General features: G+C 34.8%; 3 protein-coding genes across 3 annotated transcripts; all 3 read right to left on the bottom strand.

The window, feature by feature from the left end:
* Window positions 1–3132: 3132 nt before the first annotated feature.
* Window positions 3133–8931, bottom strand: LOC117329402. The gene is made up of 5 exons (XM_033887345.1): window positions 8889–8931; window positions 8058–8220; window positions 7624–7657; window positions 5068–5174; window positions 3133–4021 (listed from the first exon to the last, which is right to left on the bottom strand). The coding sequence occupies exons 2-5, from the start codon at window positions 8212–8214 to the stop codon at window positions 3813–3815; spliced, it is 507 nt and encodes a 168-aa protein (XP_033743236.1). The 5' UTR covers window positions 8215–8220; window positions 8889–8931; the 3' UTR covers window positions 3133–3812.
* A 7424-nt stretch (window positions 8932–16355) lies between these two features.
* LOC117329401 lies at window positions 16356–25160 on the bottom strand. Its single transcript, XM_033887344.1, has 4 exons — window positions 24903–25160; window positions 24475–24508; window positions 20498–20607; window positions 16356–18677 (listed from the first exon to the last, which is right to left on the bottom strand). The coding sequence occupies exons 1-4, from the start codon at window positions 24958–24960 to the stop codon at window positions 18469–18471; spliced, it is 411 nt and encodes a 136-aa protein (XP_033743235.1). The 5' UTR covers window positions 24961–25160; the 3' UTR covers window positions 16356–18468.
* A 31864-nt stretch (window positions 25161–57024) lies between these two features.
* On the bottom strand, window positions 57025–62943 carry LOC117329400. The gene is made up of 3 exons (XM_033887343.1): window positions 62856–62943; window positions 58920–59112; window positions 57025–57314 (listed from the first exon to the last, which is right to left on the bottom strand). Exons 1-3 carry the CDS (start codon window positions 62902–62904, stop codon window positions 57194–57196), a joined length of 363 nt encoding a protein of 120 aa, XP_033743234.1. The 5' UTR covers window positions 62905–62943; the 3' UTR covers window positions 57025–57193.
* Between the last annotated feature and the right edge of the window lie 631 nt (window positions 62944–63574).

Below are 63574 nucleotides of genomic sequence, written 5' to 3'. Positions count from 1 at the left end.
GTACAAAAAATGTGAAAATTTCACATTTGAACGTTACTTAAGAATCCTGGTGCGAGATTTATCTAATTCCAAGTAAGGCTACAGATGACATAAACCTTCAGAATTTTTCAATTCAACCTTTTTCACAGAATACTATATATAGTATAAGTACTAATACCACTAAATGCAATGTAAATGTAAAACAGAAAGATGCACTTCCTGTACTGAAGGAAGAGAAACATCATCCTCCATGTATCTCTTGAAATATTAATGTACTAAAGACCCAATGATAAATTTCTTGATTTTAATATATATTTGTGCAAATTGAGGAGGAAACCCCTCCATTTCTTTTTATAGAAAAGTAGAAAAATGTGCATTTAGTAATTGTGAATATTTGAATAAAAAACATATCATAGCAAATTAAACATGGATCTTTATTGAGAATCTTCTAGATATGAAGACATAATCGGAGTTGTAAACAAAATTGATTGATACATTTTGTAGATTAAAATCACATATTAAAAACTCTTACAAAATGTAAAAGATATACTAGTGATAAGGAATGTTTATACTTGTGCCTGTTGTAGTTAATGCTTGTAGATGAATGCTTTTTTTTTTCAAAGATTTTGTGATAAGACATACAGAGGCCTTTTACTACAGATATTTATTTTACATATTTGTGTATATTTTGAATGTGTCAACAAAGTGAAATAAAACATATATCTAAACAATGTAAATAACATTTACAATTACATGGTCAGACAGTGTCATAGTCGTTTGTATAATTGCAACACAAGGCTGTAACTTTATTAGTCACATCATCATATTAACTAGAACGTATGAAAGGCACATCTGTAATGATTAGTCAATTAAAATGAAACTAACCTGTGGTCGGTCGTCCAACAATCCACGCCTTTTACTGAAACAGATAATAACGTTAAACGCAAAATTGACAAATAAAGGTCCTGTACAAAACACGCGGTTTTATTCTGTCGGCTATTAATCAGGTCCCAATATTTATCAAAAAGCATTCAAAATTTTGTATACAAGGTCGATGGAAGTATCATCAGGTCCCAATATTTATCAAAAAGCATTCAAAATTTTGTATACAAGGTCGATGGAAGTATCATAAGGTCTAAAGTGATTAAATCTTCTTTTGTCATTACATTTGATCACACGGTCTGCAAATGTAAATTACACGATATGCAGATTATACACTAAATATGAACCAGGAACACAGCCATATGATTTTTGTTTATATCTTTCATATTCTGTAAATGTATATTTATATCTATTGTGTCCTGAGAGTTAGATATTACGTTTAACTGACAAGGATATTTACCTAGAAACACCAGCAGGAATGTCGTTACACCCAGCAGATATTGATTTGAAAACACCACCTTGCCCGTTACAGGTAAAGTTTGTTTGCCTGTCTTAAAAGTGCAATGTATCGCTTACCTTTAACGCTGGTAACACACAATGCACCGCATGATAAGGCATTGGTTCCTGAAGTTAACCAATGAATTTAAAATACATGATCCATTAACGGAACAAAAAAAAAAAAATCGCAATTGTGATGTCTCCAACTAAATAAAACTGCATACAGACTTTTAACAGAATAAAGAGTTTTTCACCATTCAAAGTTTTGAAGAAACAGTAGAAATAAAGATCACATAGAAAGGAAACATTGAAATAATATAACAATACAATTAAAAGTAAAAAAAGACAGGAAGCGTCGCACATTATATGACACTACGAACAAAAGTTTACAATACCGAAATCACATGACTAAATATCAACACAAACGCCACTACAAAAACAAGTCATCTCAACCTGATTGAATTTCAAATGATAACGTCGTGTAAACTGGCTGTACTCAAAGAGAAAACAATCCTTCAATGAAAGACGATTCACGAAGGGATTGTGTACGGTAGTTTGAATTATAAGGATTAACTTGAAAATATCTTTATGATCAAGTCATCACAAAAATCGGCTCCGAATAAATCGCGAACTTCCCACAAAAAGTCATAACAGCTGCACTGGAACCAAAGGTTATATCGCTTAGTATTTCATATGACATTACTAAAATCGCTGGAATTTTAATAATTTCTCTCTATAACCATACGTATGGCTTTCAATAATAAAAAAAGTAGTCCATTCTCTTTTATTCTGAACAGTAATTTCAATGATAAGTAGTACATTTCGACAGCCGGTAGTCTCTTCTCAATAGCACTGTACCGCGATTTCAGTAATAAGTAGTACATTGCTACAGTCGGAAGTCCCTTCTCTATAACCCTGTACAGTGATGTCAATAATAGGTAGTACATTGCTACAGTCGGAAGTCCCATTCTCAATAACCCTGTACAGTGATTCCAATAATAAGAAATGCATTACATAGTGTAGTATACGATGGCCCTTATCAGCCTACAAATTACAACTATGTAATTGAAGTTGTTGCACACATTATAACTTGACAAAGTGTATGTGTCAAGTTACTCACTGAAGAAGCTTTTACGGTGGACAGGGTAAGCGATAATGTTACAATAATGGACTGCGAACACCATTGATAGTGTCGAATTATCTGTATTTGGGGTATAAATAGCTTTTGTTTTTAAACACTACATATGATACACTATTACAGTTAATAATTCCTTCTCTATAACACTGTACAATGATTTTAATAATAAGTAGTACATTGCTACTTGAAAAATTGTATATTACTTCAAGGTACTAGGCTGGGTAACCTATAACTATTGGTTAATTGAATACATTGATGTTTCTTCATTCTTCTTAACTGGAGTGGAAACACTGCTCAGATTGTCTTTTTGGCTATTTGAAGATGTTATGCTGATTAAGAGGTATCTTATGAGTACTATTTTATTAAAAAAAACAACCTGTGACATCATATAAGCAGTTTATCGTTATTTCTATGAGACAGTATTGTTAACAGGATACATAATTTGTGTGCTCACAATGGCTTAAATGATTTGTGCCTATTTCGGGAAGCACAAGATATGAATCATTTGCCTATGATACCATCGTCTGTTAACAATTAGTATTTGAATGCAAATAGCTTTTCACCAAATACAATAGATATGTAAAAAATACCCACCCCTTTGTTTGATCAATAAATCACGAAACAAAACACATACACATACTTAAATGCGTTTAGTTCTGGTATTGGCACCAGTTTATTGGTAAACATTTGTTTAATACAAGTAAAGGTATACAAAGTGGAAGCTCGTTAGAACTTTAACCATACATCAATTGTGCTCACATTTGATCTGTTTTGTTCCTATTTTGCAATCGTCTTATTGACTTTGTTTGAATTAAGGTTTTACCCTTTTTCTTTGTTTTCGATGTATTCAAATATTTGTTTAAAATGTCATCTTTAAACATGAAATAAGTAATGAATGTAATTGATAAGCTAGCACTTAGAAGATATTAAAAGCATCACCCTCTTCAAATGAGCAAAACATGAGTGAACATAGATTTTAACTGGTACACCGGAATGCATTCAGTGTAGATAATAACAACCTTAAAAATTAAAATTGATAAATCAGTCCGACGATAATAATTCCTGGGAACATCCGTCTAAACAAAGTAATATACTATATACAGATATATGGGTTACTTTTCAATCCATACCTAAAGATAATAGCTCAATTAAATTTCAGTGATTTGGAAGAAGTTTGGAAAGTGAGATATTATTTTCAGTGTTTATGTTTTTCTTTTGAACTTTTATTTCATTATTGAAGCAAGATTTCATGTTTGAGTAGGATAATGCTTTTATGAATGGCAGCCATGGAGATATTCCTGGACATCAATGATGGTTACACGTAACGACCCTGATCATAGCCAGTGTTATATGGATCCGAAGAGGACGGGTTACCAGTAGCTGGAGGTATAGATATCTGGTTATAAGTTGGAGGGTTACTCGAGGTTTGCACCAGTTGGCCATACCCGGCGTTGTAGGGGTTGGTCGGGATGTTGGAAGTGTCAACCACGCGGCGCTGTGTGACTGTCCTCACAACTACCACACCTGCAAACACACCGTTTAGTAGAATCATACTTTAAATATATAAATAATGTGCCTCGCTTCAAGACCGAGATTAGATACACCGGCGATGTAATCGTGATCAATATTGAATTTCTGTTGACTTTTGACTAGTGAAACAAACTAATATCACTGTAGGTCGACATTGTTTTTTATTTGAGACGGATTTAACAACGGAGACTTTGCAAAGTCTTTCAAACATTTTGATGTTATGTTGTCTTTTAACGTGTACCCGGAATGACTACAATATTAAGTTTGAAAATACACCATTTCATAAATTAAGACGTCAAGAAAGTGCGAACGCCAAAGCTTAAGAGAATTAGTGATTTTTACTTGAAATCCCAGCTGTGGCCCAATCGCGATGACCTCGTTTCAGTGCCATAGATATGTGACGACACAAGTTAAACACGGTCGACCCAGCCCTATTAGATTTTAACGAGGAAAGTTTATCCGGCCTAAGTTCTAACTTATACCTGAAATAATCCTGTGATAGTCCCAACTACTGAGTATGTATACTAAAATAGTGTAAGAGATTTTAGAGTCAGATGACCATTAAGGCCATTGTATAGGACTACCGATGAATAAATTAAGCTAATTGTTTAGCTGCCCTTCAAGCAGAGAATATTGTCAATATAGATGAGATGGATAAAAAAAAGTGATTTGGAGAATACTGTTTTACATAGAATTAAAAGGAGTATTATAAAATAACTAGCAAAACGGGAAGAGGAAAGGGAAAAGCCTGCACGTTATGTTTTAATTTAGAATTACAGGAAAAGGTAAAAAAAAACCAAAAAAACACAGTTTTAACATACTGTGGACATTGTATAATTGAAACCATCAAATTAAAGATTTCAGCGATTGCAGAGAACGTTTTTTCAGAAATATTTAAATGACAAAGTTAAAACAAAATTGGTGATATTTTAATCACGAGAGAGGATTTTGAGTTTAAAAGCCTTTAACGTGTCAAAAGTTTCATCTGCGAAGCCTGTAAAACGTTTGTGACAATTGCATATCTCCTTGACGATACTTACCTCTGGCTGGTTGTCGTTCCTCCGCCGGGCGGGAACATCCTACACAACAACATATTAGGGAAACGGCTAAGAAGAATATAAAAGCAATAGCTCCTGCAGCAGCATAGCTAAAACATAATGTAAAACATAGATAGTCATGCAATATATGAAACATATTGTGAAATACCTCAAACAATATATAAAATATGTGAAAAATGCTGGACACAGTATATAAAACATAATGTGAAACATAGATAGTCATGCGATATAGTCATTCTAGTCACACAAAGTATAAAACATAATATGCAAAACATGCTAGTCACACAATATATAAATCATAATGTGAAACATGGCTAGTCATGCATCATATGAAACATATTGTGATACATGGCTATTCATACAGTATAAAAAATAAGTGCAATATGCTAGTCACAATAGGTAAAATATAATGTGAAACATAAGTAGTCAGAATATGTTAAACAGAATGTGAAACATGGTTAGTCACGCTATATACGACACATACTGTGGAACATGGCTAGTTTTACAATATGTAGAATATGCAAAACATGCTAGTCACATAATATATTAAAATGTGAAATACAGCTTGTCACACAATATATAAAACATAATGTGAAACATAGCTAGTCACACAATATATAAAACATAATGTGAAACATAGCTAGTCACACAATATATAAAACGTAATGTGAAACATAGCTTGTCACACAATATATGATAAACAATATGAAACATAGCTAGTCACACAATATGTAAAACATAATGTAATAAAAAAGCAAAAAAATATTCAATATGGCAATTGTGTTGCAGATGTGACTAGTAGACAACGTGGTAAACTTACTATCAAGAAGTGATAACCAGTTATATTATAATCTCTTAACTAACCTAAAGTTTAGAATAATAAAATAACCCAAGTTGCTTATCAGTCTAATAACGACTAGACGGTAGACAGCTACATTTACAATCATAAAACTAGATCGAGTGTTTCTCAAACTTAAATTACATCATCAGATCGAGTGTTATCCTATTTGATCATATAACCAGGCAGTATATTAACTTCATTTACAACACCATACCCAAATCGACTAACTGTTCGCCAAACTTACAATTATAAAACCGGACCTAGTATAATCCACATTTACAATTGTCAAGAGTAAGTCACATTTATAATCATAAATCAAGACTTAGTGTAATCCACATTTATTATTGTCAAAAGTAAGTCACATTTAAAATCATAAATCAAGACTTAGTGTAATCCACATTTACAATTGTCAAGAGTAAGTCACATTTATAATTATAAAACCAGACTTAGTGTAATCCACATTTACAATTGTCAATAGTAAGTCACATTTATAATCATAAATCAAGACTTAGTGTTATCCACATTTATAATTGTCAATAGTAAGTCACATTTATAATTATAAAACCAGACTTAGTGTAAGCCACATTTACAATTGTCAAGAGTAATCCACATTTATAAGCATAAAACCAGACTTAGTGTTATCCACATTTACAATTATAAAACAATATCTAGTGCTTTTCACATTTTCAAATAGAGAGTTAGTATCAAGCCAGACCAAATGTTACTCACATTTACAGATCGGGAGCAAGTCACCTTTACAATTATCTGATCACATTGAAGGTGACACATATACAGACCGTATATTACTTTCATTTATAGTTAGATACTGTGTAGCTAGTTAGGAAAAAGGAAGCGACCAGACCGAGACTCGAACCCGTGACCATACAACACTAAATGGACACTCTTATCATTTCAGCTACTTAGTATAGATTTTACACTTTATATAGAAAATGTCAGGTACTTGGCTGGAAATATTACATTTAAACATGACGTAAGAACCCCTGTGTAAGTTTTGTTTAATGTTAATATATGCTATGGATGGCATCAAACTTCAGATTTTCGATTCAAACTTCATTGCAGAATACTTAACACTAATACCAGATTTATGTAAATAGAGGGAAACCTCCTGTAGTTAAGGAAGAAAAACAGCATTACATCAACTATGTGAATGGTGGCATGTACATGTTTCTTTTATCATCCTTTATGGATATCTTAGTATCTAAATGTAATATAAACCCGATAATAAATCTCGTCATTTCAATATTGAAATATTACATTTATCTGTGCAAATTAAAGAGGAACTCCACGACAATTTCTGATGTTATTTTCTTAAAAAAACAAGCGGAATCTGTGGATAAAGTATGTGTAAATGTGGTAAATCAAAAATGGATTTCCATTGATGACTTTTAAATACGAACATATGATTGGAGCGGTAAACATAACTAATTTACACATTTTGTAGACATAAATCACCTGTTACATAATAAAAACTAACGTGAAAATAATATAGATCAATACAAAATTAATCTATATACGGTAATTTACAATAACATAGTCAGACAGTGTCGTATTTATGACTATAAAATAAGGCTATCATCAATTTAACTTAACATATTAACTAGAATGTATGTAGATTCACTTTTGTTATGATAAGATGGATCAGACATAAGGCTTTCAGCCAATTTTATGATACTAACCCGTAGGTGACCGTCCAACAGTCCACGCCTTTAACTGCAAACAGATAATAACACGGATTAACGTTAAACGAAAAATGGACAAAAAATGTCCTGTACAAAACACGCAATTATATTGTGTCGGCCATTAAGCATGTCCTAATATTTCTTACAAAAACCCCATTTAAATCGTTTGGATCCAAGATCAATCGAGAAAACATGACTTCTAAAGTAAAGAAATCTGCTTTTACCAACATATTTATTTACTCACAAGGTCTAAAGACGTTACTAACAACAATCCTCAAATATTTCTTATGATCTTAATTTTGAATTCATAAATGAACCAGGAACACAGCCATACGATTTATGTTTTGTATTTCATATCATTTAAATAGGTATATAAATATCTATTGCGTCCTGAGACTAAGGTATAACATATAATTGACAAGGATATTTACCTAGAAACACCAGCACGAATGTCGTTACACCAAGCAAATTCTGATATGAAAACACCATCTTGCTCGTTACTGGTAAAGTTGTTTGCCTGACTGAACAGTGTAATGTATCGCTTACTTTTAACGCTGGTAGCCCACAATGCACCGCATGGTAAGGCATTGGTTCCTGAAGTTAATCAATGAATTTAAAAAACATGATCCATAGAATTAAAATGTGAAGTCTCTAAAGCTAAGAAAAAAACTGCATACATACATCGCTTTTAGAAGAATTAATCACTGTATTTCACCAAACAAAGTTTTAAAGAAACAGAAGAAATAAAGGTCACAGGAAAAGGAAACATCCCAATCATATAGCAATACAAACAAAAGCCATAGAGATAGGAAGTGTCTTAAATTATGTGACATTACAAATGCAAATAGAATAACAGGTAGTCACTCAACACAAACGCCACTACAAAACAAGTCATCTCAACCTGTCTGAATTTCAAATTATAATGTCGCTTAAACTGGCTGTACTAATTGGAGTATTAATTTCAAAGAGAAAACAATCCATCAATGAAAGTCGATTTACGGAGGGATTGTGTACGGTATACTAAATTATAAGAATTAACTTGAAATATATCTTTATGATCAAGTCATAACATTAATCGGCTCCGAATAAATCCCGAGTTTCCTAAAAAGTCATAACAGCTGCACTGGAACCAAGGTTATATCACTTATCATTTCATAAGACATTACTAAAGTCGCGAGAGGGGCCGCGGTGGCCAAGTGGTTATGGTGTCCCGACACTTTATCACTAGCCCTCCACCTCTGGGTTGCGAGTTCGAAACTTACGTGGGGCAGTTGCCAGGTACTGACCGTTGGCCGGTGGTTTTTCTCCGGGTACTCCGACTTTCCTCCACCTCCAAAACCTGGCACGTCCTTAATTGACCCTGGCTGTTAATAGGACGTAAAACAAAAATAAACAAACATAAAAAAATGTAGCGAGAATTGTAATAACTTCTCTATATAACCATACGTATGGCTTTCAATAATAAAAAGGTACATTACTAGTCCCATCTCTATAACCCTGTAAAGTGATTTCAATGATAAGTACATTGTTACAGTCGAGACACTTCTTTATAACCATGTACAGTGATTTCAATAATAAGTAGTACATTGCTACTGTCGACAGTCCCTTCTCCATAACTCTGTCAGTGATTTCAATAATAAGAACATTTCTACAGTCGATATTCCCTTCTCTGTAACCCTATACAGTGATTTGATTAATAAGTACAGTTATTCCAATAATAAGTAGTACATTGTTACAGTCGGTAATCCCTTCTAAGTAATCCTAAACAGCGATTTCGACAATAAGTAGTACATTGTAACAGTTGTAATTGATAATCAGTTCTCTATAACACTGTTCAGTGATTCCAATAATAAGTAGTACATTGCTACAGTCGGTTGTCCCTTCTCTATTACCCTGTTAAGTGAATTCAATATTTACGAATGGCGTGGTTACAGTTTTTGATAAAGTGTTATTTAATAGTATGAACTTAATTGCGACTCTGGGCACTGGAGACAACTGTTAACAGCGTCGTCAGGTGGATTCCAAAAATTATCGACAGTTTCGACCCCTTTCTTCACGATTGTATCTGGTTGGCGGGTCAGCAGTGGTGATCGATCACTACTTCCTATTGTACGGTCCCCAGTTCGGCTCATCTTGACTACACTATAGCAAACATGGTGCCCTTTCTGCCTTCTCTGGTATCGTCTTGATAGCTGACTTTCTCTTTGCGCCCGTCAGTCCTACTTTCTGTAACAGCTTCCAGTTAACTTTCAGGGAACCCTCTGGCACTAACCTCTACCTGGAACAAGCATGTGCTCCATCCCTGATGTCTTCACTGCTCTACAAGATCTTGATATTTGGCAGCTTTCCGTGAATGTTCCTAATCACATCATTCTTCCCATGGCATATTAAGTTCCACCAAGACGACCTTTCGGCGCTGCTTCAACCATATGAAATGTCTGATCTCATTGTGGTATGCAGTACATCACGAAAGACAAGACGTCTGCTCTCATTTCCCAGGATGGTGTTTTTTTGAGAATTTTCATGTGACAGGCTGTGGCAGTTGGGTGTCCCTTCTCTTTAGCCTCACAAACTGAATGTAAATGTGTTTCTTTTGATATATATATCGTGTCGTGAGATTTGGATATTAAAGATAATTGACAAGGATATTTACCCAAAAAACCTAGCAGGAATAAGGTTACACCCAGCAAATGTTGATTTGAAAACACCATCGTGCCAGTTACAGGTAAAGTTGTTTGGCCGACTTAATAGTGTAATGTATCGCTTACTTTTAAATCAGCGACTATCAATGCACCGCAGGGCTAGAAATTAGTTCCGGAAGTTAACAAACGAATTTAAAATACATAATACAGCAAAACCGGAAAAAAAGTGAAGTCTCAAAAACTAATTAAAACTGCATACAGAGATCAATTTAAACATAATGTATCACAGTATTGCAACAAACAAAGTATTAAAGAAACCGAAATAACAAAAGTCACAGCGACAGGAAGTGTCCCAAATCATATAACACTACAAAAAAGATAAAGCAGCATGAAGTGTCCCAAACAAAAGTCACAGCAACAGGAAGTGTCCAAAATCATATAACACTAAAACAAACTGAATTCCAAAATACTAATAAAGTAAATATAACGCCGAGAGTTATTATTTTTTAAGCATCTTTTGTGACCAAATGACATTTTGAATGTCTTCGATAATCAGTCCATTCAAAATCATCTAGCTTATAGAGAACTTTATCACTTACCCAAACCTGCCCAAGGAACAAATATTATCTTTTGTGAAAAACTTTTTTGGCTTTGATGCGTGTTACCCCAAATTAATTGTCGAACGAAAGTTGATATAACAGACTACCCTGTAACACTCCAAACCTTAATACACACATGTATATATACACCTAATATATACCAACCCGTAACATGCATTCAAGTAATGCCGACATGTGTTGGCCGTGTCCTTAAATTACCATCGCTGTTAATTATAATCAGGATGTTAAATACGATATATTGCATAATATGACATGATATTGACTAAAATAATCTTGCAACAATATACCCAATATACCCCAACCTCATTTTCTTTTGACATTTGTTTTTACATTTTCTTCAAGTAAGAAGATTTTATGTCGCTAATTTGAAACATTATATTAGAGGGCTTTTATCCTATTTACAAAATCGCTTCTGGTGGAGACTTTTAACACTTAATACAGTACCGTTCTCTCAATGATGTGTGGCTACGGGTTATGAAGTTGTCTTTAGGAAAAGACATTAAACCAAGAAATCTGCTAGAAACAGACTTGTGTTGTTTTATTTTGGTTGCTTGATGTTTTAAAAGCAGATGCCAATAATTTTACTGATGATCATGATATTGACATGTGTGCGAAGCGTTTCAAGAATTATCTAAAACGAACGCCGCAACCTGAAGATCGTTGGAATTGGTGATGATACGTGGCGGAAAAACCCATTGCTATCCATAGAAGATCTATGTTATGGCCAGTCTTTCCACGCCAAATTAATTGCTTCAATCAAAACTCCACCATTTTGCCTTCATGTCCTTGGTCCTTATGCATTTGTTCCCATCATCTCGTAGGAAAGATCTAAATCCTTGACATTCGCACCGGTGAAAGAGAAATGTTAACCCCTCGACTACATTCCAGATCAAAGGAAAACAACAATGATAATTTGGAGATATCACATATGCTATTAAATGCAGGAGTTTTCCTTAAATCTGCGTTTATCCTCTCTGGATGAGCAGATTGTAAAGTCTAGACAGGCTGGACAAGAAAACAGTTTCTAGAAAGTCTTTCACTTTGTTAGTTCTCTATGATCACTGGTATCTACAAACCACGAGGATGCACTTCTTTTGTTCTGGGTACAATGGAAGATGGACATATCCTGGAAACAGTGTTCGACCTTTTTCACATGTCAAATTCCAGTGTATTGAAAAAAATTCATTCCACAGTTAAAGCATTAGACATAACTATTGTTCCATTCTTCCTTGGAAATGAACATATTACGAGAGAAAGCATTATCAGGGCACAATACAGTGTTCCCCTGAGCATTTGTTGGCAAGCGGGCGACTGTCATACCTGAGTTCTGATCACAAGCTCCAGAAAATCTCCTACTGTGGTCAAAAGAAGCGGAACTATTGAAGTACATGAGCAAAGCCCTGCCGTATGGTTACACTGTGGACACAGTAGGACCTTTTTCTGGAAGCGATATTGATGCGAAGATTACAAAAGCTACCATGGGTAGTCTCTCCTGGCAGAAGGAAAATGGCAAGGTCATTGTTGATCGAGGGTTAGGGATGTTTTGCCAGATATAGAATCACGTGGTTTGACAACAAAGATGCCGTCTTATTTAAAACCTGGGCAGACGCAACATGACGACCTACAAGATAACTTTGATGGATGCATAACTAAATCGAGATTGATAATGGAGTCATATCACAAACTATACAATCAATGGATGTTGTTCAAAACACAACTTACCTCCAACTATTTCATTGATGTCATTGAGGCATTCGTTAGAAATATAACAGCCTGTCTCAATGGAAAGCGAGGACACAGATATGTTAGAACACCAGAGCGAGTAAGGGTGCTGGCTGTCAAAATGAAAGCACCTTAGTGTTTGCAACTTCTTAGTTCAGCATGTTAACAATGACCAGGGGACCTTTTCACGAAAGTTCGTAAGTTTTACACTTACGAAAACTGCTACGATCACACTTACGAGTAAAATTCTCCTTAGCAACCTACTTTCGTTTTTGAAGCCCATGCGTCGACCGCTCGTTTTAACTTCCGCAATACCTGCAGTTACGATCATGTACTTGTGGGAGATGATTATGAGAAATGTCTCACTTGTTGGCATGAATATGAGGTTTTAATCAAAATGTTACAGTATAGACGAGTAAATTATTGTATTACAATAGCATGTTTAATTTGTAAAAAAATATATCGTACCGTGGCCTTATGAATACTACGGTACGTTATATGTTTTAACACATCAAGCATGCGATTGTAATACAATAATTTACTCGTCTATTATTAAATATTTTTGTGTTGTTTTTGTTTTAATGCATTATATGCTTTCGTTCTTTTGTAAGTTTTTTCTTTTTCCTCTTGTTTCTCTCTCTCTTCTCTTCTCTCTCTCTTTCCTTTTTCAACAGTAAATATTTGATTTGAAAGGCATTACTGAATTATTTTGAATAACATGACCAATAAAATGCTCACTTCAAAATTCCAAATGAGACATACAGTCAATAATGAAGTACTGTATATGAAATGAGCTCACATACACATGGATGGCAAAGCAGATAATTATGATCAATATAAACAAAATAACAAGTCAAGAAGCTATAATATCAACATTTTAATTGCAGAGAATATATAATTAAGATAATCTCTTAGCTTACCTTTTAAGTCATTAAGCAGAATCATCCAAAGCCAATCTTCTCATTAGCCAGACTTTATTGTAAAATTGGGGCTGATTCAGATCTTACCAGAAGAGCCAAGTAATTATTTACTATGGCACATACCAAATATCACTGACAGGTAGTCATTCCATACAAACGCCACTACAAAAACAAGTCATTTCAGCCTAATTGAATTTTAAATGATAGCGTCCCTTTGATTGGCTCAACTAATTGATGTATTCATTTCTAAGAGAAACAAAACCCATCAATGAAAGTAGATTTTCACATGAATTATGTGCAGTAGATTAGAATAAAGAATTAAGTTGAATGTATCTTCATGATGAAGCCATAACAAAAATCTGTTCCAAAAATAAACCGCGAACGTCTTTTAAAAAAAGTCATAACAAAGGTTAAATCACAAATCTGTTTACATCACATTGTTATAGTGGGAGTATTGTGGTCCCTTCTCTCCATAACCATATACAACAATTTCAATAATAAGTAGTACATTATTACCGCGGTAGTCCCTTCTCTATAACACTGTAGCGTGATTTCAATAATAAGAACATTTCTACAGTCGATATTCTCTTCTCTGCAACCCGGTACAGTGATTTGATTAATAAGTAATAAACTTCAACAGTCAGTAGTCCCTTCCCTATAACCCTGTACAGTGGTTTCAATAATAAGTAGTACATTGCTACAGTCGGTAGTCCCTTCTCTATAAAGGTGTACAGTGATTTCAATAATAAGTAGTACATTGCTACAGTCGGTAGTCCCTTCTCTATAAACGTTACCCTTCTCTTTAAACGTGTACAGTGATTTCAATAATAAGTTGTACATTTTGTTGTATACCATGACCCTTATCCGCCGACAAATTACAACTATGTAATTGAAGTTGTTGCACGCATTGTTACTTACTCACTGAAGAAGCTTTTACGGTGGACAGGGTAAGCGATATTGTTACAATAATGGACTGCGAACACCATTGATAGTGTGGAATTATCTGTATTTTGGGCATAAAAGCAATAGTTTTTTTTCCTTTTGTAACATTAAATATGATATTCTCCTTTTTTGCTCAATGGCATGGCTAATAGACCACAGAAAGACTGTCTGGCCATGGGTGATTTTTTTTGTTAAGCAAATAACTCCTGTATGATGATATGCATAACAAATTAAGAAATAAATGTAAACTGTAATTGGTATGTTCATTATGAAGTAGTACATACTGAATTCACAATTGTTAAAACTAAAATAAATCAATTGGTTCCGGATATTCCTAAAGTGTGTTTACACAAGAAATTTAGTTTTGCCTACAGCGAAAAATGATGTCTCACAATCAAGATAAGATTGCGAACTTAATGTACAACATATGTTAAAACAATACTAATTCTGTCTTTGTGATAGAGATATTTAATTTCAAAAATGTTCGAAAAAAATGTGAAGAGAATTGTCATTTTGGGTCAAATATCATGAAATTTTGCAATTTTTAACGGTTTTTGAAGTTGTTACCATGGTATTCTCAGGTCTGAAAAACATAGAAAAAATAAGTTAACTTATTCTTCAGAGTTATATTAAAATTGCAAATGTTGTATAGATTACAAATATATATACTTTATCATAGGTAATATGTACCGTTAACTGACTATTTTTAAATATTTAAAACATGTGCCTTATTTTTCAGAATTGGCCATTTTACTGTACACTGCTACCGTTGCGTATAAATCTGGTATACTTCCTATAGCTTCTTCTCAAAATTATGATTAATGTACCTTTTAATCAGAGAGCCCTAAGTTCGCGTATGATGATGCCATTTTCGTGGCCATCGCCGTACCACTAACTTGAAGGATGTGCTCTCCGTTGAATGAAAAGTTGTTCAGCGTGAGTACTTACTTGAGGAGCTCTTCCGAAGGTATTTGTTACAGACTGCTTTATCTCCCGAGCGTTCCACGTGTCCCTAGAGTGGGATGTTGGTGTAGAGGGAGACCACATACATGGTGACCAGGAGTACATCTTCAGTTACCTGTAGATGATTACATGGTGCCTTTTTTTAGATATCCAGCTGTATCTTTTAAGTAAAATAGTGGAAGTCGATGAGCTTCGATAATTTTTTCTGTATGGTGGCCAATCGAATTGATAATACGTATGCCGGAGTTATCGGTCTTGTGGATTTTAGGAAGGAGATAGAAATACCCTGCGCGTGGGGAATAGCAGGGCAAAAAATGACAGTATGTATATGCCCTTAATACAGCCAATTCGATACTATTGATAATGTTTGAAATCAATTGTTATAACATTATCGCTTACCCTGCCCACCGTAAACGGTCACGTACAATTGTCAAGTTACTCATGTACAACTACTTAAGAGTAAATGGTCATGTACACTTTGTAAAGTTACTCCTCTACAACTACTATATATGGAGTATTTTGATATGTACACTTTAACACATTACTCATGTACATATACCTCAATGAGTAAGGTGACATGTACACTTTGTCAAGTAGTAATGTGTACAACTACTTCAAGTATGTAGTTACACTCACTTGACAAAGTGTACACAGCCATTTACTCAGATAGTGTTAATCATACTAGATTGACAAAGTGCGCATGACCATTTACTCTGATGTTACAGTAAACACTAACTTGACAAAGGTACAGTACCATTTACTCTGATGTTGTTGTGTAATGCCCGGATCGTCAGGTACTCAAGTCTTTTAAGTCTTTCGTGTGAGTATTTTTCCTGATGATGCATTGTATAAAATTTTAACCAGATTCGACAGATGGTTAGGTTGTGGTGAACTTCTCAAGAAAGACTCAACAAATTATCTCTAGATAATGTGTCATTTTATTGACTAATGTACAAACTAGATATCTACCGACTCTCATTTCAAAATGAAGGATTACAGAAGAATTGTCTCCCTTTACTTGAAAATGTTAGTAAATGAGTAGATTTCAAAAATAATTAAAGAGTTCAGTTTCGTATTTAGTACATATTAGTAATTTTCTCTGTATTTCTGCAGGTGACTCCTAATTTCCCCTAGTTACTCATAATTCCTCCTAGCAACTCCTAATATCTTCTAATACGGAGCTTAAATGTCCTCCAGATATGACTACTAGGCTGACACTTTGTATATGAATTACATTGTAGATAAAAATAATTTCATAAATAGACTGCTCCTCGAACTTTCTCCTTTGCTTACAAAACCTGAATCACTTGTTTTCTCCTTTCTACTAGGTATGCACTATCCTATATGATATACTTTGCCGCTGCTTTATTTGAGTGAGGTCAAAACCCTCACTTACTTTCATATCTTCCTACATGCAATACATAGGAAGTACGAACCAATGAAATCGCTTAAGAAAAGAAAAGAAAAATAATGATGGTTGCCGGTAAAGACGAACCTATAGACGAGAGATTAAACGGAAAATACATGTCAGGTATGATATTATCTTCTGATACTGAAACATTTTCATAAGTAATAATATGTTTCAGCCTTAATACATTGTATATGAGATTATAAGATTACACATAGCGGTAAACCTATCGTCGGCAAATGAAATAAACATTCAATAAAAAATATGGTATGTCCTAATCACAAATGATTGTCGATTTAGTAGTTTCAAATTATCAACACACATTCTTATTTGGATAAATGTACATTTACAATATAATGATGTTTCAATGTTGGTCAAAATAATACTATCTGAATGCGAATTCCCTAATCAATGATAGATCGAACAATTAATCGTTTCATTTGACAGGTAAGATATAACTTACAATGTGATATATGCACGTACACAGAGTTATTACAACAGGACATATCACACCAATGATATATATCTAAATTTGATTGTATAAACCAATCGGCATAAGTGAAAGACTGGATATTTTGTATGTGTAATTAACTAACTACTAAAATCGGAATATAGCACATTATCAATGTTTTTGTTTATTGTAAAAATACCTTACCCTTTGTTTGATCAATAAATCACGAAACAAAACACATAAACATATACTAAAATGCGTTTTATTCTGGCATCAACTCCAGTTCAGACAGTTTATTGTCCTACGTTTTTTTTCTTACAGGCAAGGGTATACCAAGTGGAAGCTCGCTGGAATTGGTACTATGTATCAATTGTGCTCACATTTGATCTTTCTGGTTCGTATTTTCCCGTCGTGTTATTGAACTTAAGTTTGAATTATAATTTCGTCGATTCGATGTGTTCAAGTATTTGTTTAAAATGTCATCTTTAAATATAAAGTAAGTAATTAATGTAACTGATTAGCTAGCAAGTGCATTTAGAATTGACAAAAAACATCACCCTCAAAAAAACAAAACAAAAAAACCCAACATAGATTTTAAATTATACATTGCCGTGCATTCAATGTTCATCAGAACAACCTTAAATAATTTGATTTGATAAATATACATAGGAAAATCCGTCTCAGCAACGTAACATGCTATGTACAAATATGTGTGCGTTAGTTTTGTAATCCAGCTCAATTAAAATGTATATCCTGTATATTTGCCTGAAGCATTGAATGAGTCTTCTGTAAGTTTTTAAGGAATCATATTCATGACGCCGTATTCGTACTCAAATACATACTCTGTGGTCAGGATAAATTTCCTGTATGAATTTAAACTTTTCAGTCATTTGAAGAAATTTTGGAAAGCGAGATATTATTTTCAGTGTTTACGTTTTTCTTTTGAACTTCTATCTCATGATTTAAGCGAATTTAAAGGAAGTTGGGTTGAGCACATGTTTGAGCATGAGAATGATTTCATGAATGTGAGCTTTGATTCAAGTTCTTTATTACTTTGAGCGAATTAGCTCATCTGTTTAGAGTACAGACATATTATATATAATTCACAAAATGATATATGCATATAAATATATACAGGTTCAGCCGTGGTGATGTTCCTAGAAATCCGTGATGGTTACATGTAACGACTCTGATCATAGCCAGTGTTATATGGATCCGGAGAGGACGGGTTACCAGTAGTTGGAGGTCTGGCTATCTGGTCATAAGTTGGAGGGTTACTCAAGGTTTTACCAGTTTGGTCATACCCGGCGTTGTAGGGGTCGGTCGGGTTACTGGAAGTGTCAACGGGGCGGTGCTGTGTGGCTGTCCTCACAATTACCATATCTGCAAAACACCATAAAGTGGAAGCGTATCCAGGGAATATGTAAATTGGACGCTCCGCTTCAAGACCGAGACTTAACATACCGGGGTTGTAATTGCGAGTAATACTAAATTTCTGTTCGACGACATTTTTGTCGAGTTTGGTGACAAAATCTTCAATCTGATAATTGACATACCCATTAAAACAAACTAAATGGTGGACACACTCGATATTGAAATTGCGAATTCGTTTTTGACCCCATACGGAATTGAACCCCTGTGAAATGAATTGCTATTCAAATCAAATTCCATAGTTATTTTGTTGTAATGAAAAATTTCAACCTAATATGTTAAGAAAGTTGATTTCATAAATGTTTCTCCGATGCACAGGAACTTTTCCCCACTTGTATATTATATTAAATGCACTTTCTTGTGCCGCCAACCCATGAAATAGGACTTATCTTCTCCATTGTAAGGAATTGTAGTGTTAATTATGTGTGTTCATTTTTTGAAAATGGTGAGGTTGTGGTTATATAAACTTTCAAATATTATGTTTTTTTTTTATAATTTTCTTCATTTATAAAACGTGATTATTCATTTAGAATTATTCCTGAATTGCATCCTGATGATAGAGTTCAACATTAGATAGGGCGCTTTATTATTAATTACAATAAACAGCCAAAATAACTACTAGTAATTATAAGATTAAAAATTGCTGGCGTGCAATTAACAGTGCCATGATAGATAAAGGTGCTCAAAACGGATTTTAAAACTCACAATAACAGGATAATTGTCCATCAGTAACACTATGATATACATATATATATTTATTATTGTTATACGATTGGTTTGACAAATACATCCAAACCTGTATTAGGCGAACCGTGATTGACACGCTTATCTAAAACACTTATCTATTTAAAAATCTAAAGTGATTATACACGATATTCAATATGAATTAAAGCTAAATTCGTAATACTTTCTATGACTATAATTTCAATCATCTTCAACATGATACAGTTCCTTCGAATTCGTGGTCAATTCGCAATTAAACTACGTGCTGATATTAGTCTTTTCCATACTGACTGCCGTTAGTTGAACTTGTGACGTCACAGCCAGAAAGCTCTCCTTAAGCGTTAGTGACCAGTATGATGAATAGCAGTTGATCGACAGGTGCAAATAGCACACTTTGGGGATCGATATCTCGGTACTTGATGGACCTATTTTTTTTTATACCGTCTTCTTTTTGGAATAAATGGAATAAATTTAAATTTACATCAATTTTCGTTCCGGGTACAATTTACTTACTTACCGTGTCGATCGGTTATACTATATGGAACGAAATTAAGGACACTACAGAGACTTCAACATCAGCCTCACGTCAGTCTTTAATTACAACTTAAAAGCAGGGACAGCTTAAGTGTGTCAAGTGTTGGATGTGTCATTTATTTTCACCAAATTCATTGCTAATTATTTAAGAACCCGACATATCAAATATGAAGGATCTAGATCTCATGGAACTTACGGAGAACAATGTAAGCTTTGAGTCCTACCCAAAATTATATTTTGAAATTTGATATGAAAGCGTTTAAAAAGCAGTTTTAACTTATTGTGGGCATTAAACAGGTTAATACATTAATTGACATATTTCAGCGATAGCAGAGAACATTTTTTTTCAGAAATATTCAAATGAAAAGATAAAAAAAAAAAAAAAATGGTGATCTTTGATCTATTAACAAGAAATTTAGGATGAACAGCCACAAACATGTCACAAGCTCCAACTGCATGTGAAGCTTGTAAAACATTTTTGACCATTTACAGCGTATCTACGTGACGATACTTACCTCTGGCTGGTCGTCGTCGTCGTTCCTCCGTCATGGTGGAGTACCTTACACAGCATCTTATGCAGACGTATATCAACATAATAGAAGTACCACTTCCTACTGCAACAAAGCTAAAACATAACTTGAAAGATAATGTGTGAAAAAAGCCGCCAGTCACAGAAGATATGAAACATAATGTAAAAAACATAGCTAGTCATATACTATGTAAAACAAAAGTGTGAAACATATAGTTAGTCACACAATATATAAAACATAATGTGAAACATAGCTAGTCACACGTTATATAAAACATAATGTGAAACATGGCTAGTGACATATTATATAAAACATAATGTGAAACGTAGCTAGTCACACAATATATAAAACGTAATGCGAAACATAGCTAGTCACTCATTATATAAAACATAATGTGAAACATGGCTAGTGACACATTACAGTATATAAAACATAATGTGAAACATAGCTAGTCACACGTTATATGAAACATAATGTGAAACATAGCTAGTCACACAATATATAAAACGTAATGCGAAACATAGCTAGTCTCACAATATATAAAACATAATGTGAAACATAGCTAGTCACACAATATATAAAACGTAATGCGAAATATATAGTTAGTCACACAATATATAAAACGTGATGCGAAACATAGCTAGTCACTCATTATATAAAACATAATGTGAAACATGGCTAGTGAAACATATAAAACATAATGTGAAACATGGCTAGTGACACATTATATAAAACATAATGTGAAACGTAGCTAGTCACACGTTATATAAAACATAATGTGAAACATAGCTAGTCACACAATATATAAAACATAATGTGAAACATGGCTAGTGAAACATATAAAACATAATGTGAAACATGGCTAGTGACACATTATATAAAACATAATGTGAAACGTAGCTAGTCACACGTTATATAAAACATAATGTGAAACATAGCTAGTCACACAATATATAAAACATAATGTGAAACATGGCTAGTGACACATTATATAAAACATAATGTGAAACATAGCTAGTCACACAATATATAAAACATAATGTGAAACATAGCTAGTCACACAATATATAAAACATAATGTGAAAAATAGCTAGTCACACAATATATAATACATAATGTGAATCAAAGCTAGTCACACAATATATAAAACGTAATGCGAAACATAGCTAGTCACTCATTATATAAAACATAATGCGAAACATAGCTAGTCACACGTTATATTAAACTTAATGTGAAACATAGCTAGTCACACAATATGTAAAACATAATGTAATAAACATGGCAATACAACATACAATATGGTAATGGAGTGTGACTAGTAGACAACGTGGTGAACTTACTATCAATACAATAAAAAGTGATAAACAGTTATATTGTAATCCTTTAACTAACCTAAAGTTTAACTTAATCCAAATAATCCAAGTTGTTTATCAATCTAGTAACAATATGACTGGACAGTGTGATGACTAAATTTACAAACATATAACCAGATCGAGTATTAGTTAAACTTAAAATCACATAATCAGATATTGTTATTCTTTTAAATAATATAACTAGGCAGTATATAAGGACAAATTTTTACCTATATGACTAGGCTGTATATTAGTCACATTTACAACCACAAGTCAATTATATTTATATAGCAAGACTGACTTATCCAAACGTACAACTATAAATCCATACTTAGTGCTATCCACATTAACAGATCGAGGGTAAGTCACCTTTACAATTTTATAATCAGACTGAATGTTACACATATCCAGACTGTATATTACTTTCATTTACAAGTAAATACTGTGTTACACGTTAGGAAATATGCAACGACCAGACCGGGACTCGAACTCAGGACCTCTAAACTCTTAATGGACACTCTAATCATTTTAGCTACTTGATATACTCTTATATTTATCTTACACTTCATATACAAATTCATATACACAAATAATATAAATAAAATGTCTATTTTGTTATTGTAAGAATGTTTTGTATACACGTTCTACATTTCTTTGTACTCTTCAACTTTGGAAGCAATAAAGATAATAATGATAATTAAGAATAAATATTCAGGCATTTTGTCAGTGGTACTAGACATTTCTCATTTTGAATTATACCTCAAAAGGAGAGCGAGACCAGCAAGGGGCTATCTCAAAAGGACATTCCGGTCATGCACATGCTCATATCCATGTTAAAATCACAGGGACTTGGCACAATTTCCCACATCAATGTATGACATGTAAATCAAATAATGCATGTATGGACCGTAAGTTGGGAATTCGTATCAAGTCCTCGTGGATAAAACATAGCAATGAAACCTTTCTCTTAATCATATCTGTTTTATATTTTGAGACATAAAAAATGTTGCTTAAGCAAGAGATGTATCTTCAAAACTGATAACCGGCATAGTACATTATTTCATATAAACACAGCGCCATTTTGACAAAAACTTAACAAATTCAAATATTCAATGAAACCTATTTAACTAAAATGCTTGAAAAAAGCAATGGTATGCCCGTAAGTTTGGCATTCACGCAAATATTAAGGTAGGATTAAAACATTATCATATTCTTCACTATGGCGACATATTAATGAATGTGTATTACAAAATAATGAAATGAGCCGAGTGCCAGCCAAACTCTGGCAGACGTTCATATATATACTTCGTCCTCCAAAACTTTTTCAGGTTGAGATATCCCAATATGGAGATATTTTTTTCCTTTTCGCTCAAGAAATAACGGTAAGAAACTTCCGTTGCCAAAGCAGGTTTGGTTTGGTTTGTTTTGTTTAACGTCCTATTAATAGCCAGGGTCACTTAAGGGCGTGCCAGGTTGGAGGTGGAGGAAAGCCGGAGTACCAGGAGAAAAACCACCGGCCTACGGTAAGTAAAATAGCAACTGTACAACGTAGGTTTCGAACTCGCAACCCAGTGGTGGAGGGCTAGTGATAAAGTGTCAGGACACATTAACAACTCCGCCACTGCGGCCAAGACAGGACAACCTCCTCATGAATGGAACTTTGCCAGTAGTCTAAATGGCGAGTATTGCTATGTGTCTCAGTAGTATAATACCTGTTATATACCTGTACTTCGGCCCACGTTTGTAAGTACTTTATACAAAACCCTATCAATAAAACACTTATACCGATAAAAAAAGTCATATTGACCGACCATGAAAAAAAAAGAAACTGGTAAAAAATGCTGATTGACTTGGTATTTCTAAACTAAGATTAATTATCACTAACTTGCCCTTGATATTGTCCAAAAGTGTAAAATATCTTGCAGGATTTAAAACTTGACAAGTTATAACTTTGATTATTAGAATATCAAACTATCCGGTAGTGAAGGAAGAGAAACATTATTTCATTTAATATTGGAATGTTGACATGTACAGTCACTGGGGTCATCCTTTATGTATCTCTTGAGATCTAAATGTAATATAGACTCAATTGTAAATGTCTTGATTTTGATATTGGAACATCTATATTTGTGCAAATTAAAAAGGAAAACCCCAAACATTTCTGATATATTTTTTTAAATAGTAAGATTCATTTTTTTAAGTGGAAGAATATGTGGATATTGTACATGTGAATATACAAATAAAAACAGATTATGGTAAATCAAGAAAAGATTTTCATTGAGAGACTTCTAAATATGGATACATGATTGGAGCTGTAAACAAAATTGATTACTATTTTCTGTATTTAAAAAAATCTTTTTGAAAATATTGCAAAATAAATGGGAAAATATACTAGTGGTAGAGAATGTTTATACTTGTGCCTGTTGTAGTTAATGTTTGTAGATGCAATATACCCAGTTACATTTACAATTATATTGTCAGATAATGTCATAGTCGTATTTTTTATTATAAAACAAGTCTTTAATCTTTGTTGGCCACATACTTAAGTCACATTTGTAATGATAAGTCGGTTCAGACATAAGGCTTTATGTCAATTGAAAAGAAACTAACCTGTGGGTATCCGTCCAACAGTCCACGCCTTTTACTGTAAACAGATAATAACAATGATTAACATTAAATAGAAAATTGACAAATAAAGGTCCTGTACAAAACACACGGTCTTATTGCGTCGGCCATTAATCATGTCTCTATATTGATGGAAAAAATCATAAAAGATTTGATCCAAGGTCGTCAGTGGAAAGGACCATGAATTTTAAGGTGAATAAATCTGCTTTAACCAATACATTTGATCACGTGATCTTGAAAATTTAGTACAAGCATACACCAAATATTTCTCTTCATTTTGAATTAATAGATGAACCAGGAACACAGCCAAAGGCTTTATGTCTATATCTTTGATATTCTATCAAATATATATATATATATATGTATTGCGTCGTGAGACTTAGATAATAAATATAATTGACAAGGATATTTACCTAGAAAACCCAGCAGGAATGTGGTCACACCCAGCAAATGTTGATTTGAAAACACCATCTTGATTGTTACAGGTAAAGTTTGTTTGGCCAACTTTATAGTGTAATATATCGCTTACTTTTAATGCCGGCGACTCTCTTTGCACCGGATAGTTGGACACTGGTTCCGAAAGTTAACCGACGAAATCTAAATACTTATCCAGCGAAACCGAAAAAAGGTCCACTTTGGTTTCAAGCATATGATCAAGAAATATTTAAGAAATTAACGGAATTAGCCTTACTACCCTTATGAAGTCGGGAGTAAACATATACAAACATTTGGAAGGAATAGTTATAACCTGTTAATGGAAAGGACGCTGATAGATGCTTTATAATTTAACGAAATAATTCTACCAGGAAGTTCGTTTAGGGTCAACTCAATAGCCAATCCTGTGGTACTTTTTGAGTCTGTCAATCATTACTATGATGCAAATAAACAGATGTAACTCGATCAATTGTTAGTATGTATCAAGGCTAACCATGGTCATTAACTGTTGACATGGACTGTGTTAAACTGTTGGGAAATTCGGCAAAACATGCGAAAATGCATGTTTAAGGAGAACATGATTAGCTCATGTGGATTAGATATATTGCTCAAAATAACCATACCGTTACGCTCACAAGTGTCTTTTGTACACAATAAGGGCATTTGTTTGACTGGATTTTATTTAATATGCGTATAAACATTATTCTATTTCGACCTTGAAATGCAAATGGCGGCTGTGAATAATATCACACACAATGGCAATTGGCAATTCTAAAAGAGCCGCAAAGGTAGAAACTGGTTCCTGAATTTTAATCAAACAAATTGAAATGCAAGCATCATCCAGCATAACCGGAAGTCATATATAAACTAAATATAGCTACAGAAATAAAGGACACTGAGTTGTGAAGTCTCTAAAAACAAATTAAACCGCATACAGGAATCACTTTAACCAGATTTTACGTTTATCGAAGTAAGTAAGCAATAAAGAAACACACTTCATAGCAACAGGAAGTGTCCCAAACCATAACACTACCAACGAAAGTCACAACAACAGGAAGTGCCTCAAATCATATAACACTACAAACGAATGTCACAACAGGAAGTGTCTCAAATCATATATCACTTCAAACAAAAGTTACAGCAATATGAAGTATCCTAAATCATATAATACTACAGACAAAAGTCATAGCGACAGGCAGTGTCCCAAATCATATGAACGTCACAACAACAGGAAGTTACAAAAGTTAACTCTACCGGAAGTCACATTAACTAAATATCACAAACACAAATGTCTATCAGCAGAAGTCAACCAAACAAATGTCACTGAAACAAGTCACAATACCAGTTAGTCATATATGCAAATGACACAGATAGAAATTACTCAACACAAACGACACTACAAAAACAAGTCATTTCAACCTGATTGAATTTCTAATGATAACGTCGCTAAAATTGGCTGTACTAAATGGCGTAATAATTTAAAAAAGTCACAGTTGGCTGTCTCTTCTTTATAACCATATATATAAATTTCAATAATAATTAGTACATTGTTACAGTTGATAATCACTTCTCTATAACTTTGTACAGTGATTCCAATGAAAAGTAGTTCATTGATACAGTCAATAGTCCCTTCTCTATAAAACTGTACAGTGATTTCAATAATAAGTAGTACATTGCTACAGTCAATCGTCACTTCTCTATAAAACTGTACAGTGATTTCAGTAATAAGTAGTACATTGCTACAGTCAATCGTCACTTCTCTATAAAACTGTACAGTGATTTCAGTAATAAGTAGTACATTGCTACAGTCAATCGTCACTTCTCTATAACACTATACAGTGATTTCAGTAATAAGTAGTACATTGCTACAGTCAATCGTCACTTCTCTATAACACTATACAGTGATTTCAGTAATAAGTAGTACATTGCTACAGTCAATCGTCACTTCTCTTTAAAACTGTACAGTGATTTCAGTAATAAGTAGTACATTGCTACAGTCAATAGTCACTTCTCTATAAAACTGTACAGTGATTTCAGTAATAAGTAGTACATTGCTACAGTCAATAGTCACTTCTCTATAAAACTGTACAGTGATTTCAGTAATAAGTAGTACATTGCTACAGTCAATAGTCACTTCTCTATAACACTATACAGTGGTTTCAGTAATAAGTTATACGTTACTGCAGTCGGTAGAATTGTACTCCCTCCTCAGTAAACCTATAGAGCAATTTCAATAAAAAATATGATTATATAATTTCTATAACTCCTGTTTTGGATTGCAACATATGATAAAGGAATATTTCAGACATCTACGGAGTCAGCCTGGCAACCATTAGGTACAATGTATAACTCGTCAAAGAAAAGAACGCCGATACGTCACTTTATTATCAACAAAAGAAATCTACAAGGAAGTTTAAGCAGTGACCCCAAAACGTTGTTCAGGCGTGCGGCAGTTTGTGCAGATCGACTTAATAACGTTCTCTTTATGGGTACATTGGTTTAAATGAGTTCTCGCGGATCTTTTTTGTACAGTATCAAATATCAATTTGTGTGTTGTGAACACTCAAACAGGTAAACTGTAGTTTTCAGGGGAGCCTGAGTTGGTTCCGAGTTCCGTTTAAGATAAATAAAACTAGAAACCATTTCCAAGTTCCAAGAAATATTGTAAACGGAACTTGGGACCAGTTCTAAGGTCCGTTTACGAACATATTAGATTTAGTTCCCTGTTCCGTTTAAGCTGTAAACAATAAGGATCACTTTCCCAATTCTGTTTAAGAATATGTTGTATGTACGTCATCTCAATATGAACCCCGAATCTGGAGAGAAATAAGTTTCGTTTAAGAAAATATTGTTTGTAGTTCTCATTTCCGTTTAAGCTGTACTGAATTAGCATCCAATTCCCAGTTCCTTTAAAGTTATACGGAACTAGAAACCAGTTTAAGGCGTGGAAGGGACCGGAGTACGTCCTATATTTAAGGCGCTAGCACAATATGTCACGTTTGTTTGCAAAGCTCTGGCATCTATATCGACCATAGACACCAAAAAAGACATATTTCTTTGTTATTTTTGAAAATTAAAATTAAAAAATGCCGATATTCAGCGGCTTTGTCAATGAGGTTCGACAAATGGAACAGCTTTTTTTGCAAAATTCATTTGTCACGTGCAGATTGGCAAACAAAAAGTGCATTGAAATAATACGAAATAAACAGTCTGTTCAATTCTTTTTATTATTTGTGTAACAATATAGTATAAACCTTCTTTTTGATACTTTTTAATTAACATAAAAAGTGACGTAGTCCAAGGCATTTTTTCATAGAGCCATGATTGTTTACGTTAGTTACAAGTAGTTCCGGTTGGTGAATATATTCATGCGCGGCATGGATTTATGTCACGTTTCGGATGTCAATTATATTCACATAGACTGCAAATCTTTTTACTTGGTTTATATCGTGGCTTTGCCACCAAAATGTAAATATTGAAACACGCATGTCATCTTCAACACAATCATGGCTCTAGTTGACATTCTACACACAAAGTTTTTCCTTTCAAGAATCATGGCTCATATTGAGAACTTGGAACTGGTTCACTTTTCTTCAACAGAAATAGTTCCTAGTTACAACGCAACAATTGCTCGTTGTTTTAAAACTGCAGCAAATCAGTCGCGTTTTCATTCTTTTCCTCAGAAGTTACAGAGAGATAAAGTACATTATGTATATAGAATATTTTCCTAAACGGAACTGGAAACTAACTTCTAGTTCAGTTCATCTTAAACGGAACTCGGAACTAGTTCCTAGTCTCGTTTTCCGTAAAGCTTGTACATGCTAGTTCCGTTTATCTTAAACGGAGCTCAGAACGGGTTCCTATTAGTTCCGTTTTTCGGAAACGAACTTCAGGCCCCGTTTTTCAATGGATGTAAATTACGATAGTGGTTGATTTAATTAGTTACCCCTTCTTTCTTTTAATTATTTTGTTTCTAATAAACAGGAAATAATAGATATATTATTATATCACGTTAACGTTTTTTTTTAATGCTGACGTAACTTATGTATATTTATTAGGGATTTATATAGCGCTACGTCCGGATGCGGTTTTGTAAGGAAACACCATGAATGATAGACTCCATGCAGTCGTCCCGGATACTATATACGTATTGTTGTGATGTACGTGACTAGTTGAATTCTGTAAGCGAAGGTGATTATGTCACCTCGTCCCGAATGTGATGTCCGGCGGTACATGACTACAATCGGGGTAGTCTACACTTGGTCAAGCTCGTATTAGGACGTATTTTACTACCCATACTTGTGTGATCGTATGCTACACTCGGCAATATGGATATTGAGTATATAACATTGTACATTCGGTCATCTTTCACAACAATGGTGTCATTAGTAAACGGGTATCATTTAGCAGTTCCTTTACAGTGATAGACTGTTTGCATGTATACGTAGTGGTAGCTATTTATAGCCACACACCGCAAGGTGGTGCACGGTCAGTGTACTATTGTTCAGTACGTAGCAGTGTTCACAAATCCGTTTTATTATAACACGTCGTGTTGTTTCCATATCGGGTTGTCAGTAATAAGTATGGTAGGTAGCGTTGATAGATTTTGGCCAACGGGAGATACGCTAGCTGACATCATGGACGAAATTGAAACCCTGATGCTGTTGGTTAAGCAACGAAAATCCTCCTCGGGCACTTCCCCTACTTCAGAAGGTTCTCTGACTTTACTATAGCAATTACCGGTATCCCATTCACTTTCTGATGCTGTTATTCAGCCATCATAGGTTGAGGAGATCCCTATGATGGCATGACGACATGCCTTGTCAGACGGGCCTTGGACCAGAAGGTTTGAGCACGGGGATCAGTGGTCGCGAGTCGGATGATGCCAAAATAATGGATATATAGCACCGACCCGGTGGTCATATCAATTGGCCAACTCAACTTATGGGACAGGAAAGTGAATGTGAAATGTTCACCCCTCCAACGCCCCATGTAGTAATTGGGTAATTAGCTCGTTAGAGCAGACCGGTTTGGGATTTGAGTACCCTATTGCATCCCGATATTTAGTGTTCAACCCGTTGCTGCCGGAAGGGGTATCGTGTATAGACAGGCCACCCGTGCCCTCTCGAGACGCTGTTATATGGGCTGTGTGGAAATTACGATGGCAGAAATAACATTTGGTGTTTATAAGCTTTTTGTGTCCTCGCGAGTCCTTGCTGGATTTAATTTGAACACGAGTATGTTTGTGAGGAGAGATAGGCTCGAGATGGAAACCAGGTAATCAGAGCCTGAACAGCCGCGGAGTGAAATTGTTACCATATGGTTTAAAGGGGGGATCAATTCACGCTGTTTGTCTTGAAAGGGGGGCGGAACTCGGCATTTGCGGTGCCCCGTGTATGTCTTTCAAGATGTCCATGATGTTGTTATGTATTACTGGCCGGTTGCGGTGGTCAGCAATTGCCGCGGACATTCTCTATAGCAGAAGATGTTTTTTTTAGGGTGTCTTGGTTGCGGATTAATTTCGCGCCTGGTCGGATGACCGGAGAGTCACTGGATCCCTTATAGGAAAGAAGATTGATCACAGAGTTTGCAATCCTCATTGTGGGTATTTTGACTTTATCATTGAGGGAACACACTTTTTCCCAATGATGATGGGGAAGGGATGTTAGGCTTGTGGTTGTTGTCCATGATCGATTGACAGACGCAGTAACATGTCTTCCAGGTCTATGCATGTGTCGAAGCTATGCTGCGCTGGGGGTTGTCCCTTCCTCATATACTGCCCTGAAGTATGCCGGCTGGGATGCTTGAGGCTCCGCCAGCGGTCCCGTAGGACCGTGAGTCATTGTTGGTTCCTCCTGGAATAGAGTGTTGTTTGCATAGTATCTCTGTTTACTATGGTGTAGCGATCACTGATTGTACATCGTACGCTGAATAAGGGTCGGTGTCCTGTCGGTCATTCTCGTATACACCGGGACGGGTGTCGACTTCACAGGTGACTATGTTGCATTGTGCCCTTTTCCCCGTTCCTTGCTGGGTGCGGCGTCAGAGGGATGTCGTTTGTTGTGGCTAACCAAAGGTACTTTGGGGACGGTTCAGAGCGTCCCTCGCCATGCCATACGTCAGGGTTATGTATCCCATGATGGCCTCGGACTCGTCATGTGCGTTTGTCCGCTGATCCGGGGCAGCACCCAAGCTGGCGATCTCGGTTTGCCAGTGTTGCACGGATCACGGTCCTATGGAGAATCGGGGAGAAACACTTCTGCTGGGGAATGTTGTCGGATGGTCTGCATTCCTGCAGGGGACTTGATATTGGTTGGATGGTTGCGCTGTTTCCCGTGTCGTACGGATACATAGTTACCTCTCGGTTTTGGGCTCAATCGTTGCTGACATGGGTCGATGATCTGCTCAGTTCGTGAGCGGCCGTTAAGTTCCTGCTACGAGAGAGATTGATACATTGTTTAAGTTTGTCATGCAATGACATTGGGGTTGAACTTATTATTTCGATTCGGCTGCAGTTGTTGATGCAGAAGCGAATATGTTTATGTCACCTCGTCCCGAATGTGATGTCCGGCGGTACATGACTACAATCGGGGTAGTCTACACTTGGTCAAGCTCGTATTAGGACTATTTTACTACCCATACTTGTGTGATCGTAGACTACAGATGTCATTGTCGACAAAGTAGATATTGAGTATATAACATTATACATTCGGTCATCTTTCACAACAGTATAATAAACATGACAAGAACACGCAACCTGAGAATATTGATGTGTAAACAATAACGTAAATCAACATCAAACTCGACCCAACGAAGGCATAGTATGGAGGTACACTTACACGGACACCCTGGAAACTAAACAGATTTTTCTATACATCATTCAGTATTGGATTTCATGTGTGAAGTTTCGATGTCCAAACTTTGTTAACTTCATCAGTCAAATAACCTGTAAAGAGAATGCATACCGAGGTGGGGCATTGTAACCAAATCACCAGGTCTTTTTTTGGTGTACTACGGCCTCGCTTTGATTTCAAGCTTGTCATAGACTTGCGAGAGTATGTTGTCTCGATTTAGAGTATGAATTCAATAGATCCGTGATGTTTGGTAAATGTTTTGTTTGTAATGCTACGGCGTTATTTATCTAACTCTAAGCAGCTAAAGTGTAGCAATGGTTCACAGAGGTTGTCCGTGTATGGCGTAACACTTCACATTAAACCAATTCCTCAACTATTTGAATCAGGAGTGACAAAATCATCCTCAAGCAGGATTTCCTCCCGCAAGATTTTAATGGTATTCTGATTTCCCTATTAGGGACCCCAGAATGTCTGCTAGATACCTGGGCCAAGTTGTTCAAAAAGTAATTAGTTGAATCATTCTATTATAAATTTTGTTTTTTCCATTTCATTTCATTTCTCCTTTACTTCTAAATTGCAATGTACATACATGTATTACTTAAAATAGGCAGGTAAAAAAAAGATTGAAGAGTGCTACAGGGTTTGGAAACATTTCGACCAGTTAGTTTACCAGAACCAGAAATGATTGATCAAGAATTTAATTGTTGTTAAACTCTCATTAGCCTAATCACCTTTTGAACAACAAGGACCTGATAAAATTGTAACAAATTCATCCAGTACAGTCCGCAATGTGTCCCCCTTTTTGTGGATAATTGGTGTTCGGTTCTAAGTATGTGTTCCGTAGTTGAGTTTAGGTGTCTGCATGATGATTCAGTAATCTTAATGTCTTCTTACCGTTCTGAAAGGGAATTTAAAAGGCGCTTTTTCCAAATCCACTGAATCATAGAGTCGGCTACGTTAAAGACCTGTTCAGGCCTGTATTGATGCATCTATTGAGACTATCACGTATTGGTCACTGTGACGTAGTGGACACGCAGATGGAACAAAGTCAGTTCAAAAGTGTTAGGACCTACTTGAAATAACTTAAGAACTTCTCTAGATCATTTCATTCAAATCTGCCATTTTTGGCGCATCTTTTGTTGCCAACGAAAATGTAACCAAAGCCTTTGGAAAGGTCATCTCTGATAGGCTAATATTTAATGAGTATTCATAGTCACGGGGGTCATCTGAACGTGACACTGATCGGAGCACTTTTAGATGTTCAGGCGTAGTAAACGTTACCATATAACAGCTGATTTTAATCAGATTGAGGCACCTGAGGATTTGTTACAGTCTACGTGTAGTTGGAGCTTCCCTAGTGTAGGGAATGTACCCTATATATATCACATTGTCAGATGTTTTGGGGGACTAGATTAAAAGTCGGTAAAATGACACTCCCGGTGTTCATTATGTAAGGAAGGGTGGCAAGAACTCTGTGACAAAATCAACCCCCCCCCCCCTCCCCCCACGTTTATCGATGATCCGATAATTCTTCTTTCAGAATGTAGAATGTATTCTTATTACGTCAGAATCACCCCTGTATCTTCCAAAACCCCACCCCTTCGCAGCGATTTGGAAAAGGTGGCACGGTTAATATTCATGAACCCTAGCTGCAATGTCATTGACTGGCTATTTTGAAGCCCTTCGTGCTACTCTTTTCGAGACACCTCGAGGTTTACAATCGACGTTATCCACAGATCTGATGTACATCGAACGAAGGGGACATTTGTGAATCTATATATAGATTCAATAGCATACTAATTTTCTTGACATGAAATCTTCACGTGTTCTGTGAACACATAAGAATATTTTTTTTTATATTTCAATGGAATGTCATCAGAAATATGAAATATATACACGCCAATCCATGTGATGATTGTATCACTTGTAGTTTTGCTAGAAATTTGTCGCCGTCGATCGAGAATCATCAACCGTCTGCATCCATAAACACGTACAAATGATTGGTTGACCCTTTTAATCGTAATCGCAGACTGAGAAAAAATTCGTGTACGCCGCACGAAGACCTGGACTCGATCCCCGTACCAGGAATATACATATTTTTTTTTTCTTTTCGCAACAACGACTCAAAAACAGCAAGGTTTACTTGAAGCGTGGAATCCAAAACATCATAAAGGAAAGCCCCCTTTTTACGAATAAACAGCAAAAAACCGTAATTTTTCACGGTTGCGTGCGGCGTACACGAAATCACGCTCTCTCAGATTTAATATTAATATGAATTTATTAGAAAAAAATGGGATTTATTCATTAAGTCGTTGTTGAGAAAAAAAAATATTCCTGGTACGGGGATCGTGTCCGGGTCCGGCGTAAACAAAATCACAAGGACCCAGCAATACTGTCCTACTGTGCTAAGCGTTTGTATGACCACGATCGTGATATCAATAAGGTGTGTTGTTCCAGGAATACGGTGTGTGGTTTTTGACCGTCACATCAGCGTCGGCCGCCAACCCAACATCGTTTTCCGTCTCATCGTCAGGACCATGACATGGTCGAGTTATCTGAATATTTTAAGAAAATTAAAAGGCTCTGACGAAGATAAGGATGATGATGAGTTTATTTTTTTTTTTTTTAATTTGTTTTATTTTTCCAAGGCATATTATACATAGGTACATATATATATTTTACTTCGGAAACATTTACATACTTACTCACTCACTCACTCTACATTCTATCTTTTTGACATTCAAATTAATGTATATTGCATCTATTCACTCAATTGTTCAGCTTTCACACTATATATTCTTCCAAAACCTTTCATATTTAACGTCATATGGTTTCACCCTCTCACCCTAACAAACATACACACCTAACATCAATGGTATAAGATAAAAACAAACACAGATACACGTGGACAGGATACAAATCATAACATTTATATTATTTAATCTTGAACAAAACGACAAAAATCCATATAGACATATACAGACATACATAAAGAAGAGGAAAGGAAGGAGAAGGAAGAGAAGAAGGATGAAAAGTGGAAGAAAGAAAGGAAGGAGAAGAAGAAAAGGAAGGGAGTACTTTGTAATATTTTAAAGTATTTTTATTCAAAGATAGTACAAAAGAAAAAAAAAAAAAAAAATAAATATCATACTTTACACAATTTATGCCAAAAGAGGAAAGGACTGGATGGTAGACTTGTTATATATATATAATTACTAAAAATGTAGATTAACTCAATTATATATATTTACTGCAATTGTCAGACACTGGGATTCCAGCAAAAGAAGAAGGTACCACATGTATGCGATTATTAATATTTAATACAAATAAATGTGTAATGTATAAGTCAATAAAACAGATTAAAAAAGTATTATTCCATAATCTGCAAAAGTTTATCCCATTTTCTCCATTCAGCCAAACATTTGTTTTTTTCTTTTTCCCCTTTTTTAGAGCTACAAAATTTTCTGACTTTATAATGATCATAGATACAATAGAGTAAAGAGTTGATATTTAAAGATTTATGCAGACATCTGTTTCTGTATATGTATTGTTTTATAATCAAAATAATTTGATTATCTACTTTAAAGGATGGATTTTTATAATCACCATCATATTTACCAAAAAGCATTGTTTTTTTATTTAGTCTAAAGGGAATAAATAATGCATCTAATAATATATCTAGACCTTCAAGAAGATTCTGAACTTGATCACATTCCCAAAAAAGGTGAACAATTGATTCAATTTCTGAGTTACAAAAGTTACAGAATGGATTGTTTGTTAGTTTGGCTTTGAAAAGAAATGAATTAGTTGTTAAGATATGATGTGATATTCTAAATTGCAACCAGTGTAATCGTGAGTTTTTACTTACTGTAAAAGGAAGTGTATATATACTACACCAATCATTTAAATTGAAATCAAGTACGTTAGACCATTTCTCTTTCCCTTTAGCAGTAATATCATTCTTTGAATTTAGAATATCATAAAATATCTTCGAGCCTTTATTAATATTAAGAAATATTGCAATATTGCTAGGTAAAACTGGATATACAAAGTTATAAGTAGTGGAATCAAATTCAAAGTGTTGTAAACATTTTTTATTGCAGATATTACTCCATTATATTTCAAAAAGTTAGTGTTAATGCTATACTTTTGAATAAATTCATTAAAAGAGAAAAAAGTGTTGTTGTTTACATCTTTAAAGAAGTCACCAATGACATAAATACCCTTTTCATACCACTTAGAGTAAAAATTGTTCCACCACCTATTGTAATATTTTTGTTATGCCAGACAGGTGTATGCAAGAGTGCTTTCCCTTTGACTATTTTCATATTAGTAGAGTTATCTAATCTTGACCAAGCCCTAAGTACATCTTTCCAAAAAGAATTGCTAATATTTTGTTGGCATAGATCTATATAGTTCCCTCCAATATTCATTAGTTTATCTAGGTCTAAATATTTTTCTAGTAGTGTTTTCCATTTTCCTGAAGATTGAAACAGTCGCTTAACCCAGCCAATTTTTAATGAATCAACAAAATTTTGAGTATTGAGCATTTTTAGTCCCCCATGAGAGTGATCTTGTACAATAATATCTCTTTTAATTTTATCCACTTTACTATGCCACAAAAATTCAAATAAAATAGAGTTTATTTTTTTAATTATCTTGTCACCTGGGTTTGGTAGAGCAATAAATAAATGATTAAATTGGGAGATCATTAATGATTTTATTAAATGAATTTTACCTATTGGAGTTAAGTTACGTCTGCTCCAAGCAGTAATAATATTTTTTAATTTTACTATTTTCTTATCAAAGTTCATTTTAATTATTTCATGTAGATCAACGCTGAAATCTATTCCTAATAGAGTGAATTTTTCTTTTCCCCATTTCAAGTTTAGTTCAGGTAGAAATTTCTCTTGACTATATTTTTTACTGCCAATCCATACAATTTCTGTCTTATCAATATTAATTTTTAATCCTGAAATTGATGCAAAAATATTTAATTCATTCATTGTTTCTTTAAGAGATTCCTCAGATCCATCAAGAGTTAAGTATGTGTCATCTGCATATTGTGAAAGTAAAATATTTGTATTATCAACTTCTATCCCCTTAATATGTTTGTTATTTCTAAGCCTAATAGCAAGAATTTCGGCACAAAGAATGAAGATATATGGTGCGATCGGATCCCCTTGTCTACATCCCCTTTTTATTCTGAAAAATGATGAAAGATTCCCTCCCTGATTAATAGAAGCTCCTACATTACAGTTAAACAATTGTACCCATTTTTTTTATATAATTTCCGAAACCAAAAAAATCTAACACTTTTGCTATGAAGTTAAAAGAAACAGAATCAAACGCCTTTTCAAAATCTATCATTAAAACCATCCCCGGAATATCATTTTCTTCAGTATAATTCATAATGTCATATAAAAGTCTAGTGTTTTCCCCAATGTATCGACCTGCTATAAAACCTGATTGATCTTTGTTAACAATTATGTCCAAAACTGATTTTATTCTATTTGCAATAACCCCTGATCCAATTTTATATATAATATTTAATAAAGTTATAGGTCTCCAGTTTTTGATATATTGACGTGGTTTATCTTTTTTTGGAATACAAATTATTACACCGTGGCGTTGTGTTACAGATAATTCTCCTTTCATGTACCCATAATTTAGTGAACGGACAATGAAATACCCAAGTTGTTCCCAAAAATATTTAAAAAATTCAACGGCATAGCCATCAGAACCAGGACTTTTATTATTTTTCATATTGCTTAATGTCTTATATGCTTCCTCAATAGTTATTATAAGTCCTTCTAATTTATCAGATTCATACATATTTAGTTTTGGGATGTTTTCGAAATCAATAAGAGAATCAAGAGTTATATCAGTTAAAGTATCATCTGAATTATATAAATTTTCATAAAAGCATTGGATTTTATCTAGAATTTCTTCTTGTTTTGTAATTAAGGTGCCATCTTCTAACTGAATTTTTGGAACTATTTTTGATGTAAAGTTTCTATTTTCCAAACTGAAAAAGTAATTAGTTGGTTTCTCCCCTTCTTCTTCCCACTTTGCCCTAGATCTAATAATGCTGCCTTTTATCTTTTTCGTTCTGATTTCTTCTAATTCTTTTTTCTTTTTATCAATTTCTATTGTATTTAAAACACTTTGACTTTCTAATTCTTCTATTGATTTTTGAAGATTAATTTCTGTTAAATTTTGTGATCTTTTCCTATAAGCAGCATGAGATATTGTTTTTCCCCTTATATTCATCAGAAGTGTCTCAAGAAATAGTTGGTCATCGATATTAAATTGTATTTCTGAATTTGGAATATTTTCTAAATTGTCTATATTATACATAGGTAAGCAATATTGTTTTTTAGTTTCTAGGATAATATTATCAACAACATCTATATATTCTACATCACTAAGTAACGAATTGTTAAATTTCCACAGTCCTTTACCTCTCTTAAATTCATAAAGTTGCATACAAATTTTGGGGAATGAATGGTCTGATCTATATCCTGTTTCTATGGAAGAATTTATTACTAACGACGAAATATTTTCTGAAATTAGGAAAAAGTCTAATCTAGACTGTTTTAATGGATTTGGCTTTCTCCATGTATATCTAATGCTATCAGGATGCTGTTCTCTATATATATCTATGGGCGGCCGTTTTAGGATAAAATACAGACACTACTTAAGTGCAAAAACTTTTGCACTTAAGTGTAAAAAAAATTAACATAATGGCAAAAAATTACATAATGGCAAAAACTTTTTCACTTAAGTGCAAAAACCACATAATGCAAAAAAACCTCTTTTGCCATTATGTAGTAATCTTTTTACATTATGTACCTGCGCACATAAGTACAAAAAATTTCTTCGTATCCCTCTCTTCAAAATGGATCGTTCCAGTAATACTAGAACTCTTTAGCACTAAACAACACAAATGTTATCCTTGTCTGCGCATGTCGGGTGACCCTTAAATACATGTACGCCACAGGAAAATATACACCATAGGGGTTTTCGCACGCCATAGCAAAATGTTAACGATATATACACAAATTAACTTGTTTTTTTGCGTTGGTCTACCTCTTTTACAGGTTCTGATGAAGTTTCATTAAAAAAAATGTGCACTTTGTAAAAAAGTCGGTCTTATTTGCGTAGCCAGGATGAAGCGCTTTGCACTACTATTCGGCATACGTGTTTCTGCACGCCATAGTAAAATTCAAGAGTTGTTTCTGCAAAATCGAAGGATTTTTCAAATTGTATGTGTATTATACATGATATAGTAAAGTTTCATTAAACAAAAATGTGTATTTTGTACGAATTTCGGTATTTTTTGTCTATCGGAATTTCAGGTCAATTCAAGGGAAGTAACTCTTACAAAGTCCTCAGAGACATGAAACTGGACCAGAATGGGTATTAAAGGTGTTTATCGCTTATAAATTGTGTTATTTCGCAGTGTTTTGATTATATTACATATTGAAATATCTTTTTTTTTTACCAAAAATTGTTTTTAATTATATATTTTAAAGGCATAACCCTTACATTTACAAAATGAACAAAATCAGATTGGACACTATTAAACACTTTTTATTTATAAAAAACAAAGATATTAATACAGTCCATATACTGCAACTTTGAAAACCAATCATGATTTATTGTGTTATATATTGTTATCAATGGCAGATATATAGTTTTATATACAATAAAGTAGTACACAAAACATTTAAAGGAATTAAACATTTAAAAGGAATCGGATATTTATATTTTTACATTATATACACAAGCAGATAGATCTGAAATCAAAATATTAATATGACACAGACAAAAAATATTGATAATGGAAACAACATCAATCATAATGTTTACATTTCTAACTCACAACAATAAAGTTGATTGAATAATAAAATAAAATATGATTATCATGAAATGATTCTAGTTAATAGTTATACATTTTTAAGATTAATCGCTTGAAACATATTATAAATTACAAAGCATAACATGACATATTAAAGATGTTTATCAATTTCAATCAATTATACAAAAATGGTCGTCTCAAAGCATGGAACTGGGTCCTGAGTCCTGAGTTGTTGAAATGCACTTGGTCACAGTCAAAGTCCTCTAGTAAGCAGTTGTTCATTTATCTTCTTCCGTTGTTTCTCAAAAGAGGTCGTTGTCAGGCCGGGGGACTTGTCAGAGTTACCACGTCGCACAATCTCTGAAAAGTACACCTTCTGAATTCCAGCGTGATGTAGGTCCACCTGCAGTGTCGGAAATCTCTGGAACATGTAGCTGGGGATAATGTCGCCGAGATGTCATTTCCTCTTAGTTGGATGAGTAAAACATCAGGGTTGTACTCTATTGTTGGGAAAGTGTTAGAAAGGGTTATTTTTAAGCACTTGTATAATTATTTTTTTGAAAATGCATTATTTTATCGGTTTCAAGCAGGATTTATGCCTGGAAATTCAGCAGTATACCAACTAATTGAAATTTATCATAACATTTGTCTAAATCTAGAAAAAAAAAACATACTTGTATGATTTTCTGTGACATTTCGAAAGCCTTTGACAGAGTCTGGCACAAAGGTCTCCTAATAAAGTTAAATTCATATGGTATTTCAGGTAACCTCTTGTCCTGGATAGAAAACTATTTATGTAACAGACAACAAAAAGTATATATTAACAGTTCATCTTCTGATGCTGGTATGATAACGGCTGGACTTCCCCAGGGCTCAATTCTAGGACCTCTTCTTTTTTTAATATATATTAATGACATAGCTGATGAACTTGAGTCAACAGCACGTTTATTTGCTGATGACACTTCTCTTATAAAGTCGTCTTCTTCATGCCGAGAAATTGAATTAGTTTTAAACAGAGATTTAGAAAAATTAAATCAGTGGGCAAAAACTTGGCTTGTTTTTTTAATCCAAATAAAACTGAGATAATTTGTATATCAAACTCCGACAATATTGAAGAAAATCTTGATTTAATTTTTGATGGAACCTTTTTAAATTTTAGAAGTTTACATAGACATCTTGGAGTCATATTTAATTCAAATGCTAAATGGTCTGACCACATTGATGAGATATACAAATCAGTAATGAAAAAAATAAATGTTTTAAGGAAAATTAAATATATGTTAAAGCGTGATGCTCTTTTAAGAATTTATAAGTCATTTATTTTACCTGTTCTGGAATATGCATGTGAGGTTTGGGACGGATGCTCTCAAGCTGACTCAGAAAAGTTAGAGCGGGCTCAGTTTGAAGCAGCTAGAATAATAACTGGTCTACCATCTTATACAAGAAAAGAATTTTTATATTTTGAAACATCTTTGGAACCACTTTCAGACAGAAGAGCTAAAAGAAATCTTCAATTACTTTATAAAATAAAAAATAATATGACTCCAAGTTATCTATCTAACGTATTACCTCCTTCAGTGGGCAATAATAACCCTTACCCTTTAAGAAATAAGGACAATTTTAGAATTCCAAATTACAGACTCTCTTCTACAATAAACTCCTTCTTTCCCTCTACTTTAAGAAACTGGAACAATTTAGACGACAATGTTAAATCTCTTTCTCTTTCTTCTTTCAAACTAGCTCTCTCTCAACCTATTTCTACTACAGTAGTCTGCCTTGCTACTATAATTATGGTGAAAGAAAGTTTAATATAATACATACAAAATTAAGATATAAGTGTAGTTCTCTTAAGGATGATCTTTTTCGTGTAAATTTGGCAGAGGACTCTATTTGTGTAAACTGTGGTAACATTTGTGAAAATGTGCATCATTTCTTTTGTGAATGTCCAATATATGCTACTGCTCGTGCTGAAATGTTCCAATATTTTAATGATTTAAATATACATGTAAATTTAAATTTGTTATTATATGGTAATGAAAACTTGGCTTTGGAAGTGAATAGTTATGTATTTGGATATGTGCAGTCTTTCATAAAGTCCAGCAGAAGATTTTGAATATATATACTTGTATCTCTTTATTATGTAAATGTACATTGTATGTTAGATTATCCATTTTTCCTCCTAAATGTTACATGATTTACTATATATTATACCTATGTCATTACTTGTAAATATTAACATGTTGAGTGGAGAAGGCTTCATAAGTTGTAATAACTTGTGCCTAATCCTATTGTTCTTGTTTAGACAATAAAATATGTTTAAAGTAAAGTACTCTATCAAGTCTCTAAGTAATTGTCTTTTAGTGTACGCATGCCATCCTTCCCGAAGAATCTGACAGTGCCAGGAACATGCATAAGAAACAATAGTATGAATAAATATAACATTTCATAATAGTGGACAAGATTGGAAATTAAATTTAAATACTAACTTTGACAGTTATGATTTTTTTTATATATTACTTGCATTTTGGGAATTACTCAACAAATAGAGATTTTGATATTTTCTTTTCTAAAACACATTTGTTATCATTATTTTCCTTAAGGAAACCATGATAATATCTCTCAAGAAGAGTAGCATAGCTGCTCCCAAATACTGCAAACTTGGTCATTGCTGAGTAATAGATGAGCATGAATTGGTATGTTTCTCTGTAGGGGGAAGGGAAAGTAGAGTTTTTTGCACTTAAGTGCAAAAACTTTTTTTTTACACTTAAGTGCAAAAAACTTTTTTTTTTACACTTAAGTGCAAAAAACTTTTTTTTTACACTTAAGTGCAAAAAACTTTTTTTTTTACACTTAAGTGCAAAAGACTGTTTTTTTACACTTAAGTGCAAAAACTATAAATTTATCCCTAGATTATCATCCCTTTTCATTATCAGGCCTGGGCGGGGGGAGGAGGCTTTTACTTTATATTTTTTACTAAGAATTTCCTGTAATTGTAAATATGTCTAAATTAATACATAAAAGCATGTGAAGTGTCCTTATTCCTTCACTGTTTACATTATTTTGGTCATAAATGTTACAGTTAATCCCATTTATTATGCTACACTCCCGGTAATGTCGATATTCGCAATGACATGTGATACTCTTTGCAAGATAGGAATATTTCTTTAATCAATACTTGGGGTGTGACATAATAATTCAACCAGCACAGTTTCAAGCTCTGGTTTTCAGCTTTGCATTCAAGTCAAATGCAGTTGCATTTATTTCCACAAAAAGTAAGTATAAATTCATAGATATTTGCGTGGTAAAGACAGTACTATGTAATATTACCATAACTTGTTACCAAACATATACTGGAAGACGTGGTCAAAGAAGGTCTACTGTAAAAAACCTTCTATTATGGTTTATATTTCACATTGATCGATTGTACCATTTAAAACCAACAAAGCTTTTTTTTATAATTGTTTCACTTCTATCAGCTGACGAGTCGCTCGGTTACAAGATTTAACACGAGGTAATATAGAAGCCGCCATATTGTTTACGTATCGCTAGGGCACACTGCGACAGTATGCATGATTTGATTGGTCGATACGAAATTGATAGAACTTCGCCCATTGGATGACCAATCATTGTACTTCATTTTGGACCAGTCGAAAAAATTACTTCGGTAGGTGAATTTCTTGTTAGAAACCGCTTCATTTTTTTGCACTTAAGTGCAAATAATTTTTTTGACACTTAAGTGCAAATCTTTTGCACTTAAGTGTAAAAAGAACATAATGGCCATTTGGCTTTTTTTGCACTTAAGTAGTGTCTGTATTTTATCCTCAAACGGCCGCCCATATATATCGACTAGGTTGTGGTTTTCAATTATTTCTAAGATCTTCTCTCTGGCTTTTGAATTGTTTATGTTTCTGTAACTCTTATCATAATCTTTATCGGGATTTAAAACTAGATTAAAATCACCACATATTATTATTCTATTATTACTGAAAATATCTATAGTATCATCAATAAGGTTAAAAAAATTAGGATTGTCTGAATTAGGGCCATAGACAGTAATCAGAGTAAATTCCATATTTCTAATTTCTAGGTTAATTGCTAAAAAGTTCCCAGTTGAGTCCGATTTTGTTTTTTTAATTTTAAATTCAAAATTATTATTAAATAAAATTGCAACTCCTCTAGCATTTGATTTAAAAGAATTAAAGTAACATTCATATCCCCACTCGCTGCGAATCAAATTATCTTTTTCTGTTGTAAAATGGGTATCTTGTAGACAATATATATTATAATCTTTTGCTCTCAGATATGAGAAAATATCCTTTCTCTTAACGTGTTCCCCCAGTCCCTGACAGTTTGCTGACAAAATATTTAGGTCATCCATAATCAAAAGGTGTGGTCATACATCGGTTATAACATAATACATATATCCACTTACCATCTAAGGAGTTATGGTCTACCATCCAGAAAAGAGAAAGAAATGGAATAGGAAGAGAAAATGACAGAATACATAATAAAATCATATTGATGAAGTCTAGATCAACATCTGTTCATCACACACCTGGCCTGAAATTAAAATTGTCTGATTCGTCGCGACTCTTTCATGCCAAAGCTTATTGTACAATTCAATTTAAGCACTGTTGCGACTTTGACTAGTATACCGGAAATGCCTTATCACGGCTAGTATTCTACTTGAATCCGGATAATATACATTTATGCTAATAATAATCAATGGTATAGCAATTAATCTGTGTTCTGTGACATTAGTTTATTAAAGTGCTGTAGTTATTAAAATCTGATTCAGTTGTAAACCGAAGTACATGTACATATTTATTATACTGTCACAGTCGTACTGATTACTTTACAGATATTATTTCGATATTGTATCCAGATCATAAGTATTATACTGGAAGATTTATATATATAACTACTGAACACTATGTATCACTACTGGGTATTATTATATGATTCCAAACATTTAAACTCAACCCATTACTTGATTTAACTTGTGTTGTTTTAAAATTGAAATATTTACACATGTACATGCAATGCACAAAAAAAATATACATGCACAATATACAAATGTATACGTATATTGCTTATCGATTGCTGACCTATATCAACATCTCAACTAATGTAGTAACATCAGGAGACAGACAATATATATGAAACTGCTTATATGCTAAGGCTCTTACAGAATATTATTTTTATAAAGACTTTTAGTTATATATATTATATAATACAGTCAAACCTGCCGTGAAGGACACCTCTGTACAAAGGACACCTGTCTATAGAGGACGGTCATAATCAGCTCCGCTCAAAGCAAAGTGCTATATAAATTACTATAAATAAAGGACACCTGTCTATAGAGGACGGTCATAAGCAGACCCGCTCAGAGCAAAGTCCTATATAAATTACCTCTGAATAAAGGACACCTGTCTATAGAGGACGGTCATCATCAGCCCCGCTCAGAGCAAAGTGCTATATAAATTACATTTATATATATATAACGAGCATCTATCTATAAAGGACACATGGGGAATCCGCCATAGGCAGGTTCGACTGGATATATTGTAGGTAGTACTATTAAAAAAAACTATTACATAACATACAGGTACGATAATAACGTTATTTGCTTACCTGCTCACACCGAAATTTCCACACTCCAAACAGATATGTATAATCCCAACGGAAAATAAATAAACACACAAAACATATTTTACACATTCACATGGAAAAGAAAAGAAATTTACTTGTTCCTGCAGTAATTAGATCGGAAAACCAGAGATCAAAATCTCTGGCGGCAGCATGTACTGCCTAAAGTTCCATACCGATCCTTTATAATAGATAGTCACAATATTTTACACACATAAACAAGTTTTCTCAGTTATTTGTTTCCAGTGAAATTTGAGTCATCCATAAGAAAATCGTCTTCCAAAGGAGTATCGAACCAAAGTCTTCGTTTTTTACCATTTCTCAGGATTACATATAATTTTCCGTCAATGCTGTAGGAGTTTGTGACACTGGGAAGTCCAAAAGCGGTTTTCAATTTCTGCTGGTTTGCCTTTGTTAAGTCTTCAAACACTGTTAGTTAAGATCCTTTGAGTACTCTCCTGGCCTTGATCACTTCGTGTTTTTTCCGTCTCCGAACAAACTTGACAATAACGTTCCTTGGACGTCCCTGGGTAAATTTCCCTAATCTATGTGCAATGTCTATGTCCTCACTCTTTAGGGCAACTTTGAGTTTCGTGTTCACAAAATCAACAACATGTTCGACACATTTTTCCACGGATTCGTACTCCAAGTCGTCACGAAGTCCGGATATTCTAATGCTGTTCTTCCTTCCATGCTGTTCTAGGTCGTTATACCGTTCCTCGGTTTGACTCTGTGTCTCCTGCAACTCACTAATGCGTTCTCCCTGCATCTTTACTACGTCTCGAAGTTCATCGTTGCTTTTTTCCAAATCGAAAATGCGACCTTCTAATTTGTCAATCAGTTCTTGATTTTCCCTCCGAATATCCGATCTTAGCTTGGAGATCATAGTACCCATCGAGTCGTTGGTAATAAGTGTTCCCAGTACTTGGTATATCTCCGTCAGACTGTCCTCTACGGATTTCTCTACACTTCCTCGAAGATTTCTTCCAGTGTACTTGGACGCCCCGGGCGTTCCACTTTGTTTAGCTCCGGCGTGTGGCATGATATAGGTATATAAAGTCCACTGTATAGTAAAGATATGTAGTCCCACACTATAGAGTATCACAGGTGCGTGATGACAGAGACCTATATACTATATATCTCTGGTGATGAACAGTATTCACCGTCGCTAGCAAGCCATTGTCGGTTTTCAAAATCGATGCAAAAGCATATTAAAATCCAACTTTACGTTAAAACGTTTCCGTAGGTTGGTCCACACGATGTTAAAGTGTATGCTTGCCAAAAATCTTATAATAGCATTGTGGTGAAATAAGTCAGATATCGTTTTTTAGCGGAGCTCAAAAAAAACGTACGTCCGGCTTGGTCAGTGTGATGATGAGTTTATTATTCCAAACATGAATGAAGAAATGTTTGATTTTCCACTATAGTGATGTGACTGAAATGAAATGAGAGACTATAGTTATCCTTCGTTATCATAAAGCTATTACATTAGTCTCATGTCTTGGTAAAGTACTTTCTGCTATATTGAAGTCTACAGTTGGCTCTACTGTAGATTAATTAAATAAGTATTTATATAATTATCCGAATTTTAATGCTAATGACCGTAGCAACTAAACAACAACAGTTCTGAGTACATATTGACAAAACTAGATTATCTTACTACACGGGCACATTGCACGATGTTTACTTGCTGAACTATACGCAATTTAATTCTAATCCAATCCACCTCACAGCTTCAGGTCGCCATCTTTGTTCAAATCAAAGCATCTGTGCGTTTAAAAGAGTCAGTACTGCAAAGCTTCTAAACGATCTTGAGATAAAAAAATTAAGATTATAATAGAAACGAAATATGAATTTTAAACTAATTTGATTTCAATTACTTATGCTTTAGATTAACGAATCATAGCAATTATTTCAATGAAACTTTATTGTTGCTCTCAATGCTGATCACAATGTTTTTATTTAGATTTTTTTTTTATTTCTTTCAATTCATTTCATTTGAAGTGCTGATTTAGATTCCCCAATAAATTCGCGGGAAATGACATATATGATGACGTACCGGAAGCCCACATGTTATTAGAACGTGACCCGGAAAACATGACGAAAATAAAAACAGAAGATCATATTGAACATTACCGGATTATTTTCGCATTTTTTTGAGTCACCAATGTGCTAAAATACAACGCAAGGTAACACTGATTTAGTTCATATAGCTATCGTATCAAGTAAAACTAACAGTTATTGAGAAAATAGCAGTATTTGCTTCACCGTTGGGCTAAGACCTACTTTCGTTTTACAGTTTATGGATTACGAATTCTAGACGGACACTCTACCACTGAACTACCTGGTTTCCAATGATCAACCCAGTTCCACTACATTCCTCCCTCCTTTTATCAAGTCTTCGCCCCCAAAGACAACAGGTTCGGACGGATATCCCGTTGCTTTAGCATCCTCCCAATGCTTTAAACACAGGTGCCTGACTCGTTTTATAAAATAATAACATATAGAGTATATATAAATGAGAAAGGTTCTGAACTCCCCCAGGCTTGAAATCTGATGTATTTATTTCTAAGTACCGTAGCTTCGGTTGTATTAGGTGGATTTTTTCGAAGTAGGACTTAAATTGAAGAGAAATGGTCAATCTTTAAAATAAGCCATAACATGTTGTCGATTTCTCGATATTAGTTTATGAAATCGGGCGTGAAACTTCAAAATCCCCTCGATTTTGTTTAGTCGGACAAGTTGACGTATCGGGGTCACCACACTTTGACTCTATTGGACATAGCTTTAAATACGAAGTCCACGGGTTAATCAAGAGGTACGCTTCATCTTATCACCGAATACAACTATTACATACACTTACTTTATGTATACGAGCACCCTATCGACGGCCCCGGGACTTTTTATGCATACTGATAGCAGATTTTCCCCTTGAGTAGCCATGTTGTGCCAGCCGCGGTAAATATTTCCTAATATAAACGGTACGCTCCAGTTTTGAGAAACGGTAAGTGGGATTAGGCTTTACGAATGAAACCGACGACAGCATCAGCAGCACAAATCCATCATACAGGTGAGGACCATTGGGTAGTATCAGTACAGGAGGTAAGTGGTAACGAAGTTTATATTCTTGATAGTTTGATAGGTATAACTAAGCAGAAAGATCATTTGTCAGCGTCCTTAGAAATGCAGGTAAGTTTATCATACGGGGAAAATAGGAAAATCTTAAAAACAATTTTACCTAGCATACAACAGCAAACAAATGGGGTTGACTGTGGGGTTTTTGCCATCGCTAATTTAGTAGAGTTTTGTTTTAATGGGTTTAAAGGTAGTGAAGAAATAGAATTCGACATAGATTATATGAGACAGCATCTAGTAAATTGTATTTCAAATGGTAGGTTTTCTAAATTTCCAAAGAAAAAACTTAGTAAATACAGAAAAAAGAAAGTTTCTCAAGCCTTAACTTATGATATTTTTATCGATTGTGAGTCAGATGGATGTCATATTTCTAATGTTTTTGATGATATGGTAAGTTGTGACGCTGCTTGCGATAGGTGGTTTCACAATAGATGTGTTTGTGATCAGTCAGAGTTTCATTTTTCAAGAGACAGTTTCGTTTGGCATTGTACTAAATGTTCGAAAATTCAAACTAGAATACAATAAGAAAATAGTACTGTAGTTGTATTAAAATCATGCATTGATGAAAATATTTTTTTTACTAAAAGAAATAGCTTTAGTAACAGAAAAAAAGTAAACCAGTGAATTGGTTTATACCACAAATGAAAACTTTATTTTCTACGTAAAAAAATACAAAAGTACATATGTTGATAAAAATAATTTAATGTGATAAACAATAATGAAAAGATGGGTAAATATATTTAAAATCATTAAAATGATATGGGCTCTTTGTAGAACTGCGTCCTCGTCGCAGAGCCCGGAAACATTCTTATACCAGAATGGCTAAAAGTTCTACAAAGCTCGGGATCGGTAGAGTTATCTGCCCTTAGCACGGGCTCGATGAAAGCTCGGTAAACACGGCGAGTTCATTGATCGTCGGCGCGGTTACAAAAATGTCAAAATTTGACACCAAGTCACATTAGATATATGTTGAAATTTATATTTTTAGAATCAGCTATATTTACTTGTTGTTTGTATCTAGTAATATTTCTCAATAATAGCATGTATCGGAAATAATCAGCAAAAAACATGAATAGTCACGCTTGATTGCGGGCTACACAAATTCTCCCCCTAAAAAATGAAAATCGTCGATTTAGGACGTTAAAATACATTTTAAGAAAATCCACTTACACGGATTGATTTAAAACCTGAAATCAAATCTTTGTAGAAAAAATCACTTTAATCCATTCAGTAATGAAGGAGAAAAACGAAAATATCCAAAGCTCGGGCTCGGGTCTTCGGCTCGGGCTCGGCTCGGGATACACAAATTCTCTACCACCCCCAACATTCCAATACATATCGGAACAAAACGTAACAGTGAACATGATTACAAGAGTTCACGAGGTCATACAAAATGCAGCTATCTTGCAGGCGAGGCACTGAAGAGGACGGACGTGTTTTTACTCATAGAGCTGAACAGTGAAGAAACTCTACACTGAATGAATGCCTACCAGACTACCAGACTTTTATCGTCAAAGTGTTTGTAATAGCTCTACGGTGTATCAGAGCACAGCATTTAAATGCTGCCTTCCCTGTCTCTCTAGTCTTTATGCTTTTTTTAGCATTGAGTGCAAAATTTTTTTACGCGGCATTAGGCCGCCATCTTGTTTTTAACTTATTTTTATAACGCACTCGGCTTTTACCTAAGCTAACTGTCCGTCCTTTGCCCGCCTTTTTATCATATATTCATTACATGTATCACTGTCAACACAGTGTATAATTATTTTATGCTTTTTATGATTTTTATATGTATTCTTGTGTTCATTATTGATTTTATCGTGCCCTGTACTATTATACAACCCCTAGTTAGAGTGAACCCCGTACGTGGAGACCCCAACTTTTCCTCACATTATGGCTATGATCACCACTCCGGTGATAGACAGCTTAACAGTAACCTCCAATATTCCAGTACTCAACCACCCTGTTACAAGTACTACTTCCACAAGGAACTACGAACTGAATAAGATCAAGTCTCTTCAGAAAAAAAGAAATGCTTGCGAGAAACCATTCCTGAACATTATTCCAAAAGACTCTGGTAACCAAATAAAAATAGAGTGTAGTGCAGGATGTTATGAAATGCTAAAAACTGAAATCCTCAAAGCATGCAATGGTAACTCCCCTATCTCTAAGTTTCAACTCTACCTAGAGCAAGAAAATGTTTATGACACAGCAGGTAACTCGCCTCAACTCACCATTAAAGCTTATAACAGGCTTACATCCGGCAACAAAGGAAAAAAACATAAATTTACAATAAATATGTATCATACACAATGCTCCATCCTAGTTAATGGCCGATGCACAGTATTGTTCCATGACGACATCCTACCAGAAATCATAGAGATCATCAAAGAAAAACCAGGAATGTCGTTACTTGATAAACAAATAGCTGCTCTAATTGATCGCTGCGTCACCACCAGTATCAAAAACCCTCAACTACAAACCAGTATCAGCGGACTAGACACAGAGGTCCATGTAGCCAATATCGTCTCATTTGACCCTAATATATGTCTACACTGCGATAGACAGGTTGACACAGGCATCGAATGTGATCAATGTAGAAAATGGTTTCACTTTGAATGCGAAGCGTTTGATAGCGCCATGACATCATTCTACTCTAGAGGTGAACTCCCTTACAGCTGCCTATCCTGTAGGAACCTTACTACTCTTACTCACTCCCAGGATGATTATGACGATGAACTATTTATTGGAATCCGAACAGATGAAGTCCCTTCTGCTGAACTAACTCAAATAGACCCCCTACAACCTAGTGATCACAATACCCAGCTTGTCGACACAAATTCTACAAGACTTCAACAGCCTACCTTGGAACTCCCAGTTACTATTACGGGACAATCAACAACTTTAAGCCCCACAAAAGTTTATACTCTTTCCCCAAGTAAGACACAACCTGCAACTTCAACTCTACATGCCGTTCCAGCTCAACCCTCACCCCTGCCTGCTACAGATTCGAAAATGAAATCTACAAAGCCTAAGCAAAAACCCGCCAGTAAGCTGCCAAATACCAACGAGCACATAGAACAACTTTCTTTTGCTAACCAGTTAATATCAAGACTTGAAACCAAGGTTAAAGATTTAGAAAACACTAACAGATTACTTCGTCTCCACAACATTGCAGACAAGAACCAGGACATAGGCACGACCTCCAACCAGCAACAAGGAAAGCCACATAGCGACATTCCTTTATACAACCAGGTTTTCTCTTTACAACACCAAGTTAAACAGCTCGAAATGGATTTGATAAGAACCAGAATTACAAACATTGAGCACCAGGTATCCAGAGCTCCATATAGTCAACCATACCAGCAGTTCTACCATCCTGTACAACACCCTATATGGCCTCCCGGACCTCCTTTACTGTACCAGAACATCCCACCTCCCTTTATCGGCTACGCTCCACAGTTACACCCATCTGGAATACCGTACCAACCAAGAATGCCACCACCGCCCCCTGCAGTACCAACCCAGCCACAATACAACCCACAACCAGCTTGTCAACCAAATGAAATAGTCACCCAGACAGCAAACCACCATACAAACCTGGATGAAAACCGTTCCAATCCAATATCAAACAACACAAGGGAGAAGTATACCAACAGACCAAACAGAAAAAGATCCAACAGGCAAAGTAGGAAATCCCTGGTACACGAAAAGACCACAAACCAGCAGTATAACACCAATAACAGATTTCACTCTACTCCCAAGAAAGTAAAATATCAACTTGAAGATAGACAACTGAATATTGAAGAGGGAAACATCTCACACATCAAGAAACCGAAAACTTCTATATTTGATATGAACAGCACCAGCAGAGACAACTCTATTACAGACCACAGAGATGATGAACCAACATCTTCTGAAACCAACAAGCCTACAGATCCACCAACCAATAACCAGTCTTTTTTATACAAGGGCCGAGCCTCAACAGCAACGTGGAGGGGAAGAGCAAATGCCTCCGTCTAGGCTCACTCAACGTAAAAAATGTTCAATGCTTCGCTGGCATCTGGGAGGGAGAATGACTGGGATGTAATGCTACAGTCCTTCTGCAAACTTCATGATCTCTCAACCCTCCAGTCTGGCTCACCAACATTCTTCCATGTTAACGATATCCACAGTGCAGAGATAGACTACATACTATTCAACAAACGTTGTGAACCTCTGGTACAGTCATGTAACGTTGGACATAAAGACCACCTCAACCTTTCGGACCATATACCTGTGGACGTATCCCTAAGACTATCCTTACAAGAAAGGAAAGGCACTACTACCATATACCCCAAGCCAAACTGGGACAAATGCGATACCCACGCATACAAGAACTTCATTAACAGAAATCTGAGAGAACCACCCGAGGATCTTACCAACCAGACAGAGCTTGACATTTACAAACAAGTACAGCACCTCTGCGATACTCTTAACAAGGCAGGCCAATGCAGTATAGAGGGGTTCAAACCAAAAGTTACACTGAAAACCAAACGCATCAGAACATGGAGTGCGGAAATTCAAGAAGCGGTAAAAGGTACAAAGAAGGCAATGTGGAGCTGGAAACAAAATGGCAAACCCAGGAACAGGGATGATATACACTACTCTAACCTAAAACAACATAAAATGAAACTACAAAAACTCCAACGACAAGAATCCTCAAAACGCAGAAACCAACTTCACGAAGAAATTATGAACTCAGATGGAGACCCAAAACTATTTCATAAACTAGTCAGACAACAGCGCTCTACTACCAAGGAGCATATTAATGAACTTACTGTAAATGGTACAATTTTACAAGATAAGGAACAGATCCTACAAGGCTGGGCTGAGCACTTTGAAAATCTTGCAACTCCTTCAACAAATCCTGAGTTCAATGAAGAACACAAAGATAATATTAACACAGACCTATGTCTAATAGAGGAACTATGCTCATCTCAGCAGGGATCCATTGAACCTATATCAACGGAAGAGATCTTTAAAGCAATCCGTAGGCTTAACTCTAACAAAACTGCAGACATATTTGGCATCACTGGTGAACATTTGAAACATGCTCCAGAGTCAGCAGTCAGATTCCTCTATGCTATACTTAATACCATCATATACAAGAAGGAAATACCAAAAATACTAAAAGAAGGCATTGTATCGCCTGTATTCAAGAAAGGGGATGCTACAAACCCTTCGAACTACAGGGGTATCACAGTCACCACCATAATCCTCAAAATATTAGAGCATATACGCAATGCCAGGCATTCAAACATACTCAGTAAAGATCAATCTAAACTACAGACTGGCTTCACAAAGAGCACCTCATCCATTAATTCTGCACTTATAGTATCAGAATGCATCAACCAAGCCAAGATAGACAAACGACGACTTCTGATGACTACGCTGGATGCACAGAAAGCCTTCGATGTCGTAGACCACAATATACTCCTTCATAAACTATATTTCGATGGGATCCAAGGACACGACTGGCTCCTCATGAAAAACCTGTACTCCGAAGTCTCTTCCAGGGTAAAATGGCAAAGTGGCTTATCAGAACCCTTCCAAGTCAACCAGGGAGTTAGACAAGGAGGAATCCTCTCCACTTCCCACTACAAGAGATATAACAACTCACTCTTACTCAATTTGGAGGATAGATTTGAAGGGGCAACCATAGGCTCGATAGAAATACCACATACCACATGTGCAGACGACGTAGCCCTGCTGTCTCACGACCCAAAGGAACTACAGTGCATGATGGACGTAGTGGAAAACTATGCAAGTGACTCAAGGTATACCATCAACCCGACAAAAAGCAATGTCCTGCAGTTCAACACAAAGGATGCAGATACTTTCCACATGTACTCCAAAGAAGTGAAAAATCCATCTGAAACGGAACACTTGGGGATAAAGAGAAACTTGGACAACGCCCTCAATGTCGACAGCAAAATCCAGCTAGCTCGTCGTACAACATACTCTTTGATGGGCTCCGGCCTCCATGGCAAGACGGGACTAAATCAACAGGTCAAGGCTAAACTGTGGAATACCTACGTCGTCCCACGACTGCTATATGGTATGGAAATATTCAAAATCAACCAGACCAAGAAGAAACATCTGGAAACATACCAAAACAAAACCATAAAACAGATGCAGCACCTACCTGACAGAACAGCTACGTCCGCAGCATTAGGTCTATTGGGTATTATACCAATTGAAGCCGCTATTGACAAAAACATGATGAACTTATTCTTTAGACTTACTAACAACCCAAATACAGTGGAATTCGATATTGCACTACGACAGCTTGCAGTACATGATATCGATGCAAACAGCTGGTTCTCGCTGGTTAGAAGAACCCTCCACAAATATGATCTTCCAAGCGCTTACAACATCATGACTGAACACAGGACAAAAGACTCCTGGAAATCACTGCTAAATCAAGCAATATGTAAGAAAATTGAAGCCACCTGGAAAGCAGATATAGAGGCAAAGCAAAGCCTAAAATACCTTAATCCAAATGCAGTGAGCATAAACAAGGTTCACCAGACATACAGATATGTCCATGTCAACAGTCATGATATACACAGAGCAGAGGTCAAAGCAAGGATAGTAACAGGTACTTACAATCTACAGTCAAATAAAGCAGTCTTCAACCAGTACGCCGTTAACCCAATTTGTAAACTCTGTCAACAAGCCCCAGAAACAAGACAACATTTCATAGCAGAATGCCACCAGTATAATCAGCAAAGAGATGCCGTCAAGAACAAACTCCAGCTCCTAGAGCCCATATCGAACTGTCCAAAACTCCTAGGGGATCCAGAGCTCTTTACACAACTCATTATAGACAGCTCTCATGAAGCAATAAGCCATACTGTTGAGCTCAATGACAACGTTACATCAAGTATCGAGCTACACAGCCGGGAGTACTTATTCTCAATCCACCTATGCAGAAGTAAAAAAATCCAGTTGACCAGCTGAATTAGTAGGGGTCTCCACAACCCAATTGGTTCTACTCAAATACTAATACTGATAGAGTTAAGATTAAACTCTTTTTATCCCTTTTAATTATTTTTAAATATTTTAAATTTTTTTTTTTAAACAAACGATCCCCAAACCCTTATCACCACATAGACTATGAACATTGAATGAACTGTGTGTACATACTGTATATAGTTGCCGCAAACTGCAAGGATATCACTACGCCCTGGAAATAGTGCCTTACTCTACGCTCATCGAAGCGGTGCCTCGGAAAGTCATCGAGGGTATCTACGACACAACAACAACAATGGCGGTTTCCAGGCTCAGTCGCATTCAAGCTCTCAGACATAAAATCACACTTCTCCCTCTCTCAAGACGACTCTTACACCGGACTAATGATTAACACACAGGATAAAGGTATATACTATTGGATTAACACAATGTCAATTGTCTAAAGGAACTTTAACATTGGTTATTTAGAATAAATGGACATGGTGTTTTGAACACTGCAGACGGAAATAACGCACACGTGTTTACAATAATCAGCTGATAATGCAAAACTCTACAATGAAGTTTACAACAATATACGGTGGAATTGTCTTAATATAAGACTGAATACAAAACAAATGTGGCTAAATAGCACATTTTTAAAATATGGCCTCTTGTTTGGCTGCTGCACAATACCGTAAGTACTCTTTCAGACTCGGATGTCAAAGATCAATGTCACTATTTCTGTCAAATGAAAATCAGTTGCTTGGAATACTACATGTAGCTGAAGATTTGAAAGTCAAATGTTAAAAAGAATGTAACTATCATTAGAAAAATACTACACAAATCAATGAAGGACCATGCTTTCCCTAGATGAAAAAATATTAAAACCCAATGCTACTGGTCACAAATTTGTTATACAGATGTATATATATATTCTTTAGGTGGATGGATACGGCAACATTTTAAATACTTTCATATATAAATACTTATTACCGGTTAGCTTGTAATAATAATTATAATAATAAAAGACTTTATCTAGGGTCGATGACATTTTGAGTCGCAAGACTCTTCTTCCAAGTGGTCGACATTTTATGTACAATATTATTAAAGCAGCACATACAAACATTGATATCACAATAAGGTAAATTAAAGAAATGTACAGATAAAAGGTGTCATGATAAAAGTTGCACTGTGGATTTGTATAAACACATGTGACACAAAAGTATCATGCCATACAAAAATATTTAAGGTAGGTATCAAAGTTAGGCAATGAGAGTTACATAAAATATGATAATGAGATGGGGATACAATAACAAGATAATAATTATGTACAACTAAAACTTCCAGACAGTGATAATCTCATGTTAAAAAAATTGACATATGCTTCTTGCATTCAACCTTAAAATTTGGTAGGTTTTGGAACAACCTTACATTGTCAGGTAACCCATTCCAAAGTGCCATTGTATAAAAATGAGTTTCTAAATTTCAGAGTCTTGTATTTAAGAAAGACATATTTCCCTTCAGTAGATGCCCTGGTCTGTCGATCATGGATACTATTTCAATTTCTTGCTTCAATCCGTGTCAACAGGAGCGATTAATATCAACTGATAATACTAGTTTTGTAATTTAACAAAGTTTACATTTTATATGTACAGTTTGAACACAATGCGCTCACGAAATCGTAGTTAAAGCACAAATCGTTCAGCACAATCAGGGATACGTGTTTTTTCTGTTGTTGATTTTTGACCACTGGGTTCCAATGAGTTGAAAACAATCACTTAAACTTTACATATATGAATGTTCGACAACAGTTTTTCTTACAGCAGCAGTAGCAGACACCACATATAACGATTAATCCGATGAGGCATCCAAAGGCGATCAGGACGGTTTCCCAGCTGTAACACAAACCATTAATAAAACAGAGGTATTCCGAAGTAAACATGGAACCATTGTTCAAAATCAAAATGTGTCTATATCAATACCCATATATAGTCGAATCCGAAGGACCTGTGATGTTGTCTTTCAATAACCACACAAAAAACAATTTTGTTCTTATACACTACAACAGTAACTTAATTAGTAAGGATGAGGACATGACTAATACAGTACACATTTAGTCTGCGCAACAAAATGTATTGTTTATATATTTAAAAATACAATTGATAAGGGTTGATGTACATTGTTGTAGGCTATTATTCTGCAATTTTAAAAATACGTCGCTATTTTAAAAGTTGTCTGTGACGGAAAAAAAAACTGTGTAGTAGTTTCTCAATAAAGGTGTCTGCTTTGGAACACAGTATCATTGTCTTTGCCATCTCTCAAGTTCATTATATACCAATTATAAAATTAATTGAACAATACCTCAATTTTTTACTAATCAAACGTCAACATTGTGTTTCATAATAATAGTGTTGTGAATACATAATTTATCAAATTATAGACTTTGAATAGTTTCACTATTTGATTAAATTTGAATAAAATTGATCAAAGGGTAAATAACCTTTAGGTTTTTATACAAAATTATGTGTATAGTGATCGCTTAACCATATAAACCTAATTTCAAACGTAAACGTTCATGCATACCTACACATAACCTTTACATTCTGGTGTAGCTTCATTGAAATTAGTTCATAGGCTTATGAATCGTCCGAACAAGATTCAACCAATCTTAAGCATTCTTTTGATTACTACATGGTAACAAAATATCAACCCATGTTTTAGAAAATTGTTATCAAATTTTCATCAAAATCGGACATTATCATAGAACCTGTTATTGTGTTTCAATTGTAACGGTTTCAGAAGTGTTAAATTATAGTCTTCAGTTATTTATGGCATTTAATCAGGAATTAGACAAATATTAATGAAATGGATCAATGGACCGAACAGTTTTTGGCCTTTATAAAAATGTATCTGGTAAGTGACCAAGTAACTATGGCAACCAGAATTTCCGCAGAAGTATTATTATGTTATTATGTTGAAGTTTAGTAGGAGTTGTCCGGACATTGTTTTTCTAGCGAGTATTCTCCCTTCATTAACCTTGGTGTGTTTAGAGTAAACCTCGGAAGTGAGTTATGGCTATGAAACGTAAAATGATTGATCTGTAAACAACTGTCAGTTTTGATTTAACACTAAAAAGGGGCACTCCTTCGTTCGGACATCAGAAACATGCACAATTTCTTTTTGGTGAAATCTATGTCCTAACGATGATTATATGAGTGTTTGTGCCTACATGTAATGAATTGAACGCCGAAATGTACAGGAAAAGAGTGTATTGAAGACAAATACCGTACGTCTCTGTGGTAAGTAGTGATACTTCGGGTCGAATTAAAAATGTTCAGGACTTAATACTCGAAGAACTTTGTTTTAATGTAAAGATTTCAACATTTACTACTTGGGGAAAAAAATACATATTTTCCAGTTAGTTTAATTTTGAAGACTTAAACTCTATTCAAACGAAGGAATACCCCTTTAAGAAAAACAATTCTCTACGGGAGACTCACATATGCTGGCGGAAGAAATCCCCGCATAGAGTCTCCCTGTCCACACTGTCTGTCCGGAGTCGTATGTCGACACAGCAATGGTACTGCGTGGAGTTGTGACAGCAGTAGTTCTCACACCACATAGCTTCATTGTCCTTGGTGATGGGATCTCCAATGTGGGCTTTACAGCATTCACCTCCAGCAGTACCAGAAACTATATAATGGAAATCATAATCTACCACTCATGTACTATCTAAGGGAGGTAATGCCTTTTCCCTTTTTATTCATTTCGTTATTCTTCATCTATAACCATAACCAGGTAAATAACACGAGTTAGCACCTCTTATCATTCCGGCCCTATATATTAACCATAACCAGGTAAATAACACGAGTTAGCACCTCTTATCATTCCGACCCTATATATTAACCATAACCAGGTAAATAACACCAGTTAGCACCTCTTATCATTCCGGCCCTATATATTAACCATAACCAGGTAAATAACACGAGTTAGCACCTCTTATCATTCTGGCCCTATATATTAAAGGGACATCACGGTAAACCAATTATTATTTTGTATTTTTTCATATTATTGGGTATATCTTTAAAAAAATATCCTTATGAACAATAACCATTCAAATTTGATGATATATGTATATAAAAAACATCAATTATTAATTATAAAAAGGTTATCACAATTCGTTGATCAATAGTCTGAATATGCAAATTTTGTGACATATACGATAACACGCATGCGCACAACACACTAAAACACCTGAAAACAAAAATGGCTTCCAATGTGAATCGGCTGCGGTTGAAAACGATAACAGCTTCCACAATGAAGAGAATAATTGCAAAATGGGTCAAACACAATCCTAGAATTAAACTGGGGAAGCAGTACAATACAGTTCAAACATGAAAACAGCAGTAATACGGACGCTGCTCGTATTCTGCTTGATTGCTGGATAGTACTGTAGGTCATGACAATCTCGGTAATATTTACACAAACTCGGTAATATTTATACAGTCTGTACCAGTACATCGCTACTGTCACTATACTATATGTACAGTGTTTACACTTATTTACACATAAATATATGTGCCGGAATATATACAGAACGTGTTATTTAACATTTAAACCACTGTATAATATCGTTGTCCAACTAATCCAATTCGCCTTGTAAACTATCGTGTGTTTGTGTTGCCTCGATTTCAAAACAGTTACGTGATGATTTAAAAATAATTTCCGCGTTAAATTTAGAGGGGGATTCCCAACTAAATCAAGTGGTCAAGCTGGACATGAGGATCGGCTGTGAACATTGGGACAGCACAGAAACATAACTGGAAAGGAACAAAACACGTACATTCATTGAAAATTACAACGTTTTTACCGTGATGTCCCTTTAACCATAACCAGGTAAATAACACGAGTTAGCACCTCTTATCATTCTGGCCCTATATATTAACCATAACCAGGTAAATAACACGAGTTAGCACCTCTTATCATTCTGGCCCTATATATTAACCATAACCAGGTAAATAACACGAGTTAGCACCTCTTATCATTCTGGCCCTATATATTAACCATAACCAGGTAAATAACACGAGTTAGCACCTCTTATCATTCCGGCCCTATATATTAACCATAACCAGGTAAATAACACGAGTTAGCACCTCTTATCATTCTGGCCCTATATATTAACCATAACCAGGTAAATAACACGAGTTAGCACCTCTTATCATTCTGGCCCTATATATTAACCATAATCAGGTAAATAACACGAGTTAGCACCTCTTATATTCTGGCCCTATATAATAAAACTAGTTGACTAAGGCTTATTGATGATGTTGAGATCAAATGGACATTAGGCAGGGACTCGGTCCGTTGGCTAGTTAAATAGTTAAGATACCATTTCATATTAACATCATATTCACAATCAACACCTCTACGGAAACAACCAGATTGTCGTTTAGGATGTACCTAACAAAGGAAACAAGGCGGAGGTCTGAGGGCCGCCCAGATCTCAAGAAGCTCTCGACAAAGTGGTGTATTATCATCAAATTCTGTGAGTTCCTGGACCATATTTTTCAAGTTTTTTTTTTTAGTTTTTTGTTTTATCTTCAGGATATTATTTTCCATGATTAACTGTTCTATGACCAAGAAAATAAGGCGGGGGTCTGGGGGCCATGCTTAATTTTTTTCTGAATGATGTTTTCAGGATATATAATGTGTACTAAAAAAGAAAACAGGGCAGGGATCTAGGGGTCGCCCCATAAGCTCTTGATAAAATGGTGTATTATTATCATATTGTGAAATTTTCTTAATCACATTTTTCCTACTTTAATTTTTTGCGATTTTCTGAATGAAATTTCAGGATTAACTGTTTAGAGGGCGTCTCGGAGCAGCCCCAGACCAATTGGTTTTAAAATCGAGCTAATAAAACAAAAAGTGTTCATGTCCACACAAACTTCCAAAAATGCAGAGTTTTCGGATTACATAGAACACATAAGATCGTGTTCTCTCTCAATTTGTTGTCGTGCATTCTTTGTTTTAGATTTCCAAAGGCTAAAGCTAGCAATGCTCAAGCAAAGGGCATGTAACTCGTATCGATATCTTAGAAACGCTTTAAAACACGTACCCCTATTATAGGGCTTAGTATCCGGAGGATTTAACTCTCTTTATCATTCCATACAAACACATAAATTACCTAAAAATATCCTTTAGGAATCCTATTGATTTAACTATATTGCATATGTTAAAAACGGCAGAAGGGTAAGGAATGCCGATTTTTTGAAAACTGAAACATGAATATTACCGTGATTTGACCATACTGGCTGTATTACTTAGGCATTTCTGATTTTTTTTTATATATAACAATATGCATGACAATCCTGGGAAACACATGAAAATGTCATTTATTCGAGACTGGGGTCACTGAACAACCTCGTAAAATCAAAGATGGCGGTCGAAAGTAGCACCGAGATACCCTACATGTATATAGCCTGATCTAGGCGGTACACAATACACATTTTCTCTCTAGTTTTGTATGGAATCCATTAGTTTGAATTACACAAAAACACAAAAACAAAGCAAATGAATTTAAGCATCAAACTTTAACAAATGGAACGTTTACAATAACAGATGAACACGCCATTTCTTTGACGAAGACTCGACGTCATGTCAAAGTCAACTTGACTGAATAAAGTTTTGAATGTACGCATTTACAGTAACTTAATCTTTGTGTAGACTAGTTTATCACATACCAACATTATTATCATTTGTTTATATCAAAAACACAATTAATTAAATTGTGTTATAGCTACACTGAGGTGTAACATATATGTATTACTACCTCGTTAAGATATTTGAATCAATATACTTTCAGTTTCACTTTTTAAAAATTTAAGAAGGGGAGTAACTTCCACTTAAAATGGCCATATATGGAACATATTACCTGTAATATCTTACATAAAAATAGAAGAATGTTCTGTTTTTAGTTCGAATATTACAATTGGCCAATTCTAACACCATTTATACAAACCAAAATCATATTCAACTTATCAAGATGCATAGAGTACACGTTTTTTGTATATTTGAAAAAAATGCCATTTTAGGACAGTGGATTTTCGTTTTTTTATAACTCGCATAGAAAATTTGCTTTTTTCAACCGATTTTCAATCTGTTTTCTGTTTGTAATCAGAAAACATAGATAAACAAAATAAAAAACAGTTTAGATATAAATATATTAAGGAAAAAACGGTTGAGCATTGCTACTAAAGCAGCAGAATATTGTTTCAATTTCTAGGTGTCTTACTAAGGGTACATGTAGACATTCTATACAGAGAGGAACGACTGAACACTGTAGAGAGGCTGAGAAAAGAAAGATGTTTGACAGAAGAAATGAGTGAAATATTAACTCTTTAGTCGCCACCGAACTTACCTAAATATCTACTCACCTAGAAGACAAATTCCAACAGCAACCGATAAATATGCAACACAACCCATAGCCTACATGTATGTGTTGATCTTGAGCGGAGTGTACGGGGTTCACTAACTACCGTCAAGAGCCGACAAGGATATAGATCTACCGACAAGAGCCGACAAGAAGTAAGCATTCTTGTCGGCCCTCGTTCAATACAGTCAACGTTTTAGAACCCAAGATATAAAAGCGATTTAATCAATTACCTTCTCTCCTGCCAGTTATATTAACTTCTCGTCGACATTTACATATATAAATACATGTAACAGAATTAGTATACATCAGGAAATAAAAACGATTGTATTGTTCATTTTACAAACGAACACAAACAATAAAACAAAAACAAAAAAACCCAACCCTATTGTATTTAGAAATATCTATTTCATTGTTCATTTTCTTCCTTGTCGGCTTCGAGTCGGTAATTCTAACTTCTTGTCGGCTTCTTGTCGGTTCTTGTCGGTAAATCTAGTTTCTTGTCGGCTTGTCGGTTCTTGTCGGTAATTAGTGCCACCGCCAGTGTGTTGAAGCTCACAAGTGATCTTTTCCCTCCGCACAAGAAACGAGGGCGATCCGACATGTATGATCAACTCCGATGGGTGGTTTTGCTTTTATCATATACCTTTGCCATTCTAGAGTTTTTCCTCTTTTGAAATGAAATTTCAATTTCAGTTGCCATAACAGCGTTTGAGTTACTTT

The sequence above is a fragment of the Pecten maximus genome, chromosome 6 (assembly GCF_902652985.1).
Source record: "Pecten maximus chromosome 6, xPecMax1.1, whole genome shotgun sequence".
In the NCBI taxonomy this organism is placed as follows: domain Eukaryota; kingdom Metazoa; phylum Mollusca; class Bivalvia; order Pectinida; family Pectinidae; genus Pecten; species Pecten maximus.
Note: the sequence above shows the minus strand (reverse complement) of the source record. Positions and strands in the feature narration are given on the sequence as shown.

Coding starts and splice junctions, on each gene's coding strand:
- LOC117329402 (XM_033887345.1), bottom strand. CDS start 8,214: ATGCCTTACCATGCGGTGCATTGTGGGCTACCAGCGTTAAAAGTAAGC. Junction 7,658..8,057: donor ATTCGTGCTGGTGTTTCTAG/GTAAATATCCTT, acceptor ATCTGTTTGCAG/TTAAAGGCGTGGACTGTTGG. Junction 4,022..5,067: donor GGAACGACAACCAGCCAGAG/GTAAGTATCGTC, acceptor GTGTGTTTGCAG/GTGTGGTAGTTGTGAGGACA.
- LOC117329400 (XM_033887343.1), bottom strand. CDS start 62,904: ATGGGTTGTGTTGCATATTTATCGGTTGCTGTTGGAATTTGTCTTCTA. Junction 59,113..62,855: donor TGTTGGAATTTGTCTTCTAG/GTGAGTAGATAT, acceptor TCCATTATATAG/TTTCTGGTACTGCTGGAGGT. Junction 57,315..58,919: donor GATTTCTTCCGCCAGCATAT/GTGAGTCTCCCG, acceptor TTTGTGTTACAG/CTGGGAAACCGTCCTGATCG.
- LOC117329401 (XM_033887344.1), bottom strand. CDS start 24,960: ATGGTGTTTTCAAATCAACATTTGCTGGGTGTGACCACATTCCTGCTG. Junction 20,608..24,474: donor TGTTGGACGGATACCCACAG/GTTAGTTTCTTT, acceptor GTTATGTTTTAG/CTTTGTTGCAGTAGGAAGTG. Junction 18,678..20,497: donor ACGACGACGACCAGCCAGAG/GTAAGTATCGTC, acceptor GGTGTTTTGCAG/ATATGGTAATTGTGAGGACA.